This window comes from Thermobia domestica, chromosome 13, assembly GCF_964235325.1.
Source record: "Thermobia domestica chromosome 13, izTheDome1.hap1.1, whole genome shotgun sequence".
NCBI classification, from domain to species: Eukaryota; Metazoa; Arthropoda; class Insecta; order Zygentoma; family Lepismatidae; genus Thermobia; species Thermobia domestica.
The window spans coordinates 95821846-95893934 of NC_137466.1; the positions used below are offsets into that span (position 1 = coordinate 95821846).

Here is a 72089-nt window from a genome sequence, read left to right on the forward strand (position 1 = left end):
CCAACTTCATCCTTCTGCTCAAACCCGAAGTGGTAGATCTATCAGCAAAAAAAAGAGGCCTATTATACATACATATATACCCTCTTTGATGATAGAGTGACCAATTCCATCTTGAACAGAGGGATAAACTCGGATGTGGAGCTTATACTTGGGATGCTAAATTCATATCACATATAACATTTCTCACCGACAGCTACTGCTTCTGCGGCGTAAAGATGACATCGAGAGGCGACGAGACTTCATATAGTCTCGGTCTCGTCTTGATCTCATCTCGATAATCTCGGAACAAATTGTGTGAAAAGTAAAAATATGTACATAAGTAGTATCATCTTAAAGCCTGTTCTTTGCCCTTCTTTTTTTTACTTATTCTTGATAAGAGAATTATTTAGGTCGCGTACCACTTCATAGCTAAGTGGCTAACGTTTGTGCTTTGTATCTATATGTTCGCGGGTTCAGTTCTTAATGAATTCAAAACTATATCGTCTACTTCATCTGTTAGGATCTCATAGTGCAAATAATTATGAGCAAAATTTAATACTTCCTGACTTCTAGCTACTTCCCATGTATCAAATTCTCTTGGACTCAGATTTTACATTCCATGCCCCATTGAGATGTTGCCGCAGTTCACAATATGCAGAACTCAATGTCTGCCTCAACTGCCTCCGGCTGTTAGCAATCATCATACCAAGCACTGCAACACTTTCATCTTCCTCAGACTCTTGTAAGAGAGAGACATGTAAAACAGCACAATAGATTGTAGACCTACTTTTACTGGAACCATAATACTTTTGTAGCCGTGAAGAAATCCATAAATACGATAGAAATATTTATTTCCTCTCTCCGGAGTAAACGGAAATCGAAGAAGAAAGAAAAATATATACACCTAAGGAAATTACCTTGAACTTCGCAATATCACTGACACTTCATCTTACTTGTAATAAGAGAGAGAATTAGGAGAACATTCACTCGATAATCGCAACGAGAGTTTCTATATAATTTATAAACACTTGCAACAAACTTATTGCATTGCATTATGCTGTTCATTCTGACAAATTTAGATTCTCGTTCACATTCTAGTTTCGGGATGATCAGTTCCTTAACACAAAGTTGTAAGCCGTACTGTTTCCCGAATATACACTCTCTTCCATTATGAGTATGGATGTATGCTAGTAGAAAATAGTTCCCTATAATGAGAACTGAGAACCTTCTATGCTCTACTGTAACGTACAGTTAAAACTGGACTGGACTCACAAGTAAACCTCACGTTTGGGTGAATCGAGTTGCTGACTGAGACACATATGAGAAAGTAGTACTAAATGTGGTTAGTATTTCAGTGAAATTGTAGGTGCGAAGCTCGAGGGGTTTAGGAGATACAGCTACCAGAACATCACATGGAAGTACAGAATAGTCTTTATACAGTTGTAGGTAAAAGCTCTGTAAGACCTCTTGTAACGACAAAAAGTGAATAACAAATATATGGGTACATATTAGGACTAGGGGAAAGTCATATGGTAAGGGTATACTTGACGGCGGCCCTCTTGAAATCCGCCATTTTGAATTAAGGTTAAGTTTTTAAAATAGGAATAGGGTCATGTGATACATGATTTAAGGCGCAAATTTAATCAGAAGAACAATGGTGACGTTAATTTTGATTTACGCGCAATTGGTAAAAAGTTACAGGGAAATTAAATATTGTTGCAGCATATGTATTAGTCCTTTACCCTACCTTGTAAATTTTGTGTTAATGATAATAATTAAATAAAAATCACGTGGATAAATATTAGGTCTATCATAAGAGTTGCCTTGATGGCGGCCATGTTCAAATCCGCCATTTTGAATCAGACAAAAGTTTTAAACAAAACGCATAACATTGACACCTTATTAATAGCAAATTTTACCATAAATCCAACGGTATAAACATTTTTGCTTTATCATTAACCAGCATTTGTTATCGCATAAACAAGTTGCTAATTTAAGGAAAAATGACCAAAGTGGAATTGAGTCAGAATTGAACTTGGGTCTTTCTTTAAGAAAAGTCCTCAATTAGTACAATCAATATGTAGTTTCGAAAAGAGTGCATGACTTGCACAAATGCTCTGCTCATAGCGAGCACACCTTACAAAGGCAATCGAGTTACACTTGACACATTTGTCGTTAAGAATTCCGTCAAAGCAGTAGTCGTAAGGCAGTAACGATCCAGCGTCCAGGTTCTTCATTCAGATATCCAGCCTGATTGAAAGCGAATCGAATCATATTGCGAAAAGGAGAAGCACGGAACTGGTAAATTGTAAACGACTGAAGTTGTATGAACCTATCACGATGCCATATGTTCACGTCACTTTCTGTTACTGCTGTATCAGTAATGAAACGAACAAATGCTCTGTACGGGAGAAAGAAGTGAACATCTAGAGGCTGAGTCGTGCCAGGAGGTATAAGAACTAATACATATGTTGCAACAATATTTAATTTCCCTGTAACTTTTTACCAATTGCGCGTAAATCAAAATTAACATCATCATTGTTCTTCTGATTAAATGTGCGCCTTAAATCATTCATCACATGACCCTATTCCTATTTGAAAACTTAACCTTAATTCAAAGTGGCGGATTTCAAGATGGCCGCCGTCAAGTATACCCTTACTATATGACTTCCCTCTAGTCCTAATATATACCCATATATTTGTTATTCACCTTTTGTCGTTACAAGAGGTCTTACAGGGCTTTTACCTCGAACTGTATGAAGACTATTCTGTACTTCCATGTGATGTTCTGGTAGCTGTATCTCCTAAACCCCTGGAGCTTCGCACCTACAATTTCACTGAAATACTAACCACATTTAGTACTACTTTCTCGTATGTGTCTCAGTCAGCAACTCGATTCACCCAAACGTAAGGTTTACTTGTCAGGGCATAATAAAGAAATCCTTCTCGCCCTGCTGTAATACAAGAATTGTGCAGCTAAATATTCAACCTGGACAAAAAATATAGTGTATCACTCAGTAGTCATTCTCGACATCCCTGTGACACAATTCAATCGATGAAATCCTTGACTTTTACGTCCCACGGTTATGTCGGTTAGGCTAAAGGAGACGGTGATGATGAATAATGAATGAAATGGTGGAATGAAGAAAGTGGGAGGAAACGGGAGAACCCCGAGAAAACCCACACACACGGTGTTTGTCCACCACAAAGTTCACTTGGCTGGGATCCCAGATAGCACGAATACTTGCGGCAAATTTTTGCTTCGTTTAGTGGAGGAAACAATCTGAAAGTTTGCGAAGGCAAAATTTCTTAATATTTATTAAAAGCTTTCAATATGATCTCCAAATTTTCGCTGATTTATAAAAATAAATTCAGCACTGCAATTAATTTGCATCTTTTTTGAAAATATAGCGTCGAAAGTTTGCCGTCGCAAACAGTTTGCAACTCTGTAAAAAACTTGTTTCGAAAAACTTGCTGAAAGCAAATGTGATGATATTACCGAGTGCGCGCGCATGGTACCCAGAATTCACTGCGCTACATTAACTGTGACAAAACAAGCGGGAAGTGAGAATCGAGAAAAACCAATACATCAGAGGACTCCAGAATAAACTCACTGGTCTCTTATCAGATGTTTTTATTGACCCAGGTAGCCTGACGTTATTTTGTGAATGTGTGTGAGAGTAAGTACAGGGATATGATCGTTGAGTAAGTAGATAAATTGCGATATCCTTTGTCTGTGCGTTTATCGTTCGCAGGTTTCTTATCTTTGGCAAGTAGCTAAAGATGTTTAATGCTTGCCACTAAGAAAAGACGGATCCACATTATAAAAATGTTGATGTTTCATAAAGTTAGGTTTCACTTTATAAATTTGCAGCAAACATGATCTTGCGATCGTGAAAACACTTTCTGCAATGTTGCTGCAAACCTTTTAATATTTTCACCAAATTCATCAGCTCATTTTCGGAAATTTTGTCAAAGAAAATTAGCACAAAATATTTGCAGCAAAGTCCTGGTAAACTTTCTTGCTGTGCAGTCGCAAAGATTTCGTTTGTATTGGCAGATGTTTTCATTTTCTGAGGCAACTTTGCTGCAAACTCATCCAGCGTCAACTTCGTTATTTGCATTGAACTTTCGGCAAATTTTCTCATTTGAAAAGACAAGTTTTTTGCAAACTTTTTAGTTTGCCTTTGCAAATTTTTAAACATTTTTAAAAAGTTATCTGTGCTATCTGGGATCGAACCCGGGACCCCACGCACCAGAGGTGAACGCTCTACCACTGAGCCACCGCGGTCCCAACACAATTCAAAGTTATCACTCGATACAGCTGTTGAGTTTCGATACAGCTCATTACAAATACACAGCGATATTTCTTAAATATACTACTTACAATTCACCAAATTGTTGTCACTCATCTATATATATAAAAGAGAACGTACAAATCCTTTGTCCGCTCATCACGCTAATACGGCTGAACCAATTTCTTTTATTTTTGGGGGGTTATTAGGATTTGGACCCTAGATGGTTTTTATCATATCACTTTAATTTTCAATTACCAGTGTCTTGAGATAATTGACCATTCAGGTGTCCATTACGTACAAATCCTTTGTTAGTTCATCATAGGTATAAAAATAAACGTATTTATATGCAACCCGCATGACCGTGTCACTCGGCGGGTTAACATAAATGACAGGCGTTATAATGGTTTTTATCATATCACTTGAAAGCGAAAAAGTAAAAATTATCTAAGTAACAAAGTTTATTGCGTTCGGGGGTGACCGCAGCGAAGCGGGGCGGGTTAACATAAATGACAGGCGATATAATGTTAACATTTAGTGCAATCTTCTATGGTTTTTATCATATCACTTGAAAGCGAAAAAGTAAAAATTATCTAAGTAACAAAGTTTATTGCGTTCCGGGGTGACCGCAGCGAAGCGGGGTGAACGCTGCTAGTGTTGAATATATAAGTTCTTCAAATGTAGTTCACAGTACTAGGATGTTTTTTTTAATGATACGAACACCGAACAATACATGGGACATTAACTCCACACTCAGTGTCTGTGTGATGTCTTGAACAAAAATCTATGCCCGTATCCAGCAAGGATACACTGCATATTTTCTGCTCTAACAATTTCCCGATAATTGAAGTAAAATAACATTGATGTGTCCTTTTCATTATAGGTCAGGACAACACGGAGCCATACGTTCTGTCTTCCGATAAAACCGTTCTACTCTATCACATCCGATTTTAACAAGATATAATCCACTACTTTGGAATAGAATTCACTAGTACTCTCTTTCGATGTCACCAAAATTAAATGGCCGCCTGCAGAAGCTGGTAGCTACTTCCCATGCCGTAACCGTCGTCAACACCTAGTGGCCCACTTGCCGGTAAATGTCGATCGTCGCTATAGCGACGCGTAGAAGGACTGCCGCTAGTGTGCCTAAGGAGGCAGGGTTTCGTCGAATAGAAAGAGATATCTAGAGTCGGGGTACAGAAGGTACCACTGCATAGCAGCGAGGACATCATTTTGGTCCACGCTTCTTCGATTCATCGCGGAGAATCGCGAAAGGACCAACACGAACTATCGCCAGTCATATGCATGCGGTTATTATTATATATTACTTTTTCTGACGAATTGTTGCTAAAGTGAGCTACGGGGATCAAGAGTACCCTATGCCTCTGCATCATGAAGTGAAAAATCTTGAGATGAGTGCGTATAATTGTATGAATTTAGATGATAACTATAACCGATCATTTGAAAGTGAATATGGGAAATAAAGTAAATAGAGGCGCGCCATTTTGTTATAAAATTACATGGCGAACGGATTTTATCTAATCTTAAACGGTTATCGTCGAATATACACTGTTACAGGAGCACTCTGATTAGCTAAATTAAAAATACCTCAATGATTTATGCCTCTACAAGCGACCTTTTCTCCATTGCCCCCTTGGCCACTCTGGAAGAGCACGCGCCTAGTAATACAAAGGTTGGTGGTTCGCGCCCGCCCTGGGGCGCGTATTTTTTTATTTTTAAAGTGTTTTTAGACATTCCTTAATGTAACAAATTATGCATCTAGGCGATTTAACATTTTGGGGGAGTAATTTTGTCGTTCACTGGTGTTTCGTCGCGTCTCTGCCGCTGGTGGTATAATTTTCAAAACGGAAGTGGGGTCACCGCGGATCGTCGCTGCGGGGCCGCCAATTTTTTGCGAGATATCTCTAGTTGCCCATCAGTGGTCCACCGACGCTTACGGCATGGGGTTGAGTGGTCTACCCTTGTTCTGATACTTCCAGCTGCACTCAATTTATATTAAAATAACCGCACAGAAATATTAATGAGAAACCAACTGCTTCTGCGCCTTCTTTGACATTTTAGCTACAAAATGAAACATCTAGCTAATTTGCATTACATAAACAGAACCCCTGCCGTAAACGTCGCCAACAGCTGGTGGCCCACTTGTTGGTAAATGTCGGGGTGTTGAAGACACAACCGCGTAAAAGCGAGGACTTTATTTTGGTCCGTGCTCCTTCGATTCGACGCGGAGAATCGCGAAGGGAGCGACACGAACTATCACCAGTCATGGGCATGTGGTTATTATTATATATTATTTTTATCTGACGAATTGTTCCTAAAGTGAGCTCCGGGGGTCAAGAGTAACCCGTGCTTCTACATCATGAAGTGAAAAATATTTAGATAAGTTCGTATAATTGTATGAATTTGGATGGCAATTGTGGCGCTAATCAATAGAAAGTTAATATGGGTGAACTATGAAATGAAGTAAATAGACGCGTCATTTTATTACAAAATTACATGGCAAACGTATTTTATCTTATTCCAAACAGTTATCGTCGAATACACACGGTTAAAGGAACACACTCATCATCCAAACTAAAAAGACTCCTCCGATATACCTCTCTATAAGCGATGTTATCTTCGTCGTGTCCGTGGCGATGTCGGAAGAAAACGCTCCTAGTAATCATAAGGTTGGTGGTTCGCACCCACACTGGGAAGTGTTTCTTAGGCTCACCTTAATTTAAACAAATTACGCATATAGGCGATTTAACACATTTTGAGGAAGTAATTTTGTAGTTCATTGCCGTTTTGTCGCGTCTCTGCCGCTGGTTGTATAATTTTCAAAGGAAGTGGGGCCACCGCGGATCGACGCTGCGGGACCACCAATTTTTGGCGAGATGTCGCTAATTGCCCATCGGTGGTCCACCGACGCTTACGGCATGGGGAATATACTTCAGATAATTTCTACACTAGAAATTTCACTCAGAATAATTCTCTTCTTCCTTGCCTAACTAGTGAAGACATCTAGGAAGAGCAAGGTTGAAGTCTGCTGAAGGATGAAGCAGCTGATTTCAGTGCAACTGACAAGAGAACATCTTATATTGATAGTAGCATTGTAAAATCAAACAATGTGCAGTCGATAGAGGAGTGAAGAAAAGTGAGAAATTCAAAGTTTTACGGGCCGACACCCAGAAACACACGAGATACAGAGGAAAGAAGAATCTAGAATCATGTGAAAATAGCAATGCAAAAGATACACTGTCACACGAAGAACTTCAATATGATTAAAGTAATCAAAATGACGTTTACACAACAGTATAGTAAGCAAACATTGTACCTACAGACATGCTCAGTAACATCATATGTAATGCAGTGTTGCCAACGGAACACAAAATGAAGTTTTGTTAAATGGCACGGAAAACAAATTATAACATTTAGCAAATCTAATTATGAGTAGAAAAATACCTGTGACGTCTTAATGTACAGTGTTGCCAACGTTTAAGGATAGGCCTATATGAATCTTGGATGTAGAAGAGTACATACAGTACACGATTCGAACTAGTTAAAAACCAAAATATGAGACCACAAACAAGAATATAATCGCTGAAGTACGAAAATAACAGACAAGACAGAGTGTCGAATCAGTTTTGCCCAAGTAGAAAATCAGAATAGTATCAACACAACACACAAAACTTAAGTGATGCATGCTCGTGGATGATAAAGCGCTCCGAGCGAGCCTGCAGACCCCTTGGCCATCCAAGGATATGGACCATTTCTGCTTATGTGCTGTGTTATGGTACTATTCTGACATTTTTCTTTGACAATAATGCTTCGACACTGTGCTTTCGTTCATTAATTTTGTACTTCAATGATTATATTCTTGTTTGTGGTCTCATATTTTGGTTTAAACTAGTTCGAATCGTGTACTGTACGTACTCTTCTACATCCAAGGTTCCTATAGGAATTCATATAGACCTATCCTAAAACGTTGGCAACACTGTACATCAACACTTCACAGGTATGGTTTTACTCCTAATTAGATTTTCTAGATGTTATAATTTGTGTTCCGTGCCATTTAACAAAACTTCATTTTGTGTTCCGTTGGCAACACTGCATTACATATGATGTTATTGAGCGTGTATGCGGATACAATGTTTGCTTACTATACTGTTGTGTAAACGTCATTTTGATTACTTTAATTATTTTGAAGTTCTTTCTGTGTCAGTGTATGTTTTGCATTGCTATCTTCACATGATTCTAGATTGTCCTTTCCTCTGTATCTCGTATGTTTCTAGGTGTCGACCCATAAAACTTTGGATTTCTCACTTTTCTTCACTCCTTTATCGACTACACAATGTTTGATTGGGCAATACTACTATCAATATAGGATGTTCCCTTGTGAAAGTGTAACCAGTGTTTTTATACATAATATTAATTGGAAACACTGAATTATATAAAGATAAATACACAACAAGCTACAATGGATGATGTACGCATAATCTATATCATGCACATATCTCCAAAACATTATATTTACATAACAAACCGAAAATTCCGCCTTGGCAGCAGTAGAGAAACATGGCTGTTCCAAGTGCAGGTCTTTCTCCCACAGTTGTTGGCAGATTGAAAGAGTGAAATAATAATAATAATAATAATTAAAAACAACTTGTCGGATGGAAGCACGTTGAAAATTACACTAGCCTGCAAAATTAAGGTCACTAAAAAGTGTTTAAAATTTATAATAGCTGATCTTTATGCATTTCGGTACGCTAATTCCAAAAATAGCATACATATTCTGTATCACGTAAGGTTTCTGTATAAAAGAGAGTCATAGCTGCAAGGAAAAACGGCTTATTCTTACTTTATGAACATTTATCATGAAAATTTGCTTTTCAATCTTTAAATAATACTCTAACAAATATGTTCACAGGTCCTCATATTGCCCTTTTGCGTGAAAACATTCTGCATATATTTTTGTGGGCTGATTGCGGAAGGTCTTTCTGAGCATCCAACAGTAGTCTCCTAGCATGTTAGACGTTCAATCTTCTCTAGTACCTTCGCTCCATATCCGTGATACTTTGACGAAATTGCTTTCCCTGTACGTCACTTTACTGCATCTAGATTCTCTCCGAAGTAGTCTAAATGTGAATTAAGAAAGTGCAGTTTTAAACTCATTGACCATCCCCATCTTTGAATGTTGCTAACATGTTTTCTACAATGGGCCTGAAGTTAGGATCCCTAAGGTTACCAAGAAATTTGTGAACGACTTCTTTAAACATTCCAGGCCTCTTGCTTAGGTACGGTCATTGCATCACCGAACTCCTTATCTTTCATTAGTTTTCTGGTGTCTGGACCAAGAAACACATCCTCTTTGAATTTAGCTTCTGGAACTCATGGAAACTTTAAAGTCAGATATCGAAAACATTCTCTCTCTTTTGACAGAGCTTTTGCGAACCGTTTCATGACGCCAAGTTTAATATGAAGTGTCGGGAGCAGGATACTACTAGGATCAACTAAACTTTCCGTATTATATTTTTATCTACGGGTTGTGGGGATGTTCGAGATGGCCAAACTTTCTGGGTCCATTAATGAGCTCTATCCCTGCTTTTCTGGTGTAACCTGCCTGTTGTTCTAGAATCATGGTAATAACTTGTAAATCACCGCATATTTTCAACCCATGCTCATTGTACTTAAGTTTTGTGGGGATAACAGATAGATTTTCGTTAATTTCTTTTAGAAACACAGAGTGAGCAACTGGAGCTTAGGTGTCTCTACTGCCCTTATGAAGCAACCTGCTTAATGTTTCCTTTTGAGCAGTCAATGAACAACCTGCAGTTCTTAATCTCATATAGTATATTCAACTTCTCCATCAATCCAACGATATTGCAACAATATAGTACCGGTAGGCTTTCTTCTTTACAAAAATAAGGAATGAAAACTCTTGCTAGTTTTCTAAACCAAGACAAAAGCAGTATCTGCTGCAAGAAGATTTTTCCCCTTCAGCCGAGAACCCAGTAGCTCTGCGCATTCCTTTATAAGGCCCAAATTCCTAACTAAATCATTAAGTTCTTCCTGCGAAAGTAGCTCAAGTTCATTGTTTCCGGCAACAGCTTCAAATTAGTCTCTATAATGATCATCATCTTCCTCAGAACTTAAGTTGGTCTCCTCTAATGCTTCTGGACGGGTTGGAATAGGTATGTATGTAACCAATGCAAAACGGGGGCATCTTGCTGGAGGCAGATTTGGATAAACAATGTGTTTCTTATTTTTTGTTGAACCCTCGTATGTTGCAGGAACAAAAATAACAGTCATCGGTATGATTTTGGGGTTCTGTCCAGATCATAGGCACACTAAAACGAAAACAAAGTTTTGTGCCCTTCCACCACTTTCGAAGTCTTCTACACATGGATAACACACTTTGTGGGAAGCCCAGGATTTATCTTGATCACTTAGTTTTACACCAAAATAACGAATATAATTTTTTGACAAAGTTATATCATGCTGATATTTCTTCACTACATGTTCTCCACAAATGTATCAAAACGAATCTGGTGAATTCCGACAACCCCTTGGAGCCATTTAGACCACTTCACAAATACTCTGGAGAGTTTATTGCGCACACCAAATAGAGTTTATATTCAAACCTGTCATTTCATCTGTAGCATAGATATACTTACAAACAAACTAATTGATACGTATAAAAGGAAGTGGCATTCCTTGGAACTGGAATTGGAATTGCACAAAATTTAATTTAATAAAAAGTAGTTCCTGAGTTTTGCTTAGCGAAAGTAAATTTAATTTGTAGGAAATATAATATACTTGTTTCCTATGCGTTTACCTTGTAGATTTAAAAATATTGTGCTGCCAAAATGTCTTGAGCCGTGGCACAAATGGGAACTAAAGCTCACATCACACACCCACGCGTTGAGCCAATAAGGGTTCAGCTGTTGCTAAGCGAGAGAAAGCGAGTGAAATTCCTTCAGCCGATAGCAGCGCTTGCAACGGAAGACTAGGGATCAAGTCAATGTGGTATATCTATACCACTAGTCTTCCTGCCATGTAGCGAGAACGTATTTAATTTGCTCTTTACACAGCGTTCAGAGAAAGAGCCAAACGTATATCAAGATATTCGTTTGTAAAGAAACCTTATGTGACAGAGCTTTTTCGATTATCCCGTTGAAATCAGCACCCCGAAATCCGTAAGAATCACTTACTAGCTTCTAAATGCTTTTTCCATCGCAGGCTAGTGTTACTAATATAATAATGTGTAATAATTTTCTACCCTTGTTCTTTACAAACAATAACAATGTATGAGTGAGCGTACTGTTCCTGAAAATACGAAGGTAATTCTAGGCTCGCTACAACTGAACGTTGAAACAGATACTTTCATAGTCAGAGTTGTATCATTCTTCTTAAACTTGTAAATGTAGGTCGTACTGTGTCACTGAATCTGTAGAAACAAAGGTTTGTGTGCGACATGTTGGTGATAAGGCCCAAATAGCACAACCCAACAACATTTTCTATTATTTTCCGGTATATATTAGTATCTGTAGTAAGCACTGCATATCTTATTATATTCTTGATGAAGGTACACAAACGGGTTGGTAACTCATTTTTAGATCATCTGCTCTTGACTTTCTCTAACTGAAATTGATTTCAGAAAATCTGCAAGTACTTCCTCCTGAAGCTAACATTTTCTATATTATTGAGATTTCAAATATCTCAGTTGTATTTCCTCCCATTAATTTCTATATCTATAACCACTATTATATCTGTATGAATAACTATTAAACATGAATATAGATATGCAAAAATAATTGATTAAATACTGATTAGACCTAAGGACATAGTCCCTTAATTTCCACTGTGATAAGCAGATTTATTGACCTGATCACTCTGCACTTCACATACTGTTCTTTCACTCATTGATTTAGTTGAATTAGGAACTGTGATCAAATTAAGTTAGGGATAGGATTAGTGTTGTTAACGCTCCTTAATTTGAACTCCAGTGTGGAAGCATTATTCGTAGTCTTTGGAAGTCCCTGAACTAAGTCGTAGCTCTTGAAAGAGGATAAATCCGCAAACTTAGGGTAAGTTTAGCCTGGAGTAAAGAACAATATTGTAGGTACTTGAAACGTAGAATAGAAGTTGGTTAGAACATTGTTAAAGAATAAATTATAATCTGAAATTTGTTTTAAAAAGTATGGTGGAAGTAAAAAAGGGTAAGAAAAGATAGATGGATACACTAAGGGATGGATAAGAAATAAATAAGAGTTCCCTCGTGGCTATATGGTTAGCGTATGCACCCTTAGCACGGGACGGCTAAGCGGTTAGCGTACGCGCCTTTGGTGTGGAAGACCCGGATTCGATTCCCGGTGGGAGCTCATGTGGATTCCACATTAATCAGTAGGTCCACGTCTCATAGCATAGCTGCTGAACGGGACGTAAAACTCAAAACCAACTCAACTCGATTCTCGGTACCAGTTAATGTGGTTCGGATCCACGTTAAGCTGTAAGTCCATATTTTATAGAGCCTCGGTTAAAGGGAAGCTAAACTCTAAATCGATCAACCAACCAAGTGGAGGGTCGTAATGGATAAACGTTTCAGGATTTGCGGTAACTCCCAGTGATAGCAGAATACTGATGATCTTATCATAAATTAAAATACAGTGGAAAGGAAAAATAAATCACTTTTCATTGGATTCTCATTTTCTTTTTATTACAAGGCCTATCAATGGTCATAGGTAGTACTCAAACACTGACATAATCGATGTCTTGAACTTAGTGCCTACATTATGTGGAGGCTCATTCTGTTGATGTAGTTAAGCCACTTCTTTCTACGGTAGTGCCATCTGCGTAGCTGGTTTCTGATTGCTTCTTAGCTTTATCTTTTAAATACATCCACCTATAATAAAAGGAAATTTATTTATTAATTGCCGTAAACAAAGACTTTTATAATGTTTTACGATTTTTCACGTGTATATTTTCATGACATGATGTCCATCTCATTGCTGAAATTCGACTTTAAGAAAATTGAATCTAGCTGTTACATGTTGAATATTTCAAAGTCAAGAAATAATGTGTAGTTTCTCAGTTGTAGATAGTGATGCACGCAAGGGGAAGAGTTGCTAGGATTTAGTACCCCTCTTCAACAAGAATACAGACCCACTTGAATACACTGAAAACAACGCAATGTCCGTACCTCATCATGTCAAATGGCTTCTCAAGGTAACCTGTGACCTTGATCTGACCGTACTCATTGATAATTACATTGCACAAAAATGTCGCGCAAATGACTCATCTTTTACTCCAACCGACTTCACTAAATTTGCCCCTTAGTTTGTCTTTTAACAGTTCAACTACATGAAGGCGGTTAATGCCAACAGAAGCGCCCCATTTTTTCACATTGACTACCACACCTAACACTAATTGAAGCTTACTACCACACACTGACGCACCTGACTGATCTTCACTCAGCGCCTAGAACGCGGAATCTAACTGCTAATGTTTCGAAGGATAGGTGATGCTGTCGGCGGAAAACGAATTTTACACGGGAATGACTCCCCCTACAGTGGTCAGTACTTTGTCCTGTATATGTCTACCAAGATTTATGTCGATCCTCGCGTTCGAACCGAAACATGTCCCTTGTGAGAGAGATGCTAAATTCCAATTCAATCAATCAATCAAGAGTTGAGGCTGTTTCATATCGAAAGGATGTCAAGAAGTGATGCCTCCTCTCGGAATGTGTGTTTCTATTTATTTTTTTTTTAATCTTTCTTCTCTCATCTCGTGCATATCCATAGTCCTAATTGTCACAAAAAAGTGAGTCTTTTCTTCTGGTCTAGTGGGTAGTACATGTGATTTTGGTGCATGTGGTCTCGTGTTTGATTCCCGGTGCGGGAGTCTGAGTTACAAAATCTGAAAGCATTACGGTGGTTTGGATTCCATCTTAAGCTGTGAGCCCACGTCTCATATAGCTTCGGTGCTGAAGAGGGACGCTAAAGTAAAATAAAGCACTGACTGTCAGAATGGAGTAATACAAAAGATGTTTTAATAACAACAACACACTCCTATATGCAGCGTGCACAGGGCCGGATTTCCCAATAGGCCCGGTAGGCCCGGGCCTATGGGCGCAAGCTCCCAGGGGGCGCACGGCCGAGAGAAAAAATTAAAAAATATCTAGAAATAAAAATAAATAGCCATAACTTAAGATATTTTTTGAATTGATTTTTAAAAATCAGGCTAATAAAGCATTCTGATTTTGAAGTTCATTGGAACAAATAATTGTTGGTGAAGTTAAACTATTTTTCAACATTATGCATCAACTTAATTTCAATTTATGTCGTAAGTACGATTTTTATTTCTATTATTCATTTTTATAGCTTTTACATACTTGTTTGTAATATTTTTAATTTTAGATAGGCAATCTCGTAATCGAACGGAAAAGTGTCGTTTTTTATACTAGTACAATTTACTATTTGTACATACAAAATATCTAGTTTTACTTTAAAACACAGTTTTTGTGTCACGTTATCAAAATATTTCATGTAAGCTGTGTTTCTGAGATTAAAACTATTTTATAATGTATTACAGTTTTTTTTATTTATTTTCCTAAATGGCTAAATTGAACAAAACCAATGTTATTCACCAATCTTTTGTTAATATATTAACGGTATTTTGTTAAGCCCAGAACCAAGTAAATTCCTCAAAAAACTTGCAATGATAAAATTGCATCGTGGAGTGGTGTTTAACCAATTAACATATAGGCCTGATATAATTTTTTAATAAAGGTTTTTAGGAAAGTAACTTTAACCAGATTAGGGAACGGAAAAAATTATTGGGCCTAGGGGCGCCAAAATGCTAAATCCGGCCCTGAGCGTGCAAGAAATAAATGGAAGCAAGTCGTTCGTGTACTTTTTAGTTAACTTACATATGCAACAAGTGGATATTAAAGAACTTACGTGAAGATTACAATAGGTGGAGCTGTGAGAATCGCTGATACCAAGAAAAATGCTCCCAGGAATGTTGTCAACGTTTTTGCATAGATTTCATTATATAGCGGTTCAAAGATCAGAGGAATCACTGTCTCCATACAACCAAACATTGCATTGATTTTACCTGTAAAACAGGAATTAAATAACAAATAAGTATTTAAAATTTTGATATCATATACTTTAAAGAGAGCCTATCTTAATTTTAAAGTTTGAATTGATATGTGAATCCTTCGTTGTTGAAAATAACTCTTAAACAAGTTTAATTAAGTTTGGTAATAACTTTTTTTTCTGATGCGAGAAAGCAGTAGTCTCAAATCTCAACAACTAGTTAACACTTAAAAATAGTAACTAAGGATCAGCTTTCGTAATACGTATTTAGAAGTAACGATAGAAAAACTTATCTCCTAGGTATCTAAAGGTTGATCAAGTCGTGAGTTTGGGAAAATTAATTTGTCACGATTGAAAGAAAAGTCACTTTGAAAGGGTCTTATAACGACTTCCTCGCAATGTGTAAAGATATTACAACTTCTTTCTGATAAGAAGAAAGAGAATTAGCTACGATTAGACTTTAGAAACTCATTTATGTGCCACTTTGAGAAAATTCATTTAGGTTTGTTTTCCATCATTTTTTTTTTCTTCAGTTTTCTGAAGTTTCACAAAACCTGCAAAACAAGGGGATATATCAGAAAGCTGAAACTTCATGCATGAGTACATCTATGACAGAGGTCTTAATCCAGAAGAAAGTTAATTTCCTGACGCTTTTCCTTCTTGCAAACATCATCTGCGAAAGTTAGGACGTCTTCCGTTAATGACATGTTTACAAAGCACAAATTCACCTTTTCATATCTCTTGGTTGTCAATATTCTTATAGCTTGCAATTTGCTGAACAGTTTGGTTTCGTCCTACATCGACAGAAGAAATAGGACCTGAGAAATTTGAGATTCAATAACCACTTTCGACAACACAGAATCTTCGGAAACAAATATAGCAGCTACTCAAAATCTGCAATCACTGTGTTTAAACCATAATGTTTGTTTTGAACTAACAACATTAAAAGGTACCTGCAGAGAAAATATTAAATATTTTAAAAAAATTGTTGAGCAACGATCTAAGCCTTTCCTGGACTACTTGACATGAATTTACCTCCAGGAAATAAATACACTATGCAATCATTGATAGATAAGCAGCAATTTTGCAGCAGTGATGATTTCAGGGGGTAGACCAGGGAAATATTTCCCCTCATAGGTATGAAATTCCCACATGGGATCGTAGTATCTTCAATAAATTCCCGCTCAATAAAATCTCAGTATTTTCGTAATACTATTTTTGACCCCCAATGTACTGAAAGTATCCTTCGGAGGAAATCTTCTGAAATCATCCTTGCCAGCGTAAGTTATTTTATCAAGAGTAACCTCAAAAGTCTGAAATTACGATATATATATATATATATATGTGTGTGTGTGTGTGTGTGTGTGTGTGTGTGTGTGTGAAATTTTATATAAAATTATGGAAGTTTTCTCAGTTATTCATAATCTTGTCATTCCATTAACTCTCGGTTGATGATGGTAAAATTAATTTTCGGACGAGGATGATTCTTGAAGATGGGTGATGCGGTCTATAGATTTCTGGCAAATTTGAATTGTTACATTGTTCTTATAAGGAGAACTAATACACATAAAATAATATAGAAGATCAAGGAACTCTATTAATGTATTTATTAGAATATTAAGGAAGAATATTAGTGTCATACCTTGTTCAGATGGATCTACTAATTTCGTTATAACTGAACGGGGTATCAGAACAACTTGTCCATTTGGTATTTCAACCAATGGAGCTGCAATAATAAAACACGATTAATATAAATGCAATACTACATCATGATCATAATCATTATACTTATACATCACACATCTTAATCATAATAAGATATCATTATACTCTATCAAATTTTTGTAGGATATGCTTCTAAAAAATAGTCACACTTGTGTCTTTTTTGTTTTATTATAATATACAGTTATTATTATCTTTAAGATATATTACAACTATTTTATATTATTATAATTCTATTGCAATAATATTATCATTTGCAATTTTTATACAATTCCTACATACGTAGTATTTCTTCTATGATTTTAATGCACTCTAGCGAAAAGTTGAAGTTAAAAGCAATTAACTTTTTACACTTTATATATTAATATCCATCTGTAGACTACTATACTGAACTGCCTATATTTTGACATATATACATTCACGTTGAAATGTTCTAGACTGTGGATAATAAACAACTGAAGCTCTGGAGTTTCATTTTACTGCACACAAACATTAAAACAAATTAGTACAAAAAGACGGAAAGAATAAAATATACTACCCTGATAATTGAAAATATGCCCAATGATGCAGTGTGCTGCAGATTTTTAGTAACTATCTATTGTTACTTATTAGAAGTTGTTACTCTATTGCATTTACTTGTTACACTCCAGAAGCGACGCGCGAACCGATTGCCTTAACGCAATGAGAAGTGAGCAAAAGTTACCCCTTAACAATGGACAGATGGAGCTAAAGAAACGAGCCCAGAAAAGCAGATCAAAATAGGAACGTGGAACGCCGAGACTTGGCAAGTAGGAACTACGAGTTACCGGAGACGTTGGCAAAAAGAAGAGTAAACATAGTATGCATTCAGGAGACTAAATGGAATAGTTCAAGGTCGAAGGAAATAGAAAATGGATACCAGTTTATATTCGCGGGGAAATAAAACTGGCATTAGAGTTGTCTTGAATAAGAATACAAAGGAGAAATTAATGGACGCGAAGAAAGTAAGTGGCAAAATTATTATAATCAAGCTCGTGCTAGGAGAAAGAGAAACCTTGAATATAGTCAATGGCTATGTCCCATAAGTTGGGTATGATGAGAAGACAGCAAGAATTTTGGATGGAGTTAGATAATATTTTCAGTTATTCGTTATATGAGAAGCGTATCTTAGAAGGAGATCTATATAGGCATGTAGGTTAATCAAGATCAGGATATGAAAGAATACGTGGAGGATATGGATTGAATTTGACTTTGAGCTTAGCGTCCTGTTTAGCAGCTAGACTATATGAGACGCTAGCTTAACCACATGAACTCCCGCCAGGAATCGAATCCGAGTCTCCCACGGCAAAGACGAATACTCTATTCGCATAGCCACAAGGAAGCCTAGGATATGAATTGGGAGATAGAAATGAAGAACATACCACAAGTGGCGGAAGCATACGATCTTTGTATCCTGAATACTTTTTATAAAAAGAGAACTTATATATTATGGGAGAGACAACATCTACGTGATGCAAAGGACTGCAAAGTAATACCAGGTGAAAGCCTAACCACCATCGTCTCATATTAATCGATATCTACATCAAGGAAAATGTAGGAAGAAGACGACAAAATGTTCTTGTTTGAATGAAGTAGTGGAAACTAGGTGGAGCAAATGCTGAAAAGATTTGACAGGAAATTACCACAAGTACTGTAAATAAAGGAAGAAGAGATGCATTAGAAAGAAGAGCAAACTTGAGTATCAGTAGCACTAAGGGAAAACAGTAAGGAAAGTTGTGAGAGAAACAAATTGAAGAGGTCTCATCAATAAAGAAAATGGTAATGGATCAAAGAAGTTCAAGCGCTGTGAAGGAGAAAAAGAAACGATACAAAAAATGGAAGAACTCTGGCAATAAACAAGACCTGAAAGATTACAAGGAGGCAAAGAAGAACTCCAATAAGGCAGTTAGTGTAGCAAAGGGTAAGGCTTATAATGAGTTGTACAACAACATGGAAACAAAGATGAGAGATGATTTACAAGCTTTCGAGGGCAAGAGAGAAGCAAAAGAATGATGTTTCGCGTATGTGCTGCATCAAGAATGAAAATATCGAGATTCTGACAAGTGACAAGATAAAGAAGTGTTGGAAGAAATATTTGCAGAAACTTCTCAATGAAGAAAATTTCGGGGAAACTTGTGAAAATCTACCCTTCAATCAGAGACTTGTTCGGCCCATGACTATAGTAAAAGTGGAAAATACCATGAAAAAGATGGAAAGTGGTAAAGCTCCAGGATCGGATAATATTCCTATCGAAGTACGAAAAACTTTAATTAAAGAAGGAGCGCAGTGGTTTACTGTACTTTTTAATAGGATGTTGGAAACAGGAAATATACCAAAAGAATTAAGAAGCAGCTACGTTGTGTCGGTTTTCAAAAACAAAGTAGTTGTGCAAGAATGTGGCAACTACAGGGAAATAAAACTTCTGAGCCATGCAATAAAGTTCTAGGAGAGGCTGATAGAAGGAAGATTGAGGGATGGAACCAAAATAACAGAGAATCAATTTGGTTTCATGACAGGATAGTCGACATCGGATGCAATATTTCCACTTAGTGCTAATGGAACAGTATAGAGAATCCCGGAAAGACCTACACATACTTTTAATCGACCTAGATAAACCATATAATAGAGGCCCACTGGATCTTACTTGGTGTTCACTGAAAAGTGGGTTCCGAACAATACATTTGTTTGATTCAAAATATGTATAATGGATGTAGGACAGGAGTAAGGAGCTTCTGTGGAATAACAGAAGAGTTCACAGTTAAAGTGGGACCTCATTACGGTCTAGTCTTAGCCCACACCTTTCTTCCAGTTGTAAAGCACAAGCTTACTATTGATATCTAAGAGTTAACACCTTAGAATGTATAATTTGTGAACGACATCGTGGTGGTGAATGAGATCAGGGCAGCGCTGCAAGAGAAGAGAGATACCTGAAGAGGAGAATGGAGAGCAAAGGGCTTAGAATTAGTAACACCAACGCAGAATATTTGCATTGCCCATTCAGCAAAAATGTAATCTAAAATACAAAAATACTACTAGACGAAGTGGTAATGATGAAGTAATTCAAGTACGTGAGATCAATACCACAGGAAAATGCAGAAACAGAAGAAGATATAAACAACAGAATTAGCAGCGGTTGTACAAAATGGAGAGAAGCGGCAAGAGTATTGATTGTGTGACGGTAGGTTACAAATACGCTTCAAAGAAAAAGTTCACAAAAAGTAGTGAGACCTGTCATATTATACTGAACGAAGACAGAGAGGTACAAAAGATACATGTTATGGAGATGAAGATTCTGCGGTAGACGTGTGTAGTGACGTGGAAGGACAATCACTGGGTTTAGAGAGATTCATCTTGGAGTGAGAATGAAGTTGTTATATCGAAGTGAGTGTGGGAGCAAGTAAGATTGATATTACGGGATGAGAGTAGATGTGATAATAAAAGCAAGTGAGACGTCGGGTCGATGAGAGAGCAAGTGAGAGTAAGACAGTAAAACGGATGCGACTGTGAGAACAAGGGCTGTTCAGGTTATGAAAGAATTTGAGAGTCAGAGAGAATGAGATCGTGAAAGTGAAAGTAGAGTTGTGAGATCGGTGTAAGCCAAAGAGCTAGTGAGAGTATGTTCGTTAAGATCAATGTGTGAGTGACAGCGAGTGAGATTCGGATAGTAAGATCAATGTGAGTGTGAAGTGAGTGAAGTTAAGGTCGTGAAACCGACGTAATTTTAAAAGCGGGTAAGGTCGTGAGATTTGATATGAGAGTGAATAAGGTTAGTGCAAAATGAACGTCTTTAATGGTTAAATTCGTTTCTTCTTTTGGAAAACTCTCCAGAATTTCCGATATTCCATAAAGATTCTTGAAACTGTTGAAGATTTCTTATCTCGGGCAGTTTTATAAATAGTATACTGACCTGATGAGTGGGTAGCATCCGGAAGAATGTAATAAAATATTGAGACATGTTTTAACAGTACAATAAAGAGAGAGAGAGAGAGAGAGAAATTGTAGTACTCACCAACATACATGGACCATGAAGTGTACGTAAATATGTAGAAAGTACTGGATAGAACTTGACTGACACAAGACATAATACCAACAATAGCATCGTGCAATTTTAATTTGTAACTGAAAACTGTCATGGCGAAAAATGTACCTGCAAATTAAAAAAAAAGTATTAAATATTGATGAAGTGTGTACAGAATGTCCCAGAAGGAAGAGGGAATATTTTGGGAAATGATAGTATGGGTGATTCTAAGCAAAAAGGTTCACATAACATTAGACCTAATCTCAACGGTTTGAGAGCTACAGATTGTGAACCATTTTTTACTTTGTGTTGCGTATTGTTCACTCTATAATTACTCTACAGAGGTGAGGTATAAGGGATTTGAAAGGTAATGGAATGACATCCCCAACGGTATGCAACATGTCGCACTGTTGTCTTCGGAAGGGAAACTACTGAGGAAAATTTGCGAAAGTTAATGTTATTTAAAGAAATTGGCTGGCAACACTGATTCCTAAATATCCCTCAATAACTTCTCTTCCAAAGACACCACTACCACGTATTGCATACCATTGGAAAAGCTATTCCATCACCCTTCAAATCTACTATGTTCCACCCCTGTAGAATAACTACAAGGTAAGCAAAGTCAAAAATTGTTCACAGCCTGTAGTTCTCAAATCATTTAAATTAGGACCCATGCTCATGTGAACTTTTTGGCTTAGAATCAGCCATACTACCATTTTCCGAAGTATGGCCCCTTCCTCCTGGGATACTCTGTATATTGGGTGTTTTTTTTAACTTAAGACTGAAAAAATATATGGAAAAAAGATCCAAAATAAAAAAGTTAATATTTTGGACGAGGAAATTCACCTGTGATAAAATTACCTCATTACCTCCCCTGGGGGTGGAATGGAGAGCAACTTTGAAAACTTAAATGGGACTCCCATTTTTTTTTATTGCATATTCGGATTCTACAAGGAAAGATAAGTAAATTGTATTCCAAACATTTTTGTCAATTCGTGATAGATGGCATTGTAATAAATAAAAACTAGTTTCATTACGGTTTCTTCAATTGGGATCCGCCACGTTTCTTTGCAAAATAAATCTGCGGTAAAACAGTGCCAATCGTTTGTCTTAAACATTTTCTCGACTCATGACAGATGGCATGAAAGATTGCTCTGCCTTCGACATGATTTCAGATAATTCAAATGTGGAAGTGCAATTAGGTGCAGCGTGCGGTGGTAATTGTATACCTGAAAAAGTAGAGTTCATGATTGATCACAATATGGCTCTATCACACTAATCACGCACTTAGGGTTGCCATATTTCAAAAATTAAAATCCGGGACGCTACTAAATTAGAAGAATCTTTGAAATTCTTAAAATGAAAAGTAGAGTTATATACTAATTTACTTTCTTCCATTAGAGTTGTTCAAGTATTATTGTTGCGTAAAAAGAAGTAAAAATAAATCTGCCGCAAATAATTTTAAAAAATAAGTTTTCCCACATCTCATAACCTTCTATTTAAAAAAACAATACACATTTTCGCATTGTTGTCTGTTCAGTTTTATTAATTAAAACAATATTTTTCTTCTTAAATGGTCAGCGGAAAATTACCAAAAATATCTGTCAGTGATTAAAATATTTCAGAAACAAGACGCTGATTGAAATAGAGTACTGAAGATAACAATAAGATTGAGCAGTAAAACCTTTTGTTCCTACCCCAATGAAACGAATGCTTCATTCAGTGTCAAAGTAGTTAAATCGTGAACTTAATTAAATCAATGTTGTAATGTATTCAAGTTTTTTTAATACTTTTGAATTGCCAAGTTGAAGAGAGTAATTACATACCTAATCCTGTGAAAAAAGCAAACTATAATATTCCCTTTTTTCTTCGCTGAAATCCGGGACATTTAAGCGTCCATATACTATATACCGTATGAAGCCATATACCATAAACATTTCCGAGCATGATGCATGTAGTTTGAGAACTTCTATCATTTGTGCTTTGAATACCTAATGAAATAAGATTAGGCTATTGTATTCCAAATCAAACAAATGAAAATCTAGCACGCTACTCTGAAAATAAAGAAACAAGAACTTGTCTTCGAGACTCTATAGCACAAGAAGTAATAGAAGCCATGCTCATTGATAGGTCTCTATCTATACTTGTTTTAGAATTTTATTTCACTTCCCGCAAACCTTGTCCAGTTGTAATATTATAGAGAGAGTCTTGGAAATTTTTCGACCAAAGAACTCCATATCTAAAGTGCTCGAGCATTGTTTTTCGGATGTGAATAGAAGGTTTGATTTTCCATCGTGAAGCATTGATTCTCTTCGTGGTGTTCCCTTCTAAGACTAGAAAATGTGTTCTTACTTCTTGCTGTTGAAGCACAAATTTTTAGAACTCCTGTTAGGCACATACGCAGGAATTTATTTCGGGAGGGTCCAAAACTTTTCGGGGAGTTCAAATTCATTTTAAGGATAAAATCATTGATCAGTTGTGTTTTTCCTATTAATCTCTTTCCTTTCATATTTTCTTTTATACTGGTATGAAGAAGACAATTTCTTCACAAGATGTGTCCAGTCCAATTGGTCTTCCTACGAAAGATGATGGTTAAAAGCGTCCTCTTCTCTCCTATCTCTTTTTGAAACATCTTTGTTTGTTATTCTCTCTATCCATTTTATCTTTTCCATCTTCCTCCAACACTACATTTCAAAGCTCTAAATATTTCTTCTGTAATTTCCGTACTATCCAAATCTCTGAACCGTTCAGTCCAATACTCCATATAGACCCTATAGCATTTAACCAACTTCTTCTTTAGTCCAATATTAACCCTGTTACTCAAGAGTGATCTTTTCCTGTTGAATACTTTTTTGGTTATCGAAATTCTTGACCGTTCTCTTTGGTGTTTTAAGCGTCTCTCATCAAAGTACTTCCCAGATACTTGATAGCATCGATCTCTTCATGGTCTCTTTCTTCTACTCCGATACTTAAGGACACGTTTCGATTTTTCAATTTTGATTTCCATTCCATATAGTTTCTATGTGTCAACTATTTTGTCAATCATCTCATGTAGTCCTTCTTCGGTTCTAGCTATAATAACCGTACCATCTGCATATCTGATCTTGTAAATGATCTTACCTCCAATCTTGAAATCTCCAATTTCCATCAATACTTTCTTCTGAGAAGGGGTACAAGGTTTAGAAAAAGAGAATAGAACATTGATAAGAAAGTGGAAAGAAGCGAGAAGGATTAAAGAGAAAAAAGAGAAAGATTAATTAACTGGACAAATGAACTTTAAATTCATGAATTGGATAGATTGTTAGAACGAATTGAAGAATAAATTCACGGATAAGAAAGATTTCATTATAGAATATAAAATTAATAAGAAACTTCAAATTTAACTGATATTTGGAAATAAGAAGAAGAAAAGAGAAAAATGATAATAATAGCGATTATTAAAAAACAGTTATAATATAAAATTTTAAAATGAAACTGCAAATTATAACAACACCTTATTGTTACATCTTAAAAATTTAAAATTATATAGAAAACAGTTAAAATTGTATATCAATAATAATTTAATATTATGAACATACATACGCCAATTAATGTCTGAAGAAGATAACGTTACGTTATTGAAACTGTTACGACTTATTTTACTTTTAATAAATAAGTACATACGATGGTCAGAAAAACATTAATTATTTAAGTAATAGTTCCAGAGTCAAGATAGAAGAAGAAAAATGTGTGTATTTATTTCAGCAAAGAGCAAAATAAACATTCTCTTCTTTTGATGTAAGGAACATGTTGACTATTATGTGATTGTTACTGTGTAGCCAATTTGACGTCATATCATTAAATTTCCTAAAAGTGCCTGTATCTCCAAAACTAGGCATTCATCAACAAAATGCAAAATCTGTCATCAAACTCACTAAATTGCCTAAAACTGCCTTATCTCCGAAACTGAAGCTTCTCAACAAACTGCAAAACAAACTTTTCTCTTGTGTTGATGTAACGAATATGTGTCCGAAGTTTATCGGTTTCCTCCCGGAACGACCTGTATACGTAAAAAATCTTTAATAAGTAACTACACAAACTGACTTGCGCCTTTCATCTTCGACTTGATCTACGAATAGAGACCAGTGGCGTACGCAGAATTTCATCAAAGAGAGGGTCAAGCACTCAAATCTCATACCCTTGCAGAACAGATATATATACAAGGGCGGATCTAAGGGGGGCTACGGGGCTATAGCCCCCCCTTGACGCTCAGGTTTACACTGGATAAAATGGGCTTCAATTCAGCTTTACACTGGATAAAACGACAAATTATGGTTTAGCCCCTCTCTTGATCATATCCTGGATCCGCCACTATATATATATATATATATATATATATATATATATATAATAAATGCTTATCTTTCCATAATTTTTTCTGCAAGGGGGAATTGAACTTCAAAATTCCTTGCTTACGCCATTGCTATATACACACATGATGCACATGCACAGCTATGGGCTTCATCTTTTCTGAGAGAAAAGCGCTATGCTACTCTGATATGTTTTATGTACTACCGTTTTAGTATATTCTAAAACTGAGACAGAAAAACTGAGACTCCAGATTCTTCGTGGCTAAGCGGTTAGCCTACATACCTTTGACGTTGAAGACCCGGGTTCCATTCTCTCTCTTTGTTTCCCGTCCATGATGCATGACGTTGTGCACATCATTGTCGTTGATACTTTAGTGTGTTCAGAGTTTGATTTGTTGAACTCGTTCTCTTTACAATAGATTAATTACATTAAGAGTTTTGAATTCATGAATGTGTTATGTAATAGTGATTAAACGTGCTTTGTAAATGCAGGAAACACTAAACGTGGAACAATTTACACTGGTTTTGAAGGGTTTATATGACTTGAAACTTAGTTCAAATATAACATTCTGTATCCGAGTGGATTGAAAGATACGAAAGAGAAACCATTGAACTCTGCTTGGACTGTATTTTAGTTTAGCAAAAAATTGCATCATGTATTTTTGCATGAACCCGCTGTCTATAGGTAAATATTTTATTCAATAAATAATAAGAATAATAACATAAAATTGCTTTTACCTACAACTTCCATCATCATTAAGAACATTCCATATATTCCGTAATCCACTTCATTCCAGTTGAATCGATAGCGTGTATATAAATATAGAACTGCTTGTCTACCTGTAAAAGAAATAATAATACGCATGCTTATTTGGAAAAACAAACTATAAATCACCGATTTCTTGTTAGAGAAGCAGGTGAAAATGTGTTCCTTGAATAACAGATCATTAGTCATTCAAATAATATTATCCTCTCATTCATTACTCTTCACACGGGAAAATAAGGTATATTTTAAAATCTTTTAAAGTATACAGGCTGGAGCAAATGCAGTGGACAAAAGATGAAATAGTGTTTGTGTTAAGGTTATACTATAACAATAGTGTTCATTGTAAATGTGGTTTTAGTGTTATATTATATGTTATAACTAAAATTTATTTAAATTTAATTATTCTACTTTTCAGATAGTTCAGAGAATCCTTAAATCTTAATATAAATGTAATTATTTACTGTCCATCTACTTTTAGTTTACCCTGCATATACAAAACTTTTCTGGCTTCAAGACACTCATTGACAAAAACCCGATTTTACTGAAATTGTTCCTGAATAAATTTTCACAACAACTAAAATCGAGTTCTCCCTCTTCAAAATAATTTATTACATTCCGATACCCAAATATTATACTGCATTATATTAATTATCATAGTTATCTAGACATATAACATAAGCTAATGTCAATGAATTTGGCATTGGTATCCTCATGGCTTTGGAATATGAGATCCGTAAACGGGAGGAAAGCGATATTTATTCACATATTTATTCGTACAGTAGGGCCAAATGAAAGAAAATGAAAATTACTTCTTTCAAGTTAAGTGACAATCGTTAATATGTTGTTTTCAGTATCTTACGATAAAACTTTAAGATGAATTTTAAAGCATAAAATTTAAACTGAATCTTTAAAAGAGGGACATTGATGCGATTTGATTTACATTCGTAAATGTTCAGATTTAATGGAGACAGTTAAACATTCAGTTCGTATTCGTAAATTTGGTCCTATTGGAGGCATAGTCTTACTTTAAATATAAATAATTATCTCTAAGCATAAATAATTATGATCTTGGGTCTAGTTTCATAACGATCTCCGCAAGACTATAACGATCCACATAATAACGATCTCCGATCTGCCAGAATATGATGCCTACGACAGTAATTTGATTCATAGAATTTTGTTTAGTAAATGCCACCATGTATTTAAATAATAATATTTATGTTATTTTCGTTATTTTAAAAGCAATGAACCCACTGCAAGCTCATCATTATTGTAATAAAAAAAATAAGTGCACAAGAAGAAGGCATTTTGTGGAACTGAAAATGGTATGCCTGAGTAATGCCGAAGTATTCAATATACACCTAAGAAATATTGGGAGAAGAATATATGTACTTCTATATTTAGCGAGGCAGTAGCCTAACAGACTTACCACAAACTGCTCCAAATGACACAAACACAGAGAACAGCATAAGACAAATAATCATCCGTCTTCGTTCAGGTCTCTTTTTAAACGTTGTAGAAATTGGTTGGATTATGTTTTTTGGATCTACAAGTTCCTTCAACATTCCACGACAATCATGATTTCCTTTGAATACTTCAGCTTCGCACACACGCCAAATTACTAAGCATATTGATATTAATTCCAATACAATAGCACATGCGAAAACAAAATAAAATCCCAACGCTTGATACAGTATCCCTGACAACACAAACCCCAGCACAGTACCCACACACCAAAATCCATTAGCTACACCCAGTCGCACTGTCCGAATTTGTTCATCACTGACATCTGCAATGTGACTGTAAGCTGCCATATCAAATGCAGTGTTTGATCCAGTAAGAGCTACTGGTAACGCCATATATAACGCTGCTGTTTCTGCCGACCAATTCCATTGTAATGTATTAAGAAGTAATGCCAGTCCTTGAAGAACTCGACCACTAAGAGAATATATCATAATACCTCGTCGTCCATGGAGATCACTCCATGCACCAAGCAGCAGAACTAACACTACTGGGAAAGAGAACTCTATGGCTGATCGCCATGCTTGTATAGTTGCAGCTGCTTTTTGGACATCATGTTCTTCGTCCCTATAACTAGATGTATCTCGCTTTCGTAATGATTCGCACACAGTTTCGTTATATTTTGACCAACACACTTTGTCCAAAATCAAATTTTGTGAGATTACAAGCACTAAATTCGTAGCTATCATGTGGGCTACAAACACAGGCTCCACAGAGGATATTTTTACTAGTGAAAGCACCCATTGTATTTTATTACGTATCGTGGATTTTGAAGGTTTTGTTATATCGCTTTCATCCATTTCATATTTGTATTTCCTGAAAAGGAAAAGGACAGAAGAAATTAGAAATGTATCGCGTTCATTAAAAAAAAATATCAATATATTCGTACTTACGTTAGCCGCCAAGCCAAATTTTGGGGGTATTTTGGACCACACTATTTGTGCATCAGAATTATGCACATGGCGGCCAACGTGTTAACAAAGTCAAAGAAATCTCATTAACAAAATTTTACAGTACAAGAGAATCTAAAAATAGTTTTTTTGTTTTTTTTTTCTTTTGCCAGAACCTACCCACTTTCTTCATAACTGCAAATTTTAAAATGGTTTCTGAAACGCAAGCCAAAATCTATAATAGATACATAATTGAATGGATCAATTAAAACACGACCAGTATTATCCGCTGAGTTTTACGAAGCTATGCAGTGATCCATTTTCCAGTTATCATATACCAGAAAGTGAAAATTGTATAAACAAGAAAGAAATCACATAAATTACAAGAAATGTCAATGGCATGCACAAGAATTAGCAAGTAACAGCAGCGTTTAGAATATTCTATTAAAGAAGCAAATAAATCTCGTAGGTGGATAATAATATTAATCTCGTAGGCGTCTCAATCTAAGGATAAGTGTTAGGTACCCAAAAATGTTTTGTCGTATTCTGACCGTAGAGAGAAAACTGCGATAACATGAAGTATATGAAAGACAGTATTAGTCTACATCAGAAGTAGTATTACTATTCCAGTGCTGGAGCAACCATAGATTCTAGTGAGAACTCAGCGGAAAGTGAAACAAACCAGTAGCTGAACACATGGGATCATCGAGGCATTTGGAGTCATCGTTTAAGCGGACGGTTGTCTAACAAATGGAACAGATAGTGTTGCGACTTAATGTGTGAGAAAATTATAAATTAGCATTTTCCAACCAATTCCCATAATAGTATCATGACCGACCTTAGGGCCATATGGCTTCATGTTGTCTTGAAGCCGAACATCCCTAGTATTTACAAGCACTGGCTACATGCTTTTCAACTTGTACATGTTCCGATTCCTGTGAGCACACGTTACATTCACCATCTGGTTAGGCAACAGTAATCGCGATTGAAGAAGCCCTTATTGAGTACACTAAACACATCCTCTTTTTGTGCAGTGATAATATTGAGTGTTTAGCAGAGACTCATATGATGAACAGACTCCATTGTGGTGAGTGTAGTCTGCCAGCGTGCATTTGTTGAACATCATAGCACTAGAACAACGGGTGTGATGGTGTGTGGCGATATTAGGTAGAACAGGCGCTCTCATCTGCTATGCATTAAGGACAACCTCACCAGCGCCCACTACATCAGAAAGTTCTAGATACGAGATCATGCCCTTCCTTTAGATAATTCTGGATGATATATTTCAACAGAACAATGTCCAGCCACAAGTATTCCGGAATATGAAAACCTTCATCAAGGTTTTCGATTTCTTATAAGAACAATAATGTTTATTTTGAAAAGCAAGTCCAACAAACAGATTTGTATGGATACAGTGTATTTTGTTTTAAAAATTCTGAAAAATAGTGTGTTCAGACTTTTGACAACGACTGTGTATATATAAGGCGTCAATGTTCCGGAGAAAGTTGCAACAGAGATTATGTTAGGCAATGTGCTGTTGATAGTAATAAAACAAAAATCTATAAAAGTTACATTTGGTACACGTACATAGGCTACTGTATATTCAACACTAGCAGCGTTCACCCCGCTTCGCTGCGGTCACCCCGGAACGCAATAAACTTTGTTACTTAGATAATTTTTACTTTTTCGCTTTCAAATTGCAGTAAATGTTAAAATTATAGCGCCTGTCATTTATGTTAACCCGCCGAGTCACATGGTCATGCGGGTTGCATATAAATACGTTTATTTTTACCTATGATGAACTAATAACAAAGGATTTGTACGTATGGACATTTGAATGGTCAATTATCTCAAGACACTGGTAATTAAAAATTAAAGTGATATGATAAAAACCATCTAGGGTCCAAATCCTAATAACCCCCCAAAAATGAAAGAAATTGGTTCAGCCGTATTAGCGTGATGAGTTCACAAAGGATTTGTGCGTTCTCTTTTATATATATAGATATCAATCAGAGGATGTCATAATGAATCTATAGATACATATTGCACACTTCAAGTGTTGAAAATCTTAAGCGAAAAGTTATATCAGATTTTAAACAAAATTTGGAAACATGGATGTAAAATAATGGCTTATTTAGTACTGCATTTCTTTTGTAAAGTCGCTGTTGTGTGTACATGCAGCTACGAGGCGAAGGAGTTCTTGCTAGGGCAGATGTCGGTAGTTTTCTGCGTTACTTTATAAGATTGACAGTACAGTAACGAAAGGAAGTATTCTTCAGTTGACAAAATTCTTTACTTAATAACTCAGCAATAATTTAACCTATTACAGTACCACTTTGGCGAGTTATCAAATTATAACTATCCTATAAATAACAACAAAAAGATTCAAATTAATTCATTTGTTCCCGAGTTATTAGCAAAAGAAAATTTGTCAACTGTCAAATACTTTCTTTTCCGTGTGTACAAGTCAGTAAACATAATTCGCTTTCCGGTTTGTATTGTTATTGTATACGATTATTGAAGTGATTGTCGCAACTTAAAGAGATTATTGTGATGGAAACGCCAGAAAGATTGACACAAAATACAATTCGGTCCGATGGTAGAAGAGCTGTACAAACATATTGGAATTCTATAGACTAGAAATTTTTGCGTTACAGATATATTTTAATACTTTTTTACAAAAAAGATATTCTTAAATGTGTGAAGTTCTTTTTTTCATATAGGATAATTAAGTTAGCAGCCAGCTAAATTATTCAATGCCAGGGGTATTTTAAAAGTGCTACTAATCAAAGCCACGAAACCCGGAGGGAAGATAATTACGAGAATTCTTATCATATCGCATCAATAGTGCTCTTTCTTCTTTTTTTGCTAATTGTCGCTGTCTAGCGCCACAACTTCCCTTAGCGGTCAGAATTGAAATTAATTTTATTTACCTTCTGCACGTGTCCAAATATATTACTATCGAGTTTGGTTACATTTTGACCGCTTGTTAGGTCTCCGGAATCCTCTGAACAGCGATAATTCAATTATGACAACATGAGATTTCTGCTTTCTAATACAAGAACAGGAATGTAAGACTTTCATAGTGGCTTTGATATGTCAAGACAGTATAACCTTTTTAATTCTTTTCTCAGATGGAGATAGTCTACTCGGGTTCTTAACTCTTTATATTGTATTAGTTTTTAACTTTACAAAAAAATCATATAGATCTTATATTAAAACACTAATACTTTGTACTTACCGACGTTGATTTAAAAATCCAGCGATACTTTTCTTGAAGAGCGATATGCAACTTACTTAGGAGAAAATCACTTGAAGGCACTTACCATACCGGTCACGTCACGTTGAGCTGATTACTAAGTTATGTCACACACTCTTAATTTATGAATTGAATCGAAGTGATAAAATAAATTCTGTTGCTCTTCACTCTTACTTATGAAACGTTTACCAATATTAAGATGCTGATATCAGGCATCGAGTGCAATCGTCTTAACGTAAAAGCTGTAAAGTTTATAAACCTTCAAGTGAAAAAAAAATCAAGTTCAAATAAAAGATATGTTTTGTAAGTAGTGTATGCTAGTTTACTCTTTCTTTTATGTCCATTTATTTATATTTGACTAGCAGCGTTCACCCCGCTTCGCTGCGGTCACCCCGGAACGCAATAAACTTTGTTACTTAGATAATTTTTACTTTTTCGCTTTCAAGTGATATGATAAAAACCATAGTAGATTGCAGTAAATGTTAACATTATATCGCCTGTCATTTATGTTAACCCGCCCCGCTTCGCTGCGGTCACCCCGGAACGCAATAAACTTTGTTACTTAGATAATTTTTACTTTTTCGCTTTCAAATTGCAGTATTATAGCGCCTGTCATTTATGTTAACCCGCCGAGTGCAATGGTCATGCGGGTTGCATATACATACGTTTATTTTTACCTATGATGAACTATGGAGACTTCAATGGTCCATTATCTCAAGACACTGCTAATTAAAAATTAAAGTGATATGATAAAAACCATCTAGGGTCCAAATCCTAACAACCCCCCAAAAATGAAAGAAATCGGTTCAGCCGTATTAGCGTGATGAGTTCACAAAGGATTTGTGCGTTCTCTTTTATATATATAGATAACTTTTATTCATATATGTTTACAATCAACAAGATCCATTACGATAATACAGTAGACATTTCTGATAAAATCGGACAAATCAAAAATACAACTTACCGATAATATGAGGACGTTTTCTAAATATTCAAGGAAATTCAAAAGTAAAATTTGAGTTTTCAGAGCAGTGGCGGCGCTACATGGTGCAAGGAGGGGCGACCGCCACAGCAATATTTTTGTCGTCCCTCTTTCTATGTACAACCAGTGTATAATAATAATAATAATAATAATAATAATAATAATAATAATAATAATAATAATAATAATAATAATAATAATAATAATATGTATCCACACGAGCAAAAGTGCATTCACACTTCCAACTTTCATTTCCTGCAAAGTTAGACAACCAACAATACAGTTAAGGTTCGCTGGTTGTGAACTGCATAAGGCGTTCTACAAATGCGCTAGTTTGTTCCAATCAGGTCAGTGTAGCAAACTTCAAAAAATAGAAAAATATCCATACCTCTGCGACGAATAAAAAATTGGTTAGAATACACCGTTCAGTGTTTACAGAGCGATTAATATCATGAGAGAGTTATAAAGAAATTTTATTTAACCTTAGATATACCAAGGAAAAATCAAATTTTGGTCAAACATTCATTTCATTTCACAGGTTACAGCATTTTTAAAATCTCTGAAAACTTTACTTTTTTAGTTTCAACGTTACCTTAACTTTCGTTAGTTGTCAGTTTTAGTATCTCTACTAAAACTTTATGAAAAATATCAAGTCGAGATATTTTAACTTCCATCCTTGTTTTGTGAGATTTTTTTATCAGCAAAATCATCCTAGCTTTTATTTTTTAAATGTATTATTATTATTTTTTATTTACACTTTAAAACTAACAAGAATATTTTTGGTGTCGTATTACTGGTTCGAAAAATGAAATAAAAAGAAATACCACGGAGAAAGAAGAGAGAAAGACAACCTAAGAAAGTAAAAACACGGAGCACAGTGTGTCAGTTTAATTTGCGAAAACCATTGCATCCGTAGAAAACATGTCATATGTTTTAAATATGACAGATAGTCCTATTTTGTGTGTACATAACTGGAGTTTGTGTAATTTAATCTCCAATTAATAATACAAGCATGTTTATATTAAAAGTATACAGATATCAAAAGAACACGAGTTCTTGTAATACGCCGTAACACATCATTCACTATCCCTTCCTATATTCTAAGTAATCGAGAACTGTAATTTCGTAAAGAAGAATAAACAAAAATTAACTAAAAAACATTCAAATATGAATATCAATGAATGTTTCGGATAATATTTCAATTGGAGATACCTCCACTCTCTCTCGGTTAACATGTTCATGATTTTTGCATCTCATCTCTAGTTGGAGAACTTTGAGCAAAGAGAAGTCATCATACACCCTGCAAGAACAAATTAAATTTAAAAGTATTAAGTTGACTTAGAGTGGATTTGAACCCAAGACCCCCGGATATCTAACATAGTGCCTATAGCACCTCGACTATACTCTCACTACTGCCCAAGTCTCCCAACTTGAGAGTTTTGTCATAAAATAGTGCTCGGAGGAAGAAGGAACGGAAACAAAACTGACTTTAAACAATAACAGAAATAAACAGAAACTTTCGGTTTGCCGAATGAAGGCTTAAGAAGCCAAGTCTCGGTTAGGGTAACCCCTTTGAAGAAATCCTGAGTGTGAAACAATATTTCTTTTCCATCATAGAAACCTGTGTATCTTGGTAGGTATTCAACTAATTACGCTGAAATCTGAAAGAAGCGTCTTGAGCGGTAAAATAATACATTACTATGTGTCAAAAAGATTTTTGTCGCGGGTCTGCATTGTTTAACACTTCCTGGTATCTATGTTATGAACAATCAGTCCATACAATACGCATCCATTCGTAATTTAATTATGTTTAACAAAGCTATTTAAATATCAAATATGAATAAAATAGTTATTTACATTTATTTTAATGTTGCAGCTTAGACAACAAGCTGTAAAAATAAAAAAATCAGAACAAATCTTCATACTTAACACTTAACGTTAATACAACAAAATATTGAAACTAGTCCGAGATATGTTTGTTACAGAAAATTCTGCTGGGTATCGTTGAGTGGCTGGATAACGTACTTAAAAAGTGAGATAGTTATTAGGTGCCTTTGGTTCGAATCTCCGCCAGAGGTATCATGATTTTTCTTTTCTAATGCTAGTTAAAAAACACAACCAGAAGGCAACACCTCAATCATTTAAATTTGGAGCTGACCACGTGATCTTTGTGCTTTAATGCTACGCCCAACAAGCGTTTGTTTAGTGGCAGATATAAGTCCTTGACCACGTAATGGGGACTGCTTTGAAACCAAATGCAGAGTAAGAGAATTAAATCTGTCATATCTGTAGTTAGGTGTAGATAAGATACAAAATTGAGAACCAAAGGTTTAAGAGCAACTGAAGTTATTAATATAAACTCTCCAAAGATTATTCACTTACATCATCATAAAAGAAATACGAAAGACCTTTTGAAACAAAAAGAACGTAGAACTTTGTAACTGGAGGCAAAGGAACCTAACGTGAACACACTAAGGACGAATCTTTTACTGTGTAGTGATCGTGGGTCAGTGGTCAAGCCGGTCGGTCAGTAATCTAAAGATCGTCGGACCGGATCCACGAAGGACAAGTATTTCTATTTACTTTAGAATTTTCGGTGGCGATTGATCGGCGATGACACAGTTTTATTATTTTCAGATTTTGAATGCTCGAATATTTCAATACCTGAACTACCATATCTTCAGGTATAATAATAGTAATATTAATAAACTAATAATAATAAACTAATAATTATTATTATTATTTCTATCTCGTAGAAGATTAAAAGTTAGGAACTTAATATCTTTCAGGTCATAAAATTACAAGCAGAAACGTGACATTTGGCAAGAACATTGCGGTTTTGTTTAGTGTGGCTCACGAGAATAGGAATTTCTCACCTCATTTCTAAAACAAAACAAACAAAATCGAGACGAGAATGAACATTTTACTTTCTAGATGGGACTAGGCTAACTCAAATTATCGTCTTACTTTAGAGATGACAATCGAGACGAGATGAAAAGTATCGTAAACATTTCTCGTCTTATCTTGATTCTCGAAATGATGTATGTTGAGTCTTTAAGTAACAATTGTTCTGCAGACTGAATCTTAAACATTATTTTGTTACTTAGTATTTCTGAGCTTATCAAATTATGGTCTGTGTACTTATTTTTGTAGCAAAGTTTTTATAATTACTTCTGCAAGTCCTAAAAGTTTATTATACACCTTACTTTTCACTGATATTCAGTTAATGTTATTACAGTGACATTCCTTAAAACGTACAGTAGAGTACTTTCTACAGGAAATTTTAGTGGAACACCTTCGTTTAAAATTTAGGTAGTTGCAGGGATGTGTTATGGAGGTCCAGACTCAATCCCCGAAATCCCGATTTTTCTGTAAGTTTTGCCTAACTTTAAGGCAACTTTAAAAAATTTTAATACCATTATTATTATTATTATTATTATTATTATTATTATTATTATTATTATTATTATTATTATTATTATTATTATTATTATTATTATTATTATTATTACTGGAGTTTTGTGAATTTTGTGGTTTACCCTGTTCCAAAAAGGTTAACCGCTTTCTTTATGGTTCTTTTGGTCGTAGCCAGCTCAGCTCTGGAGTATCTCTGGATCTATCCCAGCTCCCGCCCAGTGAGCATTGTAGTGGACAAATGCCGTGTATATAGGTTTTCTCAGGGTTCTGTTTCTTTGCACTTTATCCGCTCCACTATTTATTTCGTTCTCGTCATCGACGTCTCATTTAACTTAGCCGGCATAACCATGGAACGTAGAAGTTAAAAACATAAATTTTTGTACGGCTCATGTGAGTTCAGTAGCTCTATTTTCTACAAGAAAGTTTACTGGAAACTTCTCGTTCAACATTTAGCTAATTCTAGGAAGGTACGCAGAGGGTATGTCCTGGTGATACTGACATTTCTCTCCAATCCCGACTATTTTGATACTTTTGCCTAATGTTAGCGGCGGTTTTACAAATTTTTATACAATCTGTTTCTATAGAGCATTTGTATTATTATTATTATTATTACTAAAGATTTAAGACCTCAATATTATGTCCTTATACAACAAGATTGAGGACATTTTCAGGCTGTTTCAGTGGTACACTCCTATTCAAAAAAACTTTGAAACTTGTTCAGACAATAAGTCCAAAAAAGTAAGCCTAGATCCGTCACAATTCCCGCAGATTTACACTGAGGAATTGCATTTTCCCTCTTTTCATTATATAGGCGCTAGCTGCAAGCAGTACATATGCCGCCAGTAGATAAGCATCTTGAACCGCTCTTAAAGAACGGTCTTCTTAAAGAACTTGTGAAAACTGAAGATCGAGAGTTCGAAACTCGGTCTGAGATATTTTATTCATTTTTTAACATGAAGATATGATGAAATAATTAAAAGTGTAATACTTTCTACACATGGAAATTGAAAATGTAGTGATTTGATATTAAAATTTGTGTTCAGTGCCTATATTGCATGACTGTTTACATTTAGTTCTAAAGAAATACTTATATAAGACTTTTCGGTTTAAAATTTCTAGAATAATCAGTGACACTTGGATAGGTGAAATTAGACTGAAATAAATGCAAATAAGCATACTGAAAATGATAGGAAAAGGAAAATAAATTGTTTCTTTATAGATCTAAGGGTGAACTGTCATAAGAGATACTTTGGAAGGATTAGTGTCTAAGCCCTAAGAATGAGCCTTATGTATTCATGAATTGTTTGCTAAACACATTACGTTCTCACTGTCAGATAATACGAATCAAGGTTGTAGACATGTGTCGTCGTGTTGTTAATAGTTCCTCTGTAAAGAAGGAAATATCCATTTCAACTCTAAGACCGAGAGAAATGGAATATTCTTCATGTTATTATACATAAGGAGTACCAATATTGTAAATGATAAATTTTTTCCTAATTACCTGTGCGGAATCGAACACAGGACTCTTTCATTACGAAAGGAATGCTCAAGCCACTACTCTAAGATGGCTCTGTTAAGCAAGAGGGAAAAACAGTCGTGTACGTAGCAAATTGCACACATTTCCCATTCAAAGGTTTTAATAATGACAAAACACTCTGATTTGGGTGATAATAAAATACTATAGTGCAGAAAATTCTAATTTAAATTAGAAAACAAAAGACAAAAAACACACAAGAGCATGAAGGAGAAAGTGGTCTTGATAGTCATTGGAACCCTTAAGTGGAACCTGGTGCTTCAGGCCATTTTCTTTTTTGTTTTTTGATTCAGCGAAAACATCTCCGTAACTTGTCTCTATTTTCTACTAGTTAGACTCCTTTTACAGTTCCATTAAGCTTGAACGACAGGGACACGAACACAAACATCGAGAACATTTAAAATTTCAAAGGCTTTCCCACAGGGGATCCAACCCTTGACCCCGATTAGTAGAATGAAGAAACTGGAACGAAACAGAACCCCGAGAAAACTCACACACACGGCGTTTGTCTAACACAATGCACACTGCAGGGAGCTGGGATAGATCGAGAGACACAAGCTCCAGAGCAGAGTGGGCTACGACTGAAACAACCATAAAGAAAGCGCCTAACGTTTTTGGTACAGAGTGGACCATTAAATTCGCAAAACTGTAATAATAATAATAATAATAATAATAATAATAATAATAATAATAATAATAATAATAATAATAATAATAATAATAATAATAATAATAATAATGGAACACCAATGGCAACTAGTGACATTTCGCCAAAAAATGGCGGCCTCGCAGCGACTCTACGCGGTGGCCCCACTTCCGTTTTGAAAATTATACTAGCATTAGCCCAACAGCGGCGGAGACGCGACGGAACGCCAATGAATCACAGAGATTATTTCTCCAAAATACATTAAATCGCCAACATGCGTGATTTGTTTATATTAAGACTTACCTAAAAACACTTTAAAGAAAGTAAAAAATATTCTGCGGGATAGGCACGAACCACCAACTTTGCGATTACTAGTCACGTTCTCTTCCGACTTCGTCACAGAGACTACAAAAAAACACTGCTTCTGGAGGGATTATGCAGAGATTTAAAACTCTACTACCCAAATTTTAAACGAAAGCGTTCCACTAAAGTTTCATATAGAAAGTATTCTACTGTACGTTTTAAGGAATATAACTGTAATAAAAATAACTGAATATCACTCAACAATGAGGCATATAATAAACGAACTTTTAGGATATGCAGAAGTACTTATAAATGCTTTCCTACAAAAATACCTACACAGACCATAATTCGATGAGCTCAGAAATAAAAAGTAACAAAATAGTGAATAAGATTCAATCTAGCGAGCAATTGTTACTTAAAGAGTGGACATACACTATTTCGAGAATCGAGATAAGATGAGAAATGTTTACGATAATTTTCATCTCGTCTCGATTCTCATGTCGAAAGCTAGACAATAATTTGAGTTAGCTTCGTCCCGTCTCGAATGTAAAATGTCCATTTTCGTCTCGATTTTGTTTTGTTTTAGTAACGAGATGCGAAATTCCTCTTCTCGTGGGCAAAACCGCAATGTTCTTGCCAAATGTCACGTTTCTGTGTGTAATGGTATGACCTCAGCGATAATAAGCTCCTAGTTTGTAATCTTCTACTAGATAAGTATTATTATTATTATCATTATTATTATTATTAGTTTATTATTACTATTATTATTAGCGAAGATTTGATAGTTGAAGTATTGAAACATCCGAGTATTCAAACATCTGAAGATAATAAAACAATTCATTGCCGATCCGTCGTCACCAAAAATTCTAAAGTAAAAAAAATACTTACTCTTCGCAAGTCCGATTCAAGAACCTTCAGATTATCAGCCGAGCCCCTTGACCACTGAACTACGATCAACACACGGTATAAGATTCGTCCTTAGTGTGTTTACGTTAGGTTTCTTTGCCTCCGCTTACAAAGTTGTACGTGATTTTTATTCGATTTAAAACGTCTTTCATATTTATTGTTTGATGATGTAAGTCAAAAATCTTTGGCATAGTTTATATTAATAACTTGAGTTGTTCTTATAACTTTGGCCCTCAATTTTGTTTCTTCTCCACACCAAACTACAGATATGATAGATTAAAAATACAACCAGTCGCATTTGGTTTCAAAGCAGTCGCCATTACCTGGTCAAGGACTTATGTCCGCCATTAGACAAACGTTTATTCGACGTAGTATTAAAGCACAAGGATCATGTGGTCAGCTCCAAATGAAAATGATTGAAGTGTTGTCTTCTTTTTATGGTTCTTTGGGTTCTTTTGTAGCAAGCATTAGAAAAAACTGGTGTGGCTAGTGTTGTAAAGGCCCAGAAAAAAACGGAAATTTTGGGTAAAAGACCAACTTTTTTTACCGTTTTTCCCGAGCTTGGAAAAACGGAAATATTGTGAAAATTTGAAATTTTCGAATATTTTACTACATTATGCTTCTAAAATGAAAACTATTTTATATTTACTGGTTTACAGTATACAGTATACAGTTTATTAACAAGATCATTGAGTAGTTATGTTTCTTCTATTAGAATAGGCAAATTTTGTGGCAACAAATATATTTGTACCACTCTTAACGTTAGCACCGTGATAGTATGGAGTTGTGACTACAGAAGATCCTAAAATATAATCCTAGTTAGATTAATTAATATAGACGCAATTAAATTATCTTAAGTAATCTTATAAAGTTAGCGTTTTATGGCAGGGAAGTGTTAAATAACAGGGTCATAATCATTTTAGTTAATATCAGTATGTTAAAATCAAATATAGCATATATTTTATGGAGATACGTATTGTCCTTGTGCTGTGTAAAATTTCCGGAAATTTTAAACCCATTAGAAAAAATCTTTTGTTCGGAAATATTGGCAAAACCCGGAAAATATAATTTGAGAACTATTTCTTCGCCTGATACTAATCTTATTTGCTGTAACGTGTCTCCAGCATATATACAACGTATTTCGTTAGCAGGAAAAATACTTAAAGAAACAGCTTTTGATTTTACTTTTAGTTTTCTGATTTCTGGCAAAAATCCCTCTTTATTATTTGTATATTTTTCGAACAACTCAAAACGAGAGATTATCTTATTTACATATACACACATACACCGCAGGAGTGCGTAAGTTTGAGCAACGACAAATATATTAAAAAATTTAACATGTGAATTTTCCGTTTGTTATTATTAAAGACTAACAGAATACCCGTTCTTCGCACGGGGAGAATAGTTTCCTTTGGTATAAAGGGCATAAACTGTCACCAATGAACTTACGGACCCCGAAAACTATGAATTCGACACTAGTATGTCACTTTCCCCCTTTAGGAGTAACTAATGGGGGCTGAATTTGGATTTAACCGGCATCGAAAATGTCACTGTTCATCTCAGCCACCCCGAAAACTATGGTTTCGACACTATATCGGCCATTTTCGATCATTCTTATATATCTTCCACTCCTCCTTCCCCCAAGTTGCGGCACTGAATTTGGATTTAAAGAGCATCGGAAGTGTTAAATGCTCATCTCAGGACCCCAAGAACCATAGATTAGTCACTAATATTGGTCAGTTTCGATCATTTTTAATATATTTCCCCTCTCCCCCGCCTCCAATTTACGAGGATGAATTTTGATTTAAACGGCATCGGAGGTGGTACTATTAATTTCAGCGACCCCAGAAACTATGAATTCGAAACTAATATTGGTCATTTTCGATCATATTTATATATCTCCTCGTCCCCCAGTTGCGTGGATAAATTTGGATTTAAACAGAATAGAAAATGTCACTGTTCATCTCAACGATCCCGGAAACTATGGATTTGACACTAATATCGGCTATTTTCAGTCATTTTTATATCTCTTCCTATCCAAGTTGCGGACTTACATTTGGATTTGAGCAGCATCGTGAACGTTACTGTTCATCACAGCAACCCCAAAAACTGAATTCGACACTACTATTGGTAATTTTCAAACATTTGTATATCTCCCCTCTCCCTTGCCCCTAGGTCACGACTCTGAATTTGGATTTAAACAGCATTAGAAGTGTTACTGTTCATCTCAGCGACCCCGAACACTATGGATTCGACACTGATATCAGCTATTTTTAATCATTTTTATATATCTGTTCTTCAGTTGCGGCCGAATTCAGCCCTAAGTTGCGGACCGAATTTTTATTTAAACAGCATCAGATATGTTACTGTTCATCTCTGCAACTCCGAAAACCATGATTTCGACACTAAGATCGGTAATTTTCAATATATATCCACACTTCCTTCCTTCAAGTTTCACTTTAAAAATGAAATGGTAAAATCAATCTCCCCAACCTCATCTATGTTGAAAATTTTTATCGAGATCAATCTGGTGGCTCAAAAGTTGTTAAGCTACAAATATAGTCACTTTCATTTTATATATGTAGATTAATTTTCGCATTAGAAAACAGGTATTTGTTTACATACAAAATTTTGTACATAAAGTTTATATTGAAGCCTGTATTTGAATATTAATTAATAGTAATTATATGTCAGTTCATGAGTATTAGTGAAATTTGCCTACTGCTGTTTCTTTTAAGAAGTAATTTGGTTAAGATTAACAAAATTTCACCAGATCAAAGAGCACATTAAGAAGTCAGTTTCATTCAAGAGCCCTATTTCTTGCAACAGAAACGCTTCATGATGGTAGATATGTATGCAATTGTAAAATTTCTGTAATTAATGCACAACCAGGAGTAAACTACTAGAAGGCACATAAAGGAAATGAGCGCAGACTATAAATTTTCAAGAATAATTATAACTGTTTTATTTTCGAATGCTTCTTTTTTAAATATTCACAATATTGAAATTTCTCAATTTACATCTTTCACGCCTTCGAAAAAAAACGGTTCCATTACTAGTAAAGCTAATCTAATAAAGATTTTTGTTTTTTCCCAATTTTTCCGGAAAGAAACCGGAAAAAACGGTTTTTACCAACCGTTTCAAAATTTTCGGAAATTTTACACTAGGTGTGGCAGAGATTCGAACCCAAGACACCTAATAGCTATTTTAGTGTTTAAGTACGATATCCATTCGCCCAACAATACACAACAGAAGTTTCTGCAACAAACGTAATATCTGGGACTAGTTGTAACACTTTTCTTGTATTAACATTCAGTGCTGAGCTATGAAAATTCGTTCTGATTTCTTTTTTATCTTTTTACAGCTTGTTGTGTGAACTGCAACAGTAAAGTAAGTGTAAATATCTATTTTATTCATATTTGCTACTTGATAAGCTTTGTTAAACATAATTAAATTAAGAAGTGGATGAGTAGTGTATGGACTGATTGTTCATAACATGGATTCCAAGAAGGGTTAAACAATGTAGACCTGCGACACAAATCTTTTTGATAGATAATAATGTATTATTTTACCACTCAAGACGCTTCTTTTAGATTTCAGCGTAATTAATTGATTACCTACCAAGATACACAGGTTTCTATGATAGAAAAGAAATATTGTGTGACACTCAAGATTTCTTCAAAAGGATTGTCCAAACCGAGATTTGGCTACTTAAGCCTTCATTCGGCAAACCGAAAATTTCCTTGTTTATTTCTCTTTTTCTTTTAATCAAACTTTTGTTTCTATTTTTCTCCCTCCGACCATCATTTCATGACACTACTCCCAAGTTAGGAGACTACGGCAGTAGTAAAAGAGTAGACAAGGTGTTATAGCCACTGGGTTACAAGTCGTGGGGTCGCGGGTTCAAATCTAACACTAATCTAACACTGTAGAACAATTTAACACTTTTAAATTTAATTTGTTCTTGCAAGGTGTATGATACTCTTTACTTAAAGTTCTCCAACTAGAGATGAGGTGCAAGAATCATTCACATGTTAACCGAGAGATAGTGTAGATATCTCCAATTGAAGTATTATTCGACACATTCATCGATATTCATATTCGATTTATTTAGTTCATTTTTCTTTATTCTTCTTTACGAAATTACAGTTCTCGATTATTTAGAATATAGGAAGGGATAGTGAATGATGCATTACGGCGTGTTACAAGCGAGAACTCGTATTCTTTTGATATCGTATATACTTCGAATAAAAACATGCTTGTGGAGTGGGAGACCCGGGTTCAACTCCTGGCGGGAGCTCACGTGGTTCGTTTCACGTTAATCAGTAGGTCCACGTCTCATATAGCCTCGCTTCTGAAAGGGACACTAAAAAACCAACAAAAACATGCTTGTATCATTAATTGGGGATTAAATTACACAAACTCATGTTATGTGCACACAAAATATGACTATTTGTCATATTTGAAACACATAACATGTTTACTACTGATACAATGGTTTCCGCAAATTGAACTGACACACACTCCATATCTTGTTTTTACTTTCTTAGATTGTCTTCCTTTCTTCTTTTCCTTTTTCGTTTTTTCTTTCTTCGTTTCACTTTCCGAACACACTGGAAACTAGTCATATAACTTCAGAAAATATTCTTGTTAGGTTTAATGTGTGAATGAAAAATAATAATAATATTATTAATAATAATACATTAAAAATAAAAACTACGATGGTTTTGCTGAAAAAAATATTGTCGTAAAACAAAGATGGGAGTCAAATCACCTAGATCTGATAATTTTTTCAGAAAGCTTTACTGATACTTAACAAAAGTGAAGGTAACGTTGAAACGAATAATGTAAAATATCCAGAGATTTTACAATACACTGTAACCTGTGAAATAAGATGAATGTTTGACCAATATTGATTTTTCCTTGGTATGTCTAAGGTTAGATAAGATTTCTTTGTAACTTTCTTGTGATATCAATCGCTCTGTAGATACTAAGAGGAGTCTTCTACCTGATTTTTTATTCGTTGGATATTTTTATATTTTTTGCTGTTTGGTACACTGACATATTACAAACGAACTAGAGCACATGTAGAACGCCTTGTGTTGTTCTCAACCAACCAACCTTAACAGTATTGTTGGTTGTCTAACGTTGCAGGATATGAAAATTGGGAGTGTGAATGCACTTTTGCTTGTGTACATACAACCGATAATAATAACATTCAATAAAGCGAAGATAAAAAGCAAAACAAGGTGGTTGCCTCGCCTCCCCAACATTTTTTTGCCTCCCTTCTTCCCCCTACTACTATGGGCCTAGCGCTGCTACTGTTCCGGGGTGTTAAGGAGTGGATATATTACGTCTATCCAACTCAATGACGAGAGCACCTTTAATTTCTTGGGGAGAAGGGCAAGCGGAGGGATAGCTACTTTTTGAGGGGAGAGACGGTGACAACGCCAGCTTTAAGTTCTTAGGGGGGCAAAGGAGGGGCAGATACATTTTCGGGGGCGGCTATTTGCCATACCAAAAATGACATATTTATTACGTTTGATTTATTTTACATTACATTGCGTAATTTCGTTGCTGTTTTCATATTAGACCTATCTGATTATAAATTAAACTTATTTCAAGTAAAAATTGTAACTAACAAATAAGTAACGTCTGCGCATGAAATATTTTTCAATGAAACTTTTGAAGGTTAGAGAGAGAGAGAGAATTTACGAGGAGCTGCTGAAAATGTCCTAGTCCAATGCAGAAGGAGTGTAGGTACTAAGTAGAAAAATGAAACCGTAGTTTAGAAAAACATATCTCTGTACGTACAAATACAAATTTTCATATTGATAATGAAATTCTTATTGTTTCTCAGGCCTCTGAGGTGATTATGTGTGCCCAAACAGATAATTCCACGAACATCCAGATCCTAACTGTTATAACATTTTTGTTCCACCAGGGAAAGTCACCGAAGTAAATTAATTAGGAAATCAGTGAAACACCATGAGACTCTCCTCCGTTATATACAGTGGTGAAGAAGTGATGGCTTAGTATAAACGTGGCGATTTCTCAACAAATTATACTTTACATCCAGGATGATTAAAAGCAATGACTCTTCCCGAAATCATGGATGCAATTTGTGACATTATTCTTGAAAATTTCAGCATTTCAACCAGTGGTGGATATAGCCCGAGCCCGGAGGGCCTAGGCCACCCCAGTTTTTGAGTGACAAAAATAATTTAAGCTATTATTTATATAATTTTTAAAGTGTATAATAAACTCATGATATACGTATTATAGTCTGAGGTCTGGCTGCACCCCGATTCCTCAGTTTTTACCTTCTCAGCAAAACTTGTCAGAGATTCTGGGCATTTCCTTGGAACTCGTCGGTAGCATAATTCAGAATGGCTTGGGTATGCTCAAGTTCTCGACATAATGGGTTCCCAAAATATCTGTCAGGAGAATAAAAGAGTGACGGCATTAAGAGAAGTCTTCTTCCAATTTGACTTTAATGCTGATCAATTTTGCTCACGAATAGTAACCATGGACGAAATATGGTTGTACCACTATGATCTTGAAACGAAATAATAGTCAATGGAGTAGTAGCACTCAGTTCTCCATCGCCACCAAGAAGTTCAAGACACAGAAGTAGATTGAGAAACTGTTTGCAACATTCTTCTAGGATAAGTATGGAGTGGTACTCATAGACTACCTGCGCTACGGTCAGACATTTAATGCAGAATCTCTACATTACTTACAAAACTGAAAGAAAAATTCAAAGTTCAACGTCGCGGAAAATGTAAAGAAAGGAATTACCTTTATGTTCCTTTAGGAGAATATACCTAGTGATGAGCAAATGCAAGACCAAGACCAAGACCGGGGTGGTTTTGGTCTTGGTCTTGGTCTTGCACATCCAGTCTTGGTCTTGGTCTTGCACTCGAACCCTTGGTCTTGGTCTTGGTCTTGTTTGCAAGAGTCTTGCAAGTCTTGCATTTAAGAAATCTTATGCTTTTCATATTTAAATTTTACTCTGGATATAAGGGATAATAAACTCTACAATGCGCCAATACTAATGGAAATACAATGTAAGTTTCTAAATGTAATATAGTTTTACCTTCGTGTAAGTATGATGATAGTGTACAACATAGATGATGACCTTAATTTTTTTAATGGGTGCCTACCCTTCACTACTGATAAGATAAATCACAACGTTTTGTAATCGGTTTATACTTTTAACAGATCGAACACTGCACTGGTTCCCAAAATGGGGAGGCTACCCCTGAGACGCATGAAAGAAAATCAAGGCGGCACAGATTATTGAAATACCACGAATTGCAAAATTATTTTTACACACTTAAGGCGTTAGATTTTTCTTTTCAACCACAATTAGCTAATCCTTGTATTAAACAAACTTCCAATTAAATGTTAAGATTTTGTTTTACTGATTCCAATATGTACTCTATGGGGCAGAAACCTTGACATTACGCAAAAGCGATGAAAAAATTGCAGGCTTTCAAAACATAGACATGAAGAAAAAAGGAGAGAATTAGCTGTGTTGAACGGAAAACGAACGAGAAGGTGTTAGAAATATTAGCAGTAGCGGGAAAAAAGAATTTTAGATAGTGTTAAGAGGAGAAAGAGGAACTGGTTGGGTTATTGGCTGAGGAGGAAATGTATTATGAGGGACATGCTAGAGGGTATTGTGAAAGGAAAGAGAGGGAGTGAGCAAAGGAAACTGTAGTTGAAGGAAGGTATTAAAACAGAAAATTGCTACGTCAAGACGAAGAGACTATCTGAGGACCACCGTACGTCCAAGCGCAGCAAGTAACCTGCCAATAATGGCAGAATAACTACGAGGATGATGATGATGATTTTTAAGCAATATTGACCCAAAAAAGAGAGAAAAATAAAAATAATAATTAATATAATCAAACATCTTAATAGTTTAGAATAATTTGAGTGAAAACAGAAAACGATTCAACTGTCTGTGTCTTTTGTGTAAACTCAATTTATATAAATACTTTTGACCTGTATTAGAAACGCAAAATAACGATATCAAATTCCAAGTTATTTAAGTATCACTTGTGAATATGGATTACTAGCATCAATTACCCACTTCGTTGGGTTAAACTAAAAAAATAATAATACACTGCCGGAAAATAAAATTGCAACACCCTGTAAGACATGAGGGAGATTGATGTGCTTCCAGTATTGGGTTCTTTGGTGATAGTGAAGTACATAATTAACTGTGTAACAGTTTCGGCCAACAGATGGCAGCGCCACAGAAGGACATTTGCGCCACCTATGCCGAGTTTGTGTTGTGAATTAGCTGAGGCCGAAGATCAGCAGGTGCATGAAAGTGTCTCACACAGTAAACACAAGCAAGACAACATGCCACGACGACGCAATCGTGCTCTATACAGTCAAATGAGTGAGTTCGAGCGGAGTCGTATTGTGGGCCTTAGAGATACTGGTTGATCCTTTCATCGAATCGGCAACCACTTTGGCCGTGATGCATCTGTGGTGCAGCGGTGTTGGCAGCAATGGATAGCAACCCATGTCCACACCCGCAGATAAGGTTCTGGACGTCCTCCTAGCACGGACGTTCGCCAAGCACTATTGGGAACAGATTTCTAGCGGCAGGACTTCGGACATACACACCAATTGCTCGTCTGCCACTGATACCACATCATCGCCGTACACGGTTGGCCTGGTGTCAGCAAAGGAGCACCTGGAGGAGGGAATGGCGTTCCGTTGTGTTCAGCGATGAAAGCCGATTCTGGAGAGCGTTTGCTGCCACAGTGCTTGCGTGCAAGATACAGTGGTCCCACCCCAGGTGTTATGCTGTGGGGTGCGATCAGCTACAACTCTCGCTCGCCTTTCGTGTTTGTGAATGGGGCATTGGCAAGCACCTCTTACGTGCAACAGGTAGTAGAACCGGTCTTACTGCCTTTCTTAATACAGGAGGATCCTGTACTCTTTCAGCGAGACAATGCCCGGCCACATACTGCCCGTGCCACAGAACGTGCTCTGCAAGGTGTGTCCCGATTTCCTTGGCCAGCACGCTCCCAGATTTGCCTCCTATCGAACATGTATGGGACATTATGGGTTGACAACTGACAACTGCTCCACGTCCACCTACAATTGTTGCTGATTTGCGCGACCAGATCGAGCAGGCATGGTAGAATGTACCGCAAGACTGTATCCGTTATCTCTATGATCGAATGCATGCAAGAATCCGTGCCTGTATTGCAGTTCGTGAAGGGTATACACGGTACTAAAGTGGTGGTGGTAGTGTGATGATAGACGTGCCGTTCACAAAACAATGTACTGAAGGAGCTAATATTTTAATCATCTCATATTCGTACCATGTACAGTACATGGAATAAATGTGGTTCAGATTGGAAAACAATTTCGTGGTGTTGCAATTTTATTTTCCGGCAGTGTATATTTCATTAGTCACTTTTTACTAAAGCGCTCTCTGATATCGATCATTTTGGATGATTTTATATTTCTCTCCTTTCCTCCTCCCCAAGTTGTGGGGCTGAATTTGGATTTAAACGACATCAGAAGTGTCACTGTTCGTTTTAGAGACCCCGAAAACTATGGATTCGGCATTAATATCGGTCATTTTCAATAAACTTAGACCCTATATATCTCCTCCAACCTCCTGTTGCGAGACACGGCATTGGAAGTGTCATTGTTCATCTCAATGACCTCGAAAACCACGAGTTCGACATTGATAATGGTCATTTTCGATGTTTTTTATATATCTCCTCCCTTCCCGTTCCCCAAGTCGCGGTGCTGAATTTGCATTTAAATGGGATCAGAAGTATGACTGTTCACCTTAGCGACGCCGAAAACTATGGATTCGACACTAATATTTGGTCATTTTTATAATTATTATGTATCTCCCCCTCCTCTAAGTTACGAGGCTCAATTTGGTCGTAAACGGTATCGGAAGTGCCAGTACTCAACTCAGCGACCTCGAAAACTATGTATTCGACACTAATATTCGTCATTTTCGATCATTTTTATATAGCTTCCCTCTCCTCTGCCAAGCTAATGTGTTCCCAGTAGTTTATGCAATCCATGTGAGTCGATTTCCCCCTAAGATATATAAAAGGGGAGGGAAGATATATAAAAATGATCGACTGCCGCTAACATTCCAGGCTTATAAACAATTATTCAACGTGTAAGTATCCGGCCATGAAATCAAACTTGCGGTCACATGTCTCGGAGCCAAGGCCATACCCATTTACTCGACACCTACGATGTACGGAATTACCGATGTTCAATACTACATTTCTCTTTAATTTTAGAAGAACACCACTAATGAAGTATCTAGTTTAACGCCCTACTTTTATACACCAAGGCTAAGAAGACGGTGATAATGAGAAATGACTACAATGATAGAATGAAGAAAGTAGGAGGAAACGGAGAAACGCCTAGAAAATCCACGCACACGGTCTTTGTCCACCAAACAAGCTCACATGTGGACGTAATTTCACTGTGTAACTGAACTGCCACAATCAGGCAGTACGTTGAGTATATTCAAACACACAAACATTTCATACCCACAACGAATGGCCAAAGCTCAGCGGTAGCTTAAAATTCGGAAGATGGTGTGATCGATCCCTCATGGGTAAATATTCCGACTCAGGAGTTTACAAAGATTCTTCCTCGGTATCAATATGGAAACTTTTACCGCCCTATTGACTCGTTTCCCTCATTTCTATCCCCTGGGCTTCGGATGTTTCAAAGCCTTAAAATAAATTCAAATCTAGTTGAAGTAATTTAACGCTACTATCCTGTAGTCAATGCTAAATTAATATTGTTAGTTTTGAGATTAGATTTTAAGGAGGGGGCATCAATTAGTATGTCCTGTTGAAAATTCATCTCACCACTGATTTACTGTTCTCCATAATTCCTACAATGTAATTTTCTCAGAAATTCTTAATGTTTAATTTTCTCAGAAATGCATATTTTGACGAAGAACAAATATAAATATGTGACAAAAGTGTGTATTCACTGCCTGAACTTACTGAATGGAATATCTGTGGACTAGTCCCACAAACTCCTGATATCTCCAGCAGTATCAGTCTGTGTGGGGGCCAAGAATTTGAGCAAGGGGGCTTGGCCCCTCAGGCCCTCCCTTGGCTCCGCCACTGCTCATGATACTGTGAGGGGAGATTGCAGTCGGCCTTGTGCAGTTGAGTTGGTCAGAATGAACTGCGTGACTGAAAATCCCGCCGACTGTGAGGTATGGAATGTTATTCGATTTCAGAACGCTCAAAAGGCGAATTCGGCATAAATTTATCGGCAACTGAAAGCAGTGTGTGGCGATAATGTAATGAACGAAATAAATGTGCAAATGTTCAACAATGGACGAAGAAATGTGCAAGATAAAACTTGACCTGGAGCATTACTTTCCCGAGCGGGTCGTGACCTGGACGCCCATCATTCATCACAGAAGACCTGAAGACTGCACTGAACAACAGAATCTTGCAAGACAGGCGCGTAACTGGACGAATTGCACATTGTGTTTTCAAACTTTTCTAGTTTTTTGCTTGGTGAAATTGTGTTGCAACATCTCGGCTACAACAAAATTTGCGTACAATGGGTTTTGTGGCAACTTAATAGCCAACACAAAACTTAAAGAATGGGCTCAGCATTGACATTCTTAAAACGATAGGGGAGAGAGGAGTAGCCCCGGTCAGTTCGATATAGCGTGAAAAACTTGTCGTAAATAGAAGCAGATGACGGCACCTTAGTGGCAGCTGTCAGATAAAGTAATTTTGAGAGCGACGCCATTGTAGGAGTGATAGATATTAAATGAAGGCGTGTTGTTTTTTTCGCTGCGTTTGATGTAATATTAGGCAAAATGTTCGACATTGTAAGTACTATTCCATTTGATATTTTTATTAAGTGACTTTTTAGGTAGAGACTATGCTTATATAGTTCTAAAGCAATCTATAAATTAATGCATTCATTTGTTTGTATGTTGGTGTTGACCATGTTTCACTCAAAACATGCGTTTTGGGTAGCCCCGGTCAAACGGATGGGGTAATGGCAGTCAGTGACCGGGGCTTCCCGACATTAAAATAAACGATAATAAATAAGTCTTGGCAGTCAACCTCCAAACATAGCTCATCAAGTGTAATCTAACTCAGAGACCAGAGATGATGAAGTAGAACAAGGAACTTTCACTGGATTCAGACGTATATATTAATTTGATGATTTTTTGCCAATACAAATAGATTTATATTTGAAATATATTAAGGTGTTGACGAAAAATATATGTAACTTCAATGAATAAGTAGTTTTTTAAACTGTGGTTTATTATCTGTCCGTGTAGATACCCAACTATTCTAAACTTAATGAATAAATTTAAAATCTTAATGGTATTGAAGTTTTTTTTTTTTCATATGTAAAGCATGGGGAAATCTCTGACTGCCTTTACCCAACCGTGTGAGAAATAACGGTCAATTGAGTATGCTCATATTTTCGTTTTTTAGCTTGGCAGTGAAATATGAGATGTATTTTGAAATTGGTCACAATAAACTAGATAGAATTACCTACAGGATCGACTTATCGCGGAAACTTTTCGTGCTTTACGAGCTAGATTATAACGAGTTTTGATTAGGTGACCGCCATTCCCCCATTCTTCCCTATTACACAGATTGAGACGTCTTTTTTTTTTTTTTTTTTTACCGGAATGTGACTGTTGATCAGAGTTGGGTGTCTCACATCACCCCAGAGAGAAAGTCCCAACCACTTGAGTGGCATAATCCCTCATCATCCAAAAAAAGAGAAAATTCAGACTCCCTCAATATTAAAGGTCATGGCAAGCGTCTTTTGGGAAATTGCTGGATCAATTCGGATTGGAAAATTTTGATCGTCCACTCCATAGTCCGGACCATCCACCTAGCGATTTCCACCTTTTCCCTTAGCTGAAAGATGTTCTGGGTGGTAAACGTTTCGAAAGTGCTGATGAGTCGGTGAATGCAGTGACCACGTTTCTTAATGAACTGGCGGCAGAAGAGTACAACATGGGAATTCTAAAGCTCGTAAACAGATACGACAAACGTTTAATGGAGATTGTGATTACGTAGAAAAATGAGGGAAGCTTCAGGCATGTAACAGAATTTTTAAAATAAATATTGTTCTTTTCATTTTGTATAACTGAACTGTCTTTATTTTCTCGATGACACTCGTATATATATATGGGGAGGGTGCGTGGGTGTGTATTTGTGTATTACTGTTTATTTCTACAAAGGTGCAAACCAATATGTTTAATATGATAAGATAGAAAATATTGCTTCTCTGAATCTTTCAACAAATTTACGTAATATTATATATCCCCTCTCTTATCAAAGTTTAGTTACCTCTCTTATCAGAAGTAAAGACTGAACAAGTGAAAGTATTTTATGAAGGTTATATTATACAGAAAGATAATTTTCCTTCTCTTTGCAGTGGAGACCTTGTGTACAACCCTGAATTCAGTGATAACTTACAAAAACACGTGTAGTCTAACGAACCTGGTTGTTCCTCCTGCCCCAAGTCTTCGACTCGCTCTATACTATAGGTTAAAAATCGATAAATAAATGTTCTAATTGTTTACATGCAACTTTTTTTTATTAACAACTAGCAGCGTTCACCCCGCTTCGCTGCGGTCACCCCGGAACGCAATAAACTTTGTTACTTAGATAATTTTTACTTTTTCGCTTTCAAATTGCAGTAAATGTTAAAATTATAGCGCCTGTCATTTATGTTAACCCGCCGAGTCACATGGTCATGCGGGTTGCATATAAATACGTTTATTTTTACTATGATGAACTAATAACAAAGGATTTGTACGTATGGACACTTGAATGGTCAATTATCTCAAGACACTGGTAATTAAAAATTAAAGTGATATGATAAAAACCATCTAGGGTCCAAATCCTAACAACCCCCCAAAAATGAAAGAAATTGGTTCAGCCGTATTAGCGTGATGAGTTCACAAAGGATTTGTGCGTTCTCTTTTATATATATAGATTTGCTTACCAACTAACTTCCGGCTACACAAATATTGATTCTGTTACCAAAATATGGTTGTGGTCCTTGGCCTCATTCGGAAACGGTCTGAGCCAACATAACGCAAATTAGCATTTCAGTTTGCGATATTCAACATCACATACTGATTTGTGTATTACAAAGTAAGTAATATTGCCGGCTGATGTATTTGCACTGGGCAGCAAGAACTGGCATAAAGTACACAAAACTGAAATATATATATATATATATATATATATATATATATATATATATATATATATATATATATATATATATATATATATATATATATATATATACGAGGATCATTCAATAAGTAAAGAGACAGTCTATATTTTTAACACTAATCTTTTTTTTTTTTTTTTTTTTGTTTCAGGGGTGTTAGCTGGCAACCTTGGGATATGCTCTGATCTGCTGTTTCGTAATTTTATGTCAACATAACTTCAAAAATATCAATTCATCATGGCAAGTCCTCTAGAAGATTGCACCTTAGAAGAACAGCGCTCAGTCATTAGGTTTTTAGTCGCAGAAGGTGTAAAACCAAGTGAATTTTTTTCTCGAATGTTGAGACAGTACGGTAACACTTGTATGAACCGTGTGAATGTGTACAAGTGGGTTGATCGGTTTAAAAGTGGCCGAACAAGTGTAGGTGATGAACCCCGATGTGGACGTCCAGTGGAAGTTTCTGGTTCTTCGTTGGAATCGAGGATTGACGGACTTATTCGTGATAACAGAAGAATTACTGTTGAAATGATAGCTGAGGAAGTTCAAGTAAGTGTTGGAACTGTTCACAATGTCATTAGGAACATTTTAAAGTACAGAAAAACGTGTGCCAGATGGGTTCCCAGACAGCTTACTGACGCTCATAAAGAATCAAGGCTTTCCATTTGTCAAGCCTTAACGCAAGGAAGTTTGATTGAACGAGACGCTTTTCTGAAAGAATAGTGACTTGCGACGAGGCCTGGATCCATCACTACGACCCTGAGACCAAAAGGCAGAGTATGGAGTGGAAACACACTAGCTCTCCAGTTCGCAAAAAATTCAAGGTTCAACCTTCCGCTGGTAAAGTGCTGCTGACCATCTTTTGGGACTCACAGGGTCCAATCTATTGCGATTTCCTTGAAGATCAGCGAACTATCAATAGCCTATACTATTCTGAGATGCTAGAACACAAAGTTAAACCAGCTATCAGGAGCAAACGCCGTGGACTCTTGTCAAAAGGAGTCATTCTTCAGCACGATAACGCCCGCCCTCATACAGCCCAGCTGACCCGAGATAAGCTTCAAGAATTGGGTTGGGAGGTCTTACCTCATCCTGCCTACAGCCCAGACCTCGCCCCATCTGATTTTTACCTGTTTGGACCACTCAAAGATGCCCTACGTGGAAAAAGATTTGCTAACAATGAGGAAGTTAAGGCAGCGGTGCAAAGGTGGCTTCGGGGTAAATCGAAAGATTTCTTCGCCAAGGGAATTAGGAAACTGCAAGAAAGATGGGACAAATGCATAACTGTAAAGGGTGATTATATTGAAAAATAGCCTTAATTTTGAAAGATTGAAATAAATCTTTATTGAGCTATAGCAATTTGTCTCTTTACTTATTAAATGCTTCTCGTATATATATATATATATATATATATATATATATATATATATATATATATATATATATATATATATATATATATATATATATATAAATGTGTGTGTGTGTGTGTGTGCGTATACAGTGGCGGATCCAGGATATGATCAAGGAAGGGGCTAAACCATACTTTGCCGCTTTATCCAGTGTAAAACAGGATTGAAGCCCATTTTATCCAGTGTATACCTCAGCGTGAAGGGGGGTTATACAGGGTGTTTCAAAACAACACCGACAACTTTCGGGAGGTGATTGTTGACACCAAAATAAGACAAAAAGTATAGACAAACCTGGGTCAGAAATTCGTCATTTCGGAGTTATAAGCTGCTGAAAACACGAGAAAATTAACTTTAAAGGTTCACAACTCGAAAACTATGGGTCCTACCGTAGCCGGTCAAGACATCACTTAGGAACTAATGTGTGCGCTAGCCAAATATCCATGTTTCAAAATCATTTGGTACTCACGCTACAATTGTTATAAGGGAAGTTTCCCTACGGGCATATAATTTGAACTACCCACCAACTACCTCTATACAAATTGTTGCGGAAGTACCGCAGGATTTTGAAGCATGGATACTTGGGTAGGGTACATACTGGTTCCTAAGTGAAGTCTTGACTCGACTACGGTAGATCACATAGTATTGAAGCTATGGACCTTTAAAGTTGATTTTTTAATGTTTTCGTCAGTCTATATCTCCGAAATGACGAGTTTCTGCGCCCAGGTTGGTCTATACTTTTTGTCTTATCTTGGTGTAAGGAATCACCTCTCAAATTTTGTCGGTGTTTTTGGAAACACCCTATATCTATATATATAAAAGTGAGTTCCTAACAAATATTACTGTAATTTTGTGCGCCTTACTGACCAACATCTCTTCTTATTTAATAGATTATTTTCACTTACTTACAGTTTACGGCAATAAACTGTATTAATAGTTTCTTATATTATTAAAATATTATTATTATTATTATTATTATTATTATTATTAATTGAATATGATACTATAATTAATTATGATGGAGTAACGTACCGGTATTGTATTTAAAATCGTTGTTTTTAAGGTATGTTTATAGGAAAGGAAGGCGGCAAATAATATTATTGCACGGGGCAGCAAATTCCCTGAAGCTGTTTCTGGTTAGTAACCCAAATTTCACGATTTACGCTTCTATACACTTTTATAACACATTTACCACCACAATTCTTTTTCTTTTTTTTTTAAGAACTCTTTTGTGTTACGTTGTAGTCCTCAAATTTTGCGAAGTGTGATATGGAAATTAGGCCCCTTGTCTTAATAATAAACATCAATGCACATTCATGTTCATCATCATCACTATGCATTTTCAGATAATTAAGTTGAAATAATACAGTTTTACGGTCAAAATGTATTACTGTAGAGAGACAAATATTATAAGTCAAATCTAAATATGGTTAAAACTTAGCCCTATTTTGAAATAATCAAATTGAAACCTTGTACTTTTTAAGTTGCAATCTAATAGACATAATGGGCCTTATGCAGAGTCATTTTGACGCTGATTAGTATCATACTAAAGAGTTCGACTAACATATGTTGCATGCAGTAGTCAGGCCTTTGGCATGACGCCAATCATTCTTTAAAACGACTCTGCATAAGGCGGAATACTTTTATATCTAAAAATTATCTGAACGATAGTGCCATCTATTGGCGTCAGGCAGGCAGCACACGTAGGGGAGGAGTGAATGTGAACTATTAATAACTAGCAGAGTACCCGTTCTTCGCACGGGGAGAATACGTTTCATTTTGGACCTAAAGTGCTGAATTTGGATTGAAACGCAGTGGAAGTGTCATTCTTCATCTCACGACCCCGAAAACTACGGATTCGAGACTAAATCGAATATTTTTAAATCTCTCTCTTTCCCCTAAGCTGCGCCGTCGAAGTGAAATGATAAAAAAAACATCCCAGGCCTGAAGATCGTCTATATTGAAAATTTGATTCAGATCGGTTGGCTGGTTCAAGAGTTATTAAGTCATCAACATAGACTTTCATTTCTATATGTATATAGATGAGTATTGCTCACATACTGATACGTTCTCCTTGGATTGTAAGATGTCGCCTCTAATATGTTGATTGAGCAAGTTACAGCAATATTCCGTAATGTATGAATAACAAAGATAAAGCATACTTATTTTATAATTAATTAATTTACTCACAGTCACTAGAATACGACAGTTTATGCTCAAGTACAGCGTATATATAATCTTACTTTCTTTTGAGATTTTATATAGTATACACTATAAAAATAAAGTGAAGAGCAGTAATGTACACTCATGTCCAAAATGATTGTCGCATATCTATAACTGTCTTCTAGTAAGAATATAATTTGATAATGAATTTGCAGGGTACTTTTAATACTGATACTGTGTGTATAATTAGGAAATGTACATTTTTAGTAAATTTCATAAGAAAAAGAACTATAAATACGAAAATTAGAATGAGTAAAACAAAATGTTGCTAAATTGACAAGAAAGTTTTATTTTCGTTTTATTGTTCTTATTTACTGCTCTTTTGACATGAAATTTACATGTCTCTGCCGATTATACACATACTAAAATTATAAGAAATATCGGGCGAATTCGTTATCAAATTATATTCCTATAACAACATATTTATAGACATGCGACAATAATTTTGGACATGAGTGTACAATTTCTATGAGAATGAGATTATAAAGGATTGTCACACGTGTTTCAGAACATTTAGGAAGTATACTATTTTCTTGAATTTAAACAGTCCCCTAGAGTCACAAAAAATGTGTTCTACATGCAGCATGTAGGATATATATATGCTCCTGATATTTTTTTTACATAAAATTCCCTAAGGAATAAATAAAGTGACAATAGTTTTGCAAGTTAGCTACAAAATTCATATGTAATTAATATTTTCTTCAGAGTATTCTGCACTATTATGTGCACCCTCCCTAACATACTGTATATTAACAATTTCTCTAACTTCAAATACTTTAATAATTATGGACATTCAATTATGTGAATTCTGTATGTGGAAGCATTTCAGTAAGAAGTTTTTTTTTTCACACTTGATCCCCTCACTTCACACTTCAACTGTGATGATTTCACACCCTGATTTAAATCTAATATTTTGTGTACTGACATGTTCTTGATCGCTTCTATCACTATTGAACTGTAAATACATACCCTTAACGTTTGATGTTTACAACTCTAACTATGCCTCTATACTAACATGATTAGATAATTATTTGACAATTTGATTCCTTTCGTAATAAAAACAATTGTAGGTTTAATAGTATGAAAGCTTAGGGTCTATATTATAACATCAGGAAAATGCTTATTCGCCCATAAATTCTTTGTTAACAATAATGGGAATAAAGCAAAACACGCGACTTCGACATCATCTTCTCTGATTCGTCAGCAGAAGTTCAACAGCACGTAAAACTCATCTAATGCAGCATTATGTAAGATTTTGACCTTCCGTATTGCATTCTACGGAGCTAAGTTGATGTTTCCACAACTCGTCCTCCATAAAGCTTCTAACCGCGGTTACCACATCTTTCAAAACTTGTGTAAAAGTAAAAAGCTTTAAAAATGATATAAAAAGCTTTTAGTGGCTAAGTGGAATGGGTGGAGATTTGTAGATTGACTTAAAAGATTAGTAGTGTGAGTGAAAAGAGTTTACTGAAGATTACTGGAATTACCACATCTTTCAGAATAGTTATCTGCTTTATCTGTTTTTTAATTATTAATCTTGGTTTAATTTTGTGTGTCAAAATTGCTGGAAGCTAAAATAGACGCAGAATTAATGCAAATGAAGGTTTATCAAAAGAGTGTTAGAAAAAGAATATGGGAGGAAATCTAAAAACACAGAGAAAAACCACAAACACAACGTTGTCCACCAAAAACTCACATAGCCTGGGATCGAAGCAGAGATTCCTCGCACGAAAGGTGAACACTGTACCACTAAGTTACCATGTTCCCTACATTCACATGCGTATCAGCATAATTGAATACAAAGTTAAAGAATAGGTGAGTAGTTTTTCACAACTCAAATACCAGCCGCCTTGTTCTATATATGAAGCAAGATAGCGCAAACCGAGAAAGACGATGCTGTGCATTTTCAGTCTTAATTTTTTTTTTATTAAATGTTTCAAATACAATTTCAAAAGCATGAAAGGTTTTTCGGGTATATTAAGTGTAATAATATTACCGTTATTATTTATTTATGTTTTAAATTCCACAATATTCTTAGTGTTTAATGAAGGAAAAACAAGTAGACATAAAATTGATAAATGTCATCGAGCTATTACCGTATTTACTTGAACATAAGTACCCCCCTTGACTATAAACGCCCTTCTTAAATTTAATATCTAATTTGAGAATGCGTATAATATCGTACGACCACAAAGAGAGTTACAATGGGTAGTAGTACCTCTATACATTCTGAAAAATACAAGCTTGGACTCACCCTTTGGATTTTTACTGTGTGATAATTTTCAACCCGTTTCTGTTCTCCATACTTATGGTATTTTGACAGAATAATTAAGGTGACTGACAATGGTGTTATGGTAAATCGCACCAGTAGCTCACCTTTCGTAAAATAAAATTTAAAAAAAATAGCAACAGCAACAATAAAGCAATCTTTAAAAAAAGAAAAAAGAGAATTAAGCAGTAACTACACAATTATAAGCGCCCCATAAAAATTTTAGGATAGAGTTTTTGAAGAAAAGGAGCACATATTCGAGTAAATACAGTAAAATTATATAGATGATTGTAAATCCTCATGTTTAGTTTTCAAGAAAATCTAGAAAGACTAATTCTTTTGTAAACCTAAAATTTTTATACTCTTATGATAACCAAGTTGATTATTAAGATAAAACGGATATTGTAGTATATTCTTATGAAGATCACAGTATTTATATGGTTATTGAGGTAGCCCAAAATTATCACTCACGCTAAAATTTTTTTAAGTTATAATATTGCACAAAGATGAGACACAAATCGATATATGACACTGAGCTGAACAAAATGAGGAGTTTGCGGAAAAGTTCTCATGAGTAATTTTCGAAAAATAATAATTTTTAAAGCAGTACATCTTAATATATTTATTCATGTTTAACACGAAAAAATATTCAAAGACATAGACCCCCATACCAATCGGTAGATGTCACTGAACAGTGGCATCATTCGAGGGAGACCTGGAGTGCACTGGCCCCCTAAAAGTCTTATGTGCCCCCAAAATTTGATTTTGATCTATTCGTTTATCATTTGTTCTAATAATAATAATAATAATAATAATAATAATAATAATAATAATAATAATAATAATAATAATAATAATAATAATAATAATAATAATAATAAAAATTATTCATTAGCAGCGTTTAGAAGCAAGAGGCAATTGTCCAGGCACTTTCTCTGTTATAGGGTAATATTTGTAACTTCAATTTATATTTGCAATTCATCCCATCTACATTTGTTCCCTTCTTGAAAACATATAGAGCCTAAGCAAATACAACCTATCTGTCATCTGAAATGGAAAATGAACTTATATCGTGCTGTGGTAAAGCAGTAAAGGAAGTTATTATTCCAGAATAAATTCAGCTGAGATATTCAGCGTTACAGCTAATGAAACATTTGATAGAAAATATTAGTATCAATGAACAACTTAATGTACTGTATGTGTAAGATATGGTAAAAATAATAAACCAGTGGAACATTTTATTTAATTTGTAAGACTTAGAGTTAAATACTCTGAAAAAAAAAGCTGCTATAAATGCTTTGCGTAATTCGATAGTAAAGATGGAAAGTGTATCAGGCCTACGATGATTCTAGTGTTATCAGAGGGTACTTTTTTCTTCTTCATGAGTTCAAACTATTTTCAGAGAAGAATATCTTTATGAGGCCTATATACATAGTTACGTGCACCAGCTGAATCTGATATTATTACACGTATGTTCATCAGGAAAGAAAGAATTTTTTCTAATCTTTTACAAAGTATCCATAATTATTTTTCCTCAGTGCTTCTTCACGGTTGCCTTTAAATATCACTTTTCTGAAAACTCACTAGACACAACATGATTTCCTGTTTCCTCTCGTCTTGTGAAATTGTCTCATTTCAGCGAGGCGAGACAAAGCCCGCGTCTAGTCTCGTGACTATCCCTATGTCATCTTGTGTTTCCGAAACGAGACAGATTGTTATCTCGTCTCCTTTCGTCTAATTTTCTTTCGTAAACCTCACAATAATAGAAGTAAAATTGGAGGCCATGCGGCTTCGAAATTTAACGAAGTTTACAAGTTACAAATGAAAATCGGACAAGAGAGGGCTATGGAATGCTTTCGAGACATTTAAAATGCGACGAGTCGATACAAGGACCTGTCTCATATTTAACAAAGCTTATCTTGTCTCGGCCATCCTGAATTGGAAGTCTCACCAGAAATGAAGTCGGTCGTGGGCCAAGAGGGTCAAGATTTGTAAGTGGATCAGTGAGTCGTGGGTCAACAGGACACGGCCCACTGCAACCCACTAACCACCGTGACCCACCATAACTAACAGACCCACTACGACCCACCGACACACTCTGCTCAGTGCATTGTATATAGCATCCTCTGAATAGTGGTGAATTTGTCTACATTTTACTTTTAGGGTCTCCATTTTCCTTTTTCTTTCTTTCTTCCTTTCTTCCTTTCTTTCTATTTACGAGTTATATTATGGTCACCACAGTCGTTGTGTAAAGAAGGTTATTGACGCTTCGTGCCTACGTCTGTTGACAGTATGAGAATTACAAGAGGGATGAGAAGGAAATCCCCTTTGGCAAGTAATACTGGATGTTACTATAACCAAAGGAGATTCCTCCCTTATTCCCCTTGTAATAAGCGGCAAAATCTGTCTCCAACATTGGGGGGGGGGGGGGAGACGAGTAAGACCGTTCTCATATTTTTTTAAAGCGATATTCGAAGTTGAAAAACAATACTGTGGAGGATTCGGGGAGCAGAGTTGTCTTCAACACTGGGAGGCGGACAGATTTGAGGCTTATTCTGGGGGGATATCAATTTCATCTCATTTTCCTTTGTGGCAATCGGACACAAATCAACACATTTCTCCCCAAAAAACACATTTGAAATCAGATTATTGGGGGAACAGTCCCTCATTTCCAAGATTGGTGGGGACATGCCCCCCTTATTCCTTGTGCCATTTGAGTCAGTGCTTGTAATACACACACTGTCAACAGATGTAGACACGAAACGTCAAGAACATCTTTTACATAACGACTGTGGTAACCATAATATAACTCGTGATATCAATATATTTACGAAATGCATTACATTTCGTTGTGGTTATCATGAAACATTGAAAGATGTTGTAACTGATTTGAATATTTCTATTGTTTTAATTCATTATAAACATATAGTGAATTAACATTTTACTTATAGCTACAAGTGACTGTTTTATTGGTTGAAGCAAAAAACTTATAGAAGTTCGCTCCAGCGGGAATCGAACTCGGGAACCTTCCCACGTGAGACACAAATGCTACTGATTCTGCCACACCATCACTTAATAAATTTGCGCAACGTACGTCATATGTGGCAAGTCGAAAACTTTAAGACGCTTTTTCTCTGCTATATTAGACAATTGCGCTCTCCCAGTTTGTAATATGAACACTATAAATGAGCAGTATCACATTGCAAAAAATGGCCCCGAAGTTCATTTACCAAAGTCTGCTTTCTACTTGTTAGTCGTTCGCATTTACAGAAGACTTCAGGCAATTATAGCTGCTAAAAGGAACCATACAAAGTATTAACCAATTGAATAATGATATTATTATTACTATTATTTTCTTGGATGTCAGTTGTACGAATAATTTTTCCACATACAATTTTAGAATTATTTAGTTTTTATTCTCTATTACAGAGAGAAAATAGTTTTTATTTCAAAGTCACTTTGTTAATATTATACATAGATATATACCCTAATACACGTAATGTTATCACCCATTTTACATCCTTGATATGAATAGTACTACTGAAATTATACGAAACCTGGGATTGTATGAATATTTTTTCGAGTCACTGTGTATAAAGGTAAACCGAACTCCTCAAAATATACATATATATATTCCGATAAGCAGTTGATAAACTGAATTTAAGGTACGCAATTGCATTCTGTCTATTATTCAACGTATTTATGAAATGCCTGCGATATGGTAAGTACATATCGAGAGGGTAATCTTTCAGTGCGTAAAATTAGTTTTGCGCCCTTACACAATTCCCAGCTATAATAGGTTCCGCTCCTCGAATTGCAACGCTACAAAGAAGGAACTTTCTTACTGTAACTGCCAAAGTAAACCTAAATATCTATAGCTATATTAAAATGCTAGGTTTATATGTTTGTCTCCAAAGAAAAATTTATATGTTTGTCTCCAATCCTTTCAACAATAAGATCTCAAAAACCACAAGTGCTCGAAACGTGCCGTTTTAGCTGGTCGATTCCAAATTTTGTGTAAATTTCCCAGTTCTAATGGAATGTTTAAAGAAAAACATGGCCATTATTCATTTATTACATTTTTAGGGCTACACTGAAAGTGTTGAAGTTTTAAAAAAGTAAAGCATCATACGAGTTATACATTCCAACACAACATAGTTGTATTCAGGGGTTGTATATCTCTCAGGTGTTAGTTTCATGGCCAAATGATAATGAAAAACGAAGGATAACCAATTCTTCAGTCTAAGATGAATATTGTTTGGAGTGTTTTGCCCAATGAACACCATATATCACTGACATTATAATTAATTGTGTATGTATTTGCTTATTACACAGTGTATGCAAGAAGAAAGAAAACACTGATCATACATTAATTAGAAACTCCAATCGGAAGTAGGCTCAATCTTGCAAACGGTGCGAGATATTGAAAAAATAATCGAAAAAATCTCCCCTTGCCGATTTTTATCAAGAGGTGTTTCACATGTGTCTGTAAAGGGACATGTAGCAGATGTTGTGAGGAATGACAAGGAGTTTCATGCTCATATGTGAATGATGCGCTCTGAAGAGAGCGCAGGTTCAGTTTGTATAGATATTAAAAATATGATAAAAATTATAGAAGTGGTGCCATTATCATTGACAGATCACTCGCTGTAACTGGAAAGCTCCCGTGCTTCACATTCTTCAACTAGCCTCTTCATTTTCATGAAAATTTTTCTGTTTTGGTACTATCAACTATAGCCTCCTCACCTCTCCCTCACTTTCCTGCTACCTTATCTTGTAAAACGTCGCTCATGATAGTTTCTTCTCAGCCAATGTTCTAATCAGTTTCTCTTCCTTTTCTCATTTCCATCTAAAATATTGTTCTTCTTCTATTTCTAATACTCTCTCATTCGTTTTCCACTAGACCCAGCTCCATTCTTCTCCACATCTACATTTCCGAAGCTTCCCGTCTTTTTGATCGATTTTGCTTAGTACTTATTAGTATCCAAACTTATTACTTAGTATTCAAACATATACACTGTACTCAATAATTAAATAGTGAACTCTAAGGAACAAATTATTAGAACAATCTGCAGATTAACACGATTGAAAACAAATAATGTTATTAAACGGAATATAGATATACTTAATGACATTAACAAGAAAGAATAACAAATCATCTGGGAGGCAGCACTTCAGGGAGAAAGCGTCTGTGACGGAACGGACTATTGCACTTGGAATATTCAGATTTTCTTTCTTTTGATAATAGGTCACAAAAATGACCACCGTTTTGAATAAAAATAAAAAATTAGATGCTCTAATTGTATTTTTCTCCAATTACTGTATTCTAATTTCTGCGTTCTACTGTAAAAATATGATTTTATTTTTGACTCTGTTCCACGAGATAACATAAGTAATGTGAGCTTCTAAAGAGCAAGTGCATTTTCTGATTAATGACAAAGTGAAGCTTAAGTCTCCAAATATACCAATAAGTACTGAATATTCAATATGTTATTACCGATTTAAAAAATGCCCAAACATGAAACATAACAATGTATAATTTCATTGAGTTGAGTTGATTTTGAGTTTAACGTCCCTTTTCAGCAGCGAGGCTATATGAGACGTGGACCTACTGATTAACGTGGAATCCGAACCACATGAGCTCCCTCCGGCACTTGAACCCGGGTCTCCCGCGCCAAAGGCGCGTACGCAAACCGCTTAGCAACGAAGGAACTCTATAATTTCGTTGAGTTAAAGAAAATGATGTGGGGTCAGTGTCATGCTAAGCTGATGCGTAGTTTTCGAGAAAATCCATAAAAACAAGTTTCCCTTTTGTAATCTTAAAATATATATGCTGTACGCCATCTATAAAGGTGAAATTGATTCTGAATTATACAGTAATCAAGCATTTCATTCTGACACTAGCAAGACGACAGTATAGTGCAGCGTTTCCCAACCGGTGTGCCGCGGCACACTGGTGTGCCGTGAATGGGCCGCTGGTGTGCCGCGAGGAATCAAAACAAAATTATTAATTTTATAGCAATCAAACTGCAAAACGTAAAGAAAAATGTATATTTATATTTCACATTACTATGAACCTCTACTATGAATCTATAATTTTCAGTTTCATACCGGGTTACTGTTCTCTACATTTCTAATGTTGAAAAAGGTATTTTCATTGTTATGACCATTATTGCTTCTTTATTGTTGCAGACTATTTCGTAACTTGAAAATTTAAAATATCATTCAATCCTTTCTACAAATTACCTACATTTGTGTTTTAAAAGTAAAAGAAATTTGTTTGTTCGTTCATTATTTAGTGATCTTCCTTCTTAGTAAAAGGTTGGATGCAGTTTTTAAAATGAAAGCGTATTTTCTAAAACCTGAGTCCAATATTTCATTGCAATTGTTTTCTATTTTTAAATTACAATGAAAAATATGCATAATGACTTACCACGGGGAAAAACGAGTGATAGAGCTTTCTTCTCTGTAAGAAGGAGATAAAAAGTCTCAGAGAGAATACCACCATGTTTCAAATTTACAAATAATAATATCTATAAGTGTGCCGCGATAATCAACTAACACCCGAGTGTGCCGCAAGTTGAAAAAGGTTGGGAAACGCTGGTATAGTGTATGGGTAATAAAATGTAGCCAAATTTATGATCAACTTTATAACTTCAATTTTTGATTAATTATATTTTCCAATTAAGGTATATATCAAAAACTGACACAACACATCGAGATAAACTAAATAACATTCTTGCAGGCGAATTACCATGAGTAATTTTCGAGAAAATCGAAAGCCTTAAAAAGTATATTATTCCTTGCTAATTCGATGCAATTGATACTTTTTACCCTGCTGGAAGAGTTTTTTTTAATTATCATTATTAATTTATTAAGAAAAAATATGAATCGTTTAACAGCAGATTCTACCTATTCCTGTTTGATTTATCTTAGAGACGTATATTCTGATAATACTTGTAAATTCATAGCTTTTATTTTACAGAAAGATGTGGTTTATTTATTTATACGGTAGATTTATCGCATCTATTTAGTGGCTCACATGTTCCGAACAGTAACGCACATAAGCATACTAGTTTACAATGTTCTGTGCAGTAGAAAAATGAAAAATTAATAAAGTTAAATCCAAACTTTCTATATCGATATTAAATCGCGTTTTCCTTCGCACTTTGCACAGTTCGCGGCATAGAAATTGTTACAAAAATTTTAAGTCCAAATTAATAACAAACTCTTACCCCGTTTTCTTATGCATCCAGAAATACATGTCTCAATCGATTAGTTGCTTCTAGTACGATCAAACTCTGTACTCATTCAGATACGTTTCCTTTAGCTACGTTGAAAGCTAACCTAATGGGATATTCCAAAAGTTGACTTGGTGGATGCGCCGTTCTGATAGTATGTAAACCTCTTGTAACTTAGTTACAATGTGCATTATGAACTTATACCGATTCCGCTAATGGTGATATTGATGCTGAGAAATGAATGAAATCGTGGAATGAAGAAGTGGGAGGAAACGGAAGAAACCCGAGAAAACATGCACACAGTGTTCGTCCATAATAAAGTTCATTCGGCGCGACCGGGGATCGAACCAAGGACCCCGTGCACCATAGGTAAAATTATAAAAGAATAAGGAGTGCGATTTAAGTTAAGGTTACTGGCAAAAACCATGCATAAAACAAAAGCAACTCGTTCGATGTCAATGAAAGTTTCATCCTTTGCTCGTCATAGTATCTCTCGAGCGTATGCTAAGTCTGAGTGCGTAATCATCAACGGGAAGCGAATGACAGCCGAACAGTCCAAGGCTGTCCGCGAGCGGCTTATCCAATTCTACGAGAACCAGTGCTCGCATGACTTTACGGTTGCTTTAAACCACTTTAAGTGTGAATACCCTTATAGTACTGTGCATAGAATGTTGAAAAATTATGTGGAGACTGGTGAAGCATCAAGAAAGAAGAAATCTGGTCGTCCAATTTCAAAATGTACACAAAAAGTGAAAAGTGCGATTAGACGAGAACTTTTGAAGAATCCTAACTTGTCAAACCGTGTTTTAGGACGAAAATATCAAATTTCTGAATTCAGTGTAAGGAAGATCAAGAAAGAACACGGATTCAAGGTTGAAGCATGTAAAAGTGCACCCTTTTATACCGAAGAACAGAAGAATCGCGCTAAGATCAACTGCCGCAAACTCTCTGACAAGAAGTTCGCGAACAAGATTGTGATCATGGATGATGAAACTTATTGTTACCAAAATTTAGCGCTGGCGCCTGTTTCCAAGTATGTATCATACATTGATAAACTTCAAGTTAGTCCTAGCAAGTTCGTAAAACCTAAAGACAGGTATGCGAAAAAGTTTCTGATCTGGCAAGCGATCGCGGCAAACGGAAAAGTTTCGCCTGCTGTTGTTCACAGTGGGACAATCAACGGTGACCGCTATTTAGAGTGTATTGAAAAGGTTTTGATTCCATGGATACAAAAAGAATTTAGCGGACATGACATTGTGTTTTGGCCCGATATGGCGTCCTCGCATTATGTGAAAAAAGTGCGCGACGCGCTTACTGACGCTGGTATCGAGTTTGTCGGCAAAAACGAGAACGCGCCAAAAGTTCCTCAGGCTAGACCCATTGAACGTTTTTGGGCTCTAGTTAAACGCGAAATGGCTAAAAAGCATACTTTCATCAAAGATGTAAAAGACATGCAAAAAAAAGTGGTCAGAAATTGCAAAAGAAGTGTCAAAAAGTAGTGGACAAGCGCTTTTCAGGAAGTTCCGGATCAAGCTTCGAGAAATCAGTCGCAAGGGTGTCTACAGCGTCAAATAGCAAACTAGTTCTTTTTTCAGTTATCATTTGTTTATTATATTTAAATGTGTTTTGTTTTTTTAAGAAATGAAAAAGTTATTACAAAAATTCAAAGTTCCCTTAACTTAAATCGCACTCCTTAGGCGTCTAAACAAATACGGAACATTACTATTAATGAGAGTATATAAGATTAGATAGGTAAACTTCAATCAATCTTGTTCTTCATTACTGTTCGAAAACTTAAAGTTATTGCTGCAAGGACGTGATAAATCTTTTCAGTAGACTTCACAGTCTACAGCTCCTTCATAACTTCTTTTTCATCTAAGGCTAAAGTAGTTGCATTTTAGACATTGAGGAAAAAGTGTGAAATTATATAAAAACCTCCAAAGTGGAATTACGAAACTTCAGTGGGCCCCTTCTAGCTGTAGGACTCCCTCACCACATTCCCGTTAGTTACACCGGGTGCATGATACAGTTTTGCCCTTTTAGGAATATTTTCTAAGGCAGTGCGAGTTTTTTTTTTTTTTTTTTTTTTTTACTGCTGTGTGAATTTAATTGTATTTGCTAGAACTGTTTTTTAAAGGAGACGAAAGATCCTATATTCAAACACAAATCATGTCTTTCAAAGCTCTAATGGAAAACGAAAAGAATCGTCATATACATGCTACGTTTTTGAAGAGAAAAAGAGCAAAACATTGATTGCACAAACGTATAATGGTATCATTTGCATACAAATTTATAACTTATAAAACGTGTTGGCTTGATAGATGAAGGGTTACTAAACGGGATTCTTCTGCTGGTGGTTCTACGTTCGAATCTCGTCCATTCTTGTTGCGTTTTTCTTTTAGCTACACTGAGTTTGTGCATTCCAGATCTTCAAGCTTGAACCAAATCTAATACCAGTTAGTGAATTAAAAGTAGCTGACATTATTTTCAAATACGAGACGTTATTACATGCTTTTTCATTAGTTTACAGTACTCAACTTTGATATCAACTCTTCCATCCTTCATTTAACTCATTTCTTGACGTGTTTTGTTACAAAATTCATGAATCCTGACGGAAAAATTGCTTTACCAGTTAATGGTGACTGCTTTGAAAGCAAGTGCAAAATATGACAATTAAATGTCATATCTGTGGTTTCGTGTGGAGAAGAAACAAACTTGTGAACCAAAGGTTTAAGAACAACTCAAATTATTATTATAAACTTTCCCGGAGATTATTTACTTATATCATCATAAAAGAAATACGAAAGACGTTCTGAAACGAAGAACTTTGCAAGCGGAGGCAAAGAAACCTAACGTAACAAGACTAAAGACGGATCATTTGCGGCGTAGTGATCGTGGTTGAGTGCTCAAGGCACTGGATCAGTAATCTTGAGGTTCGTGGTTCGTCGGGCACTTTTTTTACTTTAGGATTTTTGATGGCGATTAATCGACGATGACACACGTTTTATTATATTCAGATATTTGAATACTTGAACTATCAAATCTTCAGGGATAATAATAGTAACTTATTATTATCTCATAAAAGCTAGGAGCTAATTATCGCTCCGGTCATACCGTCACAAGCAGAAACGTGACATTTGGCAAGAATATTTCTGTTTTGTTTAATGTTCCCACGAAAAGAGAAATTTCTCAACTTGTTTCTAAAACAAACAAAATAACATGAGAATTAACATTTTACATTCGAGAAGGGATAAGGGTAACTCAAATTATCATGTCGCTTTGGAGATGGGAATCGAGACGAGATGAAAAGTATCGTAAACATTTTTCGTCTTGTTACGATTCTCGAAATAGTGCATGTCCATTGTGTAAGTAACAATTGCTCTGTAGACGGAATCTTATAAGCTTTTTGTTACTTTGTATTTTACAGCTCATTTTTTTATACTTTTCATCTCATCTCGATTCTCATCTCCAAAGCGACATGATAATTTGAGTTACCCTTATCCCTTCTCGAATGTAAAATGTTAATTCTCATGTTATTTTGTTTGTTTTAGAAACAAGATGAGAAATTTCTCTTTTCGTGGGCAACATTAAACAAAACAGATATATTCTTGCCAAATGTCACGTTTCTGCTTGTAACGGTATGACCGGAGCAATAATTAGCTCCTAGCTTTTACGAGATAATAATAAGTATTATTATTACTATTATTATCCCTGAAGATTTGATAGTTCAAGTATTCAAATATCTGAATATAATAAAACGTGTGTCATCGTCGATTAATCGCCATCAAAAATCCTAAAGTAAAAAAGTGCCCGACGAACCACGAACCTCAAGATTACTGATCCAGTGCCTTGAGCACTCAACCACGATCACTACGCCGCAAATGATCCGTCTTTAGTCTTGTTACGTTAGGTTTCTTTGCCTCCGCTTGCAAAGTTCTTCGTTTCAGAACGTCTTTCGTATTTCTTTTATGATGATATAAGTGAACAATCTCCGGAAAAGTTTATATTAATAATTTGAGTTGTTCTTAAACCTTTGGTTCACAAGTTTGTTTCTTCTCCACACGAAACTACAGATGTGACCATTTTAATTCTCATACTTTGCACTTGCTTTCAAAGCAGTCACCATTAACTGGTAAAGCAATTTTTTCCGTCACGATTAATGAATTTTGTAACAAAACACGTCAAGAAATGAGTTAAATGAAGGATGGAAGAGTTGATATCAAAGTTGAGTACTGTAAGCTAATGAAAAGCATGTAATAACGTCTCGTATTTGAAAATAATGTCAGCTACTTTTAATTCACTAACTGGTATTAGATTTGATTCAAGTTTGAAGATCTGGAATGCACAAACTCAGTGTAGCTAAAAGAAAAACGCAACAAGAATGGACGAGATTCGAACGTAGAACCACCAGCAGAAGAATCCCGTTTAGTAACCCTTCATCTATCAAGGCAACACGTTTTATAAGTTATAAATTTGTATGCAAATGATACCATTACGTTTGTGCAATCAATGTTTTGCTCTTTTTCTCTTCAAAAACGTAACACATATACGACGATTCGTTTCGTTTTCCATTAGAGCTTTGAAAGACATGATTTGTGTTTGAGTATAGGATCTTACTTTTAAAAAGGCAATACATTGATATCGAAAAAGTAGTTAACGAATTCCTCTCCGAAAAAGATGACCTGTACAGTTATTATTCAAATGGTAATTTATAATTATACTTACGTTGGTTGAAATTTCTCTATAGTTATGGGGGCGAGACACTGAAACAATCCCTACCAAGGGGTGAAGATGACATGTGCAAGACGTCAAATACGAACGATATGTGTCGAAGCTTTCAAAGTAGCTAAAGGAAACGTATGTGAATGAATACAAAGTTTTCTGTAGCAGAATGGATAAAGGCATGGTTCGATAACTACAAGGTTCGCGGTTCGAAACCCGTCTCGGAAGCTGCAGATTTTTTAAATTCTTA

General features: G+C 35.7%; 1 protein-coding gene across 1 annotated transcript; it reads right to left on the reverse strand.

The window, feature by feature from the left end:
- Window positions 1–12983: 12983 nt before the first annotated feature.
- Window positions 12984–28554, reverse strand: LOC145669242 (putative peptidoglycan muropeptide transporter SLC46). The gene is made up of 6 exons (XM_081737564.1): window positions 27679–28554; window positions 26222–26323; window positions 21126–21263; window positions 17019–17102; window positions 15236–15392; window positions 12984–13179 (listed from the first exon to the last, which is right to left on the reverse strand). Exons 1-6 carry the CDS (start codon window positions 28457–28459, stop codon window positions 13080–13082), a joined length of 1362 nt encoding a protein of 453 aa, XP_081593690.1. The 5' UTR covers window positions 28460–28554; the 3' UTR covers window positions 12984–13079.
- Window positions 28555–72089: the final 43535 nt, after the last annotated feature.

Coding starts and splice junctions, on each gene's coding strand:
- LOC145669242 (XM_081737564.1), bottom strand. CDS start 28,459: ATGATAGCTACGAATTTAGTGCTTGTAATCTCACAAAATTTGATTTTG. Junction 21,264..26,221: donor AATGATGATGGAAGTTGTAG/GTAAAAGCAATT, acceptor TTTAATTTGCAG/GTACATTTTTCGCCATGACA. Junction 13,180..15,235: donor CCACCTATTGTAATCTTCAC/GTAAGTTCTTTA, acceptor CTTTTATTATAG/GTGGATGTATTTAAAAGATA.